The 72,089-nt window shown below is 41.8% G+C and overlaps 1 protein-coding gene across 1 annotated transcript; it reads right to left on the reverse strand.

Moving 5' to 3' along the window:
- Positions 1-13,658: 13,658 nt before the first annotated feature.
- Positions 13,659-40,567, reverse strand: CLPR1 (CLP protease proteolytic subunit 1). The gene is made up of 9 exons (XM_086523093.1): positions 40,296-40,567; positions 19,344-19,459; positions 19,069-19,272; positions 18,889-18,993; positions 14,773-14,835; positions 14,582-14,693; positions 14,417-14,478; positions 14,126-14,308; positions 13,659-13,982 (listed from the first exon to the last, which is right to left on the reverse strand). The coding sequence occupies exons 1-9, from the start codon at positions 40,522-40,524 to the stop codon at positions 13,899-13,901; spliced, it is 1,158 nt and encodes a 385-aa protein (XP_086379219.1). The 5' UTR covers positions 40,525-40,567; the 3' UTR covers positions 13,659-13,898.
- Between the last annotated feature and the right edge of the window lie 31,522 nt (positions 40,568-72,089).

Below are 72,089 nucleotides of genomic sequence, written 5' to 3' on the forward strand. Positions count from 1 at the left end.
GTGTTTGTAGTGAATTTTGCAGAGAACTACTCCTTTAAGGTGCAGAATGAGATTCATTCAATGCATTGGTATTCAATGCAGGTCACAATTTTGGTTCACATTCCATACTTATGTGATGTGCTCAGTGCCATTCAAAAGATGAGTCACTTCGACATCTCTGATGACAAAACACATGACACTTTGTTTGTGCAGAATTGTCTTCTTTTGCACAATGAGTGGCTAAAAATTCAAGGCCAAAGGTCAATGGAGGAGATGCACAAACAGAGAGCATGTGGAGGGGTGGGAGTACTTGCAATTACAACCGACAGTTAGGGATGAAAGGGATGGACAAGCGTCAAGCAAAATTGAAGATAAATATGCCCCCATATATGTTGGGCACTATTACTACTTGAGCAATGCCTTGATGGTTCGCCAAATCTTTGTAGAGACTGTAGAGGAGCCAGGCTAGACTTCTACATCCTCAAATGCACTAAGACAAAGCGCTTGACCATAAACTCTAAAAGGTATGAATGGCACAACCGCATTAAGAAAAATTTATTTGTCGTTGAGTGACTATCCTATGACAAGGTAAATGGGTGAGATCATACCTATGTACTTTTGCACAACAAGCCCACTGCTCTTATCTACTCCCTCCTTGTGCGATGCATCAAGTTTCCAATGTGCCCAAGGGAAGGTGAGCCTAATTATATGATATGTAAAATGATGTATTTGAAAAAATCTATAATAGCATGCCTCTAGAGAAGAACTTGTAAGTCCTATCTATGTGATCATTCACAATTTGCTCATAGTTTGTACCGAGGTTTTCCCTCAATCAATAGTAGTAGTTTGACCAATTGACAACATTTTTCCAACACTTCACCACCACAAAATCACCACTTGAAAGCACTTTATAGGACCTCACCACCATTGAGCACTACTTTTCTTGCACTTCACCACACAACACAACACTCCTTCATAGCACTTTTTTAGCACTTCACCACCAATAAGCACTAGTTCAATACACTTCTAGCACTTTACCACCAAAAAAGTACCACTTGACAACACTTTAGAGGACCTCACCACCATTGAGCACTACCTTTCCACCACTTCACTAAAACATAGCACTCCTTGATAGCACTTTCCAACACTTCACCACCAATAAGCACTAGTTCATAGTACATTTTGAGCACTTTACCACCACTTGACAGCAATTATCAACACTAATAACAAACACACTCAATCACTTATCAGCACGTTTTGTTTGATAACCACTATGAACTTTGTACTACTTGAAAGTACGTTCACACTACTTGGCTAGCACTTTACAGCACACTCAAGATAAGAAAAAAGAGACGCCAAGACAAAAGCATTCCTATTTAAGTCTAGATTCATTATATTTGGTATGAACCGATGTTAACATATAAAGACTATGGAAATTTTCCCATCATTGGGCATTTATATGGGGCTTTTTGAGTATGGTCAGGGGCCACTTTTGGGAGGAAAAGAGACTTAATATTATGTTGGGACCGTACCTTATAATGCACAATATCTCAGTTCCATCCTGCAAGAGCCTCCTTCCTGGCACCAAATGGACACTCAGTAACAGTTTTTTCTCTCTCAACACTCTCAACCCATTGTAACACAAGTTCGGCTACATCCTATTTCAAGAAATGTTCCCATTGCCTCTCATTTGGCTACTCCAACCCAAGAAGAATCACATAGCAAGAAGGATCATTCAAGTACATCTCATACAAGGAGTCATCTAGCAGTAATATGTTTTGACTTATTGAACTTAGGGAAAAGATACCAAAAGTTCCTAGCTTTTTGAAGAACATTGGCTTCGGAGGGTTCTCAAAAAGTCAACTTCTAACATGGTAGCTACTCTAGCAAAGCAAGCCGTGCAAGCAACACTTGGCCTGAGTCAAGAAGCCTCATTGTGCACTTAGCATGCACATATGCAAGTACATTGCTGAAGTCAACAATGATTTCCAAATCCCTATTGACATTAAAGAGACCAAGAGGAGCTTTGTGATCAATGTGTTGTACCTCATCGAGTGGTAGGCATTTTGAACCAACGATATGAATTTTAACTACAGAACACATGAACAAAATCTGAGAGAAAACACTCACATATTATATTGTCGGGCGACAGCATGATAGCATGAAAAAAAATACAAAGTTGTAAGAAGCTAAAGCTTCTTGCATGCTCTGGTTTTGGGGGGAAGTATGTTAGTACTTTTTTTGGGTCGTAGACTAGCCCATCCTCCACCTGCTGTTATCTTTTTCTCTGCAGCTCCCCTGCAACAAATTACTAGGCTACATCTATTTTTTGATCCAACAACTCAACAACATTGTCGTCCTTACCAATATCACTACCTGGGTTTACAATAGTAAGGCAAGTTAGGAGCGAGGGTCGTAAATGGTGATCATAATTAACATTGTGACCATGAACCAAATATAGGAGGATAACAAGTAGACAAAACCAACATTACCTTTGTTGCTTGTAGAACAAGGTCTCCTTGAATGTCTCTCCATAACCAACCTCATTAATTTTTCCACCCTCAAAGTTCTTATACTTCCTCACTGTGGTGTCCAGGCCGAAGAGCTCATCCACATCATTCTTGAACAATGTGGACGTGCCTAGGTCACATCTCTTGTCAGCCACTGAGCTCATCCACATCATTCTTGAACAATGTGGAAGCGCCTAGGTCACATCTCTTGTTAGCCACTAGCTCACGTGAAACATAGCACACATTTAATATGCATAACAAAGTAGCATGATTGCTATGTATCTCCCATTGACAGTCTGGTATAATGTACTTGGGCTAGCCGCACAAACAACAAAAAAGCAGAATGGATAGTACTTGTGGACACATAGCATATTAAAAAACCCCGGCTGCCGCATGTTTTCCCGACACCACTTGTCCATAAGCCACACAATTTCCACCAATTATAACAGTATCAGCATTGAGACAGACTTGGAAGGCGGAGTAGGCACTAGAAGGACCCACCCCTCTCTCTTTAGGAATTTGTAAGACTCCTTCATGAAGGAGGCCTACCTTCTAGCCTCACGTAGCACCCTCTCCATTTCCTAAACTCTTGTCTATACAAAATGAAAAACAAAAGAAAATTATAAATTTCACAACCAACCATGAAGCTTAAAGGTTTATCAGGCATTATCACTTTCAAGCACTATCTATAGCACTTGAAAGCACAATGAAGCACTTTCAAAAGCTTTCAAGCACTTCAGAGTGTTTCAAAGTGCCATGGAATGCTTTCAAGTACTTCAAAGTGGTTTCAAGTGCTTGAAGATGCTTTGAAGAAGAAGAGTTTTCAAGTAATCTTAAGCACTTGGAAGCATTTGAAGCATTTTAGAGTACCTGCAACACTTCAAAGTGGTGTAGAGAGCTTGGAAATACCCATAAGGTGAAGAAGTAGCAAGAAATTTTAGGCACTTGGAAGCACTTTGAAGTACTTTGAAGCACATTGTAGTACTTTATAGCACTTTGATGTTATAAAGCACTCCAAGTACTTTGAGGCACTTTGAAATACTCTTGAGCACTTCTCAGCACTACCAAGTACTTACAAGCATTTTTAAACACGTTTAAGTGGTATAAAGTGTCTCAAAGTTTTATTAGCATTATCAAGCCTCATGCACTTGGTAGTGGTCCTAGCACTTTAAAGTACTCTAATCACTTTCAAGCGCTCTAATCTCTCAAGTGATGTCCAGGAACTTTGAAGTGTTCTAAACACCAAAAAGTTCATGACAATTTAGAAATGCAAGAGTTTAGTACTTGCATTACAGACACCTCCTCCTTTATATTTGCATCATTAATCAATCCTGCACCAATTAAAAGTACCCTCGCCAACACTCCAATCTCAACTTTCGTTTGGATAATAAGACCTTCATTATTTGATGAAGATTCTTTCAATACCTGCGGTTTTGCTCTGAGCCTCTCCATCTCTACATAAATTGGATCACAAGCGGAGTGGCTGCCTTCATTGCATAGCCATGAATCACATTGTTCTTCTAAGATAGATTTAGCAAAAGCGACCTTCTCTTCAGCTTTATGCGCCTATTGATCAAGTTCATCTACAATTTGATCCACCCACTCTATGTACAAGGGCTAGGTTGCAGTCTCAATTTATTTCAAAGGGAGATTAAATATAATAGGGTCGTAGGACTCCACGACAAAATCCTTATATCCTCGTGAAATACACACACCATAATCCGTCATGAATCCCTACACCCCCTTATGATTTTCAATCTCCCCTTTGAAATGACATGAAGACTGCAACCTAGCCCATGCACATAGAGTGGCTGGGTCAATTGTAGCTGCAACTTGATCAAGAAGGCCCATAAAAGCTAAGAGAAGGTCGCTTTTAGCTAAATCTATCTTAGAAGAACAATGTGGATTCATGCTATGCAATGAAGGCAGCCACTCCGCTTGTGATCCCAATTTATGTAAGATGGAGAGGCTCAGAGCAAAACCGCAGGTATTGAAAGAATCTTCGAAGACAGTGAGCCACCGATCAGGTGGCAAGTCCTCCTCGGTGAGCTCCTTGGGTACCTTGCCCTTCATGCTTGACCCATAATCCTGATGCAACCCCAATGTTGAGTAGCAAAATTGGGATAGTTTCGGATGCTCCATCGATGCTGCCAATAAGATCAAAAGAAGTTAGTTTTGTTGCCAATAGTGAGATCCATGCATTGCTCAGACAAGAAAATACTACCATAGCACCTTTTCGAGCATACTTTGATGTTGGGGAGCCACATTTAGATCAAGAAGTTTTAGCATGCTCTGGTTTTGGCACATATGATGGGGGCTACTAAACAGACTTTGAATCTTGAAATGGCTCCTTGCACTTCCTGGGGTATGTGGTCTTCTTGGGGGTGGGAGTGTTAATCTTTGTATTAAGCAATGGAAAAGCAAGGCAGCTTACGTGAGAAGGGTGGAGAAGAGGAGAGCACGACAGCTTCTATGAGAAGGGCGCGGAGAAGAGGAGAGCAGGGCAGCTTCTGTGAGAAGGGTGGAGAAGAGAAAAGCATTTAAGCATCATGCATAGGCATTAGGCAGGGCCACATCAGTTCTTAATGAGGATTTTGAAAATGAGGACCCCATGCCATGCCATAATAACCTACATGCGGGTACACCTAGATTTTGCATGCGTTTCCAAAGATACATTTGCATGGAACAAGAACGTTCCCTCTATCAGCTACAAACGGGAGCGTGGCTGCCCTGAATTGTTGCATACGCACATGATCAATCTCAACACGAACATAGAGAGATAGAAAATAGAATAGAGCGAGGGAGATCGTGCAAGCGCACCTCCGAGAGCGGAGTGCTACGCTGGCACGGCAAGAGAGAAGAGAGGAGAAAGGAGAAGAAAGACACAAGACTGGGTGCAATCTCCCCCCGTGCCATTTCCCTCTTGCACGTATTTGCTATATAGATTTCTTGAATGGTCAAATTGGTTACAAACTGGCCGGCCGGTCATAAATGGCCAAAGCTCATAAAAGAGCACTTGAATAATAAAATATACATGATATACATATCCATTTGCATAGGCCAAGCTGGATCTAGTCTTTTCTGCCTGTCAGCTGCAATAAATAATAAAATATCAATTCTATAACATACCTCTCCGTTGGAAAGCAACTGTCCTCAGTTGCGAAGATAAAAATTTACAAACAATACTTGTCAAAAACAATGATTAGAAATCTGTATCAAATAGTTAAAAAATCCATAAAATTAGACAACATTGCTTATGCCTGCCGTCATCCACATACTACCTATTCTAGTGTCCCATACCACTAGAATAAGCAGTATATGTCATATCCTGATGAATCAGGATATCATTGGTCACACTCATCATTGTATAAATCAATTCTCATCAATCTCAAGTTCACTTTCATAAATACTGTCGTGATAGAAAATCATCATATACCAATTCCAAATCCAAAGTATCTCTCATTTTCTATACCCGGGTAACAAAATCATACCAGTTGCAGTGGTGGCCAGCCACTGTAGCATGATTTCATGATTGGTGTTGCCTAAATCGCCGAATCTACACCAATAAAACGTGTTGCCTAAATTAGCGAATCTGCATTTGGTATAAGTTTAAAAAATCATGAATCTGCAATTTATTAATGTGTTGCCTAGATCGACGAATCTGCACTAGGATGAGCATTTACACACTGCCTAAACTGGCGAATCTGTGTGCTTGTGACCAATGGACTAGACAAGACATAAAGGAGAAAAAGTATATTTACTACGTTGTTGGCATCACAGTTCAGTATATCACCAAAGGACTTACAAATGGTTGTGCACTATCCCAGAGTGCCTTAGCTCGCATGAGTAACTGCATGGCTTACTGACAAATCATCCCAACAGAAATTTCTTTCAATACAATTAGAGGGCGTGACCTTAGCAGTGTAAGAGGGTATCATAAAATTGGATAAAATATGGTTAGGATATTATTACGAAAGCTGTAAAAATGAGTTTTTAAAATAAAGTAAAGAGATTACTTATCTGACGTCCTCGCATTATGGTATGCATAGGTTTTGTGAATCCTTAAAGGAGTTAGATAAATGTAACAAAAACAAGTGAAGATCATGATAAAAATCTTTTGACAAGGTCAACCAAGATAGCTAGTTTTATTTCCTTGAGATTGTGGTAAACGTAATAAAGGTACAACGGTGTGGAGCAGTGCTATTGTACAACAACTATTAAAATATAACATTGAGCCATTTGAAGAGGAGAAAACCTAGAAAATATTCAAAATTTTATAAGTGCAACCAATTGTAAGTCACCAATAAAGAATGCATGACATTTGATAACGTCAATCGATACAAGGAATTGCAGAAATAACATGCAATATAGCCTAGCCGGAATTATATGAAGTTGCAAAAAGTGGTTACCGAGCAAGCTGGCAGCAGGAGTATGAGCATAGAACATTTTGTACCAGCTTGTGCTAATTAAAAACATTAATCAATTGAAAATAAAATGCTAACAACATTGCTAGGTATCGCAGAGGATTTAAAATATTGTGCTAGGTACGGGAAAAAAAATCATGCAAATCATGCCATAAAGTCCACAGATTATAGGTAAAATAAAATCTCTGCAAATAGTGTGATGGAATTCATTGAAGATATTAGAGTTATATAAACCTAGGTCTTATGATCGCTATATGAAGCTTGATTGTGGTCGTCTCTAGCATATCATTTTGTAGTTCTGTTTCAAATACTTTATGCCTTAATTAGTGTTGTTACCCATCGCAAATTTGTACCATTCATCAATATCTAGTCACATTGTAATTGTCGATGGGGCATATCATCAATGTAATTCTGAGAGGGGGGAGGGGAAGGGAGGGGAGGGGGGAATACGAGTAGAGACTAGGGTATAGAGACAAAGATAAAGTTACATCACATATGTCATCGTCCAGTATACTATGAGATATGAAGTCACTTGCATTGTCTATTTAGTGAGTGAGATCACTCATTAGAGTTATGAGAGTCCTCAAGTTGTTTATGCTAGAGTGGGGCAACACGAGGAGAGTCATTCACAGAGGGAGATGTTTGATTGTGTGAGAGTAGAGACTAGACATTTAGAATAATGAGTTCAAACGGACAAAATCCGGGTGGATCTGATCCAATGCTTGGGTATAGTAGTAAAATGAATGAAAGTGGAAAATTTAAACTAAAAGTTGAAAAACCTCAGACTGAAATCATCTTCATCATCGTTAATGCCTGTGGATGTATGACATCTGGAGAAAGTATTTCCTGTGGTCATTCAGGAGCTTCCTCGATGTCCGTGGTTGTAAGGGGTCCTACTGGGAGAGGGAAGAGAGAACGAGAAAATGAAATGAAATGTTTCATTATATGGCTTTAAAGTGCCAAAATGACCGATGAGACTAAATGGATACAATCCGTGTGAATCGAATACCATGTCTGGGTACAAATTAAAATGAAGTAACGTAAAAATAAATTTTTAAAAAAAACTTCATTACTAGCATCGTCATGCCCTGAAGTAGTCTGAGAAAGTATCGCAGCAGTCGCTGAGGAGCTTCGATCAGAAGGGGGAGCTCGTCAGCAGCTTAGTACGAGGGAATGTAAAGGGGTGGGGATCCGCCAGTGATCAGAGAAAAGGTCGTCGAGAAGAGAGTTTCCACGAAAAAAGGGGGAGGCTACAAAGTTCGCCCACTAGTGCCAGATCAGTGTGAGGCTGCATGATCACAAAGGAGGGCCGAAAATGGCATGCAGGGCTGTTGGTTGCAGGACTCCTTTCGCCAACCGCAGCCGATCGAGAGAAATTTTCACCGTGGGGATGGATTGGACCTGGCCGTATAGGAAAGATGGTTGTTGGCATAGAATTAAACTCTACTGATGCGAGTGCTCCACACCTCGGACGCAGCAAAGCACCAAATAATTTAGCAACCTCCTATCTCTATGGCAGCCTTGAGTAATCGAATTCAGGGGAGGGGGGAGAGAGAGAGAGTGAGGTTAGATGGCGACTAGTGAGCCTGATCTTGGCAACTTATGAGCCTCACAGACAGTCAGGAGAGAGAGAGATTGTGCAGCTTCCGATGTTCTGTATGGAAGCACAACTTCCTTGCTCCCTTGCTAGGCCACTGCGATGTCGTGCTTGCTCCATGTCGTTGTATTGTGCTTCTCTCTCGCTTTGTGTTCTCGAAACGGCATGAGGTGCAGAGCATCTGACATAGTTGGCAGGCTTGGGGAAGCTCAGTATAATAGACTGCAAGAGAACCATGTAAGCAGCTCCATCCGTAAGTGAAGATGTAGTCGAGGGCCTACTGGTACTCAGAGCACGCCAGTGCACAGATTTCGTCTTCCATGGTTGAATTCCTTGAAGATCTTTTGAACGGAAGAAGGGTACGTAATCAGGTCGCTTCCCATGATGCTAAATGTGCATAGATGGCAGGGTCAGAGATCGTGGGCACACACTCAATGATTGCAGTCCATGATCATCTGCATGTTGGAGGGAGGGAGAGAAAAGAGATAGGCAGATGCAAGGTGGTGAGCCAGAGATATTGAGACTGGGTGTGTGTGTGTGTGTGTCAGTTTGGTGGTTGGCCAAGCAAAAAGGGTGGCTGCTGGTGGACAGGCAGGAAGAAAGTGTGTGAGAGAGAAGGTTCAGTTGTCGCAGAAGTAATGGGTGGTAAGGAGAGAGTGAGAGAGAGTTCAATTGCGCCTGTGTGTGTGATTAGAAGGGGGTTGGTGGGTGAAGAGGTGTGGTTGGCGCAGCTCAATAGAACGAGAGAGAGACAGATACGGATGTGCTTGTCATAAAGATTGCATGCGGTCCAGGTTGACTGGCCTCCAGTAGTTGGAACCAAAAAGTAAAAATGATTGGGTGGTTGAGGGTAGGCGCCTCCATGCAGGCACACACAATTCTGAGTACCCTGGTGGTTTGGGCGCCACAAGATGAGAGAAAAGGAGAGATTGGATGGGCTGGCGACTAATTGTTGGGTTGGCACGCCATGCAGGCAACTGAGAGAGTATGAGATTATTGAGGGAGTTCGAGAGTGCTGGTGGCGGATCCAACAACCGGTGTGTGTGTGTGGTGTGTGGAAGGTTCGGCAGCAGGTAGGTTAGAGAGAGGAAGGGACTGGTCTTGGTTGGTGATTATCAGAAGGGGGAGAGTGAGGCACTGGGTTGCAAGCCTGCGAGCGGACGCCTCTGTTGTGTCCGGGCAATTGGTTGCGGGTGATGCCATGTCGGCAGCCGTGAGAGGAAGAGAGAGTGCGAGGGTCGCCATCAGTTTTGCTTTGATGGTGTTGTTGGTCACGAATGCAGCAAACATTTTTTTTTTTGAAATATTTTTTATGACGACATGTACGCTCATGTGACTACATCGACTATGTGTGCTCCGCATGATGACGCACTGCTCTCACCCACGACTACTTGCCTTGGGAAAGGGCTAGAACGGTGAATAAAAAGAAGTTGTACCTGCATCACGCGAGTAGCACTGTCGAGTTCGGAGACAATGGCACGAAGCCTCTCCCTCATAGCACCCAATTCTTTGAGCTGGATACGGAGTTCTTCAAGCTGTCCCAAAAAGAGACTTCTCTCTTCTTCTTACAATCTCAATCAAGCCCCTAATCGGGATGGTCTTGATTTTAAGTCGTCGCGGCCTACAAAATCTCATTCTACTCTCCAATTACTTCTCCTACTACTCTTCATCGTCGTCTACTATACAGATCCTATGACGATATTTATCGTGCTTATTAATATATATATATATATATACACGTTAATATTGTGTAAACTTTGCTCATAGTATAAACTTGTCATTCCTATTGTCTGATTCACATATCTTCCACTAATTACGAATTAATAAGGAATTAATGCCAGATTTTTATAAAAACATAAAAAATAATGTAAAACAAGGACATAGAATTATAAATTTTGAAAATCAAAAGGAAACGAGAGCACTTAGCTTTTGGTTATCCGAATCTGCAATCTCGGGAACATAGCCTCAGCTCTGATACCACTGCTACAAACGGGAGCGTGGCTGCCCTGAATTGTCGCATACGCACATGATCGATCTCAACACGAACATAGAGAGATAGAAAATAGAATAGAGCGAGGGAGAACGTGCAAGCGCACCTCCGAGACCGGAGTGCTATGCTGGCACGGCGAGAGAGAAGAGAGGAGAAAGGAGAAGAAAGACACAACACTGGGTGCAATCTCCCCCCGTGCAAGAGTGACCATTTCCCTCTTGCACGTATTTGTTATATAGATTTCTTGAATGGTCAAATTGGTTACAAACTGGCCGGCCGGTCATAAATGGCCAAAGCTCATAAAAGAGCACTTGAATAATAAAATATACATGATATACATATCCATTCGCATAGGCCAAGCTGGATCTAGTTTTTTCTACCTGTCAGCTACAATAAATAATAAAATATCAATTCTATAACACTATCTCCCTTCCCCACATTTGAAAAACAATAAAATTCCCTCCTTCTAGGGGCTATTTAGTATTGTTGGTACCACCAGAAGGTGCAAAAAGTGGTACCACCTACACATGTTTTGACCCAAGGGTATTTGCAAAAATCCGCACTACCAAAAGATGATCGAGCTACTCATTTGACGATCCCCCTTTGCTCACATGGTGAATGAGCTGCTCCAAAGCTATGGCAATCAATATCAAATGCAATCAATGGCGCTCAAGGCGATTCAAGAAGCTACGAAGACCCACATTATTTCTATGTTAGATGATACCAACCTCTGTGCCATACATGCAAAGAGAGTGACTATACAACCAAAGGACATGCAACTTGAGTGCCAATTGAGGCAGGACTTTGAGCACTAGCCAAAGTGAAGCCTATCCTTTTTGTACTACCCACCCTACTTTTGTATCCAAACGTTTTAACAATGATCAAAGGATTGAGAGTTTTGTGTCTTTTGTGTCCATACGCTTTTTAGCTTCTTAATGTGTTTAAGTTAAATGATATTTGTGTATTAAACAACCTTTGGGTCCACGATTGTCAAGGGGGAAGGGGGTGTGTTTGTGCATAAACACTTGAATTCAAGCAGTATCTGAGGTGTTATGGTGTTCTGGGGTGCAGACAAGGTCAAGACTTCGGAGGGTTTTCAAAAAATCAACTACTAACATGGCAGCTAATCTGGCAAAGTCAGCCATTCACGCAACACTTGGCCTGAGTCAGGCACTTGTTAATAGCATGTTCCAAAATTTTTTGAGTGCAAGAGGTCCACAGAAACACCAGTGCTACCTGAATCAGTGCAAGTAAGAAATCCCTATGTCTTGTCATAAGTAGTAGGTGATGTTCTCATCCCCTGTTATTTTGGCAAAGTAGAGCATTGATATATCCAGGGACAACCTTGTTGTGCGCTTATCATGCACATACGCAAGTAGATTTTTGAAGTCAACGATAACTATCAAATTCCTATTGACATTGAAGAGACCAATGATGTAAGGAGAAACTTTGCCATCAATGTGTTGTACCTCATTAATGGGTAGTGGGCATTTTGAGCCAATGACATGAATTTTAACTACAAAACACATTAACAAAATCTGAGAGAAAACACTTATATATTATGTTGTCAGGAGACAGTATGATAGCATGAAAAAAAGGTAAAAAGGGGGGTGCATAAGGGCCTTTTTTGTTTTTTATGGCCTTTTTTGCACTCCATGACACTAGAAAAGCACATATTTGTTTAAATTCAAGTGTTTATGCACCCATTCAGCTTTGGCTCAAGGAGGACCATCATAGGAAATGTTTGGACTTTTGGCTCAAGGAGGACCATCATAGGAAATGTTTGGACTCAATTTTGATCCTTTTTGTGCTAGAGAGAGAATTCCATCCAACCAACAAATTTTGGCCTACTGTAACGATAGCTCCAATTTAACTCATTTCTATCTCATTTTTTTGCGTTTTCAGAAATGATGTTTTAATTACTTTAAACCTTGGAATAAAAGATACACCACAATTTTCACAAATCATCCTTCTGCCTGGACAAAGGTAAGCCGAACGTGATGTAAATCACATTGAATGCATACACTAAAGGTAAGAAAGAAAGTAAGAATTTTGCATACATTGAAGGTGCAACTCTCTTCTAGGCTTTTCTTTGTTGTCTAAACTAGAGTGCTTCTTTTCCTCATCTTCTCTATATTCTGTCCAATACAATTGTTGCGCACCACACTTGCCAGCTTAGAGAGAGAGAGAGGTGCACGAGGAAACTCTAATTCCTTCCGTTCATCTCCTCTTTCAGCTTTGCCCTACATGCCATTTCTTTGCCCTATTTGTTGGCATTGCTTGCTTGCAATACTAATATAGGCGTGGTGCCTATCAAATTGTGTACACATCTTTTAAGCTTTCTTTTAGGCTTCCTAGTAAACCTCTGTCGTTTAAAGCAGTCAAGAGCTCTCTCTCTCTCTCTCATAGCAAGCAATGCCGCCGTCTGCACGATAGTGTCTGCCTTGTTCTTGTTCTTCCAAACTATTTCAACTCCACCTTTTCAACGCTCACTTGCAGCCTATGCTCGTCTTTTCCACCTAATTCTAAAAGCACTTTAGTAGCCAGCGGCTAAGTCAAGCCAAACTTTGGTGATCACATGCACAAGTGCCTGAAGCTCCCAAAGGAGTGGTCAAATAAGAAAAACAATAGGACCTACTCAGTGGTGGAAGTTGCTCGAAATTAAATGTGTACACGATTGCAAGTTACCCGATAAGAGTAGTTCAATTGGTGAGACCTTTCTGATGTAGCCCCAAGGTTGAGGATTCGAGGCTCACAAGCCGCATTCGCTTGGGTGTGTGCAATTGTGAATACAAGAATGGTTTTCTTTTTTAAGAGCTCGCAAGACTCTGTGTGTGTGTGTGTGTGTGTGTGTGTGTGTGTGTGTGTGTGTGTGTGTGAGAGAGAGAGAGAGAGAGAGAGAGAGACTTGGTGCTCGTGAGTCCTTGCCTCCCTATAACCAAATATGTTGCCCCCACCTCTTACGCTCAGCTGCCCCACGTTTTGCATCCTCATCCTCATCTACGCTTTACATTTATGCATTTTTTTAACAATAACCTCCCCTATTTCATTAGCAAAAAGGAGAGGCATCACTAAGGCCTCACGCAGGCCAAAAAGGATAAGGGTGACATAAGAAGTTATGTAGCACACGTCTTATAAACTTAGCAACGAGATTAGCAGACGACGAAGAGGTGTTACCTCACCTCACCGTTCTCAAATAACACTTCCAAGCTACATAGAATCTCTCTATAAATGTGAATCCAAGAATATACAAGAGCTTGATTACACTAATGTATGTTCACCAATATACAAGAGGGACATATTGATGACCCCCTACAAGGTATCACCTCCCGCAACTCACCTTTGCTGACAGGCCATTGTGCCCCATATCCAGTGAATCTACAGACAACATTAAGGACCTATCTTGAGCCAGCCGCTGCCGCAGCTTGAGGACCGGCTCTGGTTCTCGTAGCCTTTGCCTGAGCAAGCATATCATCATAATTCTGCACAAAAGCATTCGCTTATCACAGTCCATAACCACAGGACAAACAAAAACATTCGCTTATCACAGTCTGTAACCACAGGACAAACAATTAATGTAAGAGAGCTCGCCTATGGTAACCAGCACATAAAGACGAGGTCTTACCCTTTTCTCCATGGCCACACCACGGCTCTCTATAATTTTATCCGCTAGACCATAATCGATAGCTTCCTGTGCCCTGAAATACTTGGGCCTTTGAATATCCTTGCGAATCTCATCCTGAGATTTGCCAGTGCCTTTAGCAAGCAATTCGACATAATAGTTGGTATTTGCATCCAATTCCTTTGCCTGAGGCAGAAAAAAGGGGAAAGTCGGTCGCTAATCCATGGAACATTAAGGTTCAAAAATCAGAGTATGTCAAAAGGCAAAAACAAAAAATTTAACTTATATGCAAACCTTAATCCACATTTCAGTTGCAGCTCCACTTGACTGGTTTACTTTGGGAGAGTATAGCTTTGCTGCCAAAAATTGCAGAGCAGCAGAGTGTAATGAGTGACTGAGAGAGAGAAAACCTCAACTCTGGTAACTGCAGAGATTTTAAAAGCACCACCAAAAACTTACTGACACAATTGGGCTGAACTGCACGAAAGCCCTTTTCACCCACAGAGAGCAGCATGGCCGCTTGTCCAAAGGCCATACCACAATTTATAGTGTACACTTTAGACTTCACATACTGGATTCAAAAATTCCAAGGTTACACGAATATAATTGTGCTAAAAAAGATTAGAATCAGCTTATAAGGATGCCAATACCGCAATAGTATCTGCAATAGCATAAGCTTCCGTTTCAAATCCAATACTCTCCCGTTTGTCATTCTGAAAGCAAGCACTGGCTGATTTGATATCAAAATGATTAGCAGTGGGTGCTATTAGAAAAGGCTAATTTATCAGAAACAATAAAAATCTGTCTTTATCAATACATCAGAAAAAAATCAATGACGTGCCACATGAGTTACTTAAAATGATACACCAATTTTTATCGACTCACATGAGCCACACCAAAGACACACATAATGTATGCTAATGATTTAAATCGTTGCCTCACATGAAATACGGACTAGCATTGGAGAATTTTGTGGAGGGGGATTTACACCCAAAAACAAAGGTTCTAAGCTTCCAGACCTCAAATTTAAGAATGCGATGGATACATTTGGCTATGCAGGCAGCAAAGTCCTCAATCGTGAACCTCAAGGGTTGGGGTTGCTTTCTTGTCCAAATGGCCAGCTCTTCAAACCAGCTCTTCAAAACGTCAAAAGGTAAGCTATATTGAAAAAAGGCCATACCACAATCATTGTTTGAGCCACAATGGCATCAAGTACACTTCCAAGAGCCCCAGCCAAAGGGCGGCTATTTGATAATAATGCCATACCAGGACTAAGGTATGCTACACCAGTGTGGGCTCTACATTTGTGAGCCATGGATTGCAGAGAGATTCAGAAGAGGGACAATAAATAATGAGGCTCTCTAATATGATCAGCTTGTGAGACCAGAATTTGCAGTGTATAGCCCATAGTTTCAAACACGCAGTGAGACCATTTGCTTTGTATATCAAGCCATCAGAAAGGGCATAGAAGGCATCTCAGTGTTGTAGTGGTGCAGTGATTAATAAAGTATGGGCAAGAAATTGACCGCTTACCCCGTTCTAGTACGATCTACCCTGAGGAATAAAAAGTTGCTGGCTCTAAACCAAAAAGGGAAAAAGGAAAAAGAACTGTCTACCGGTCAGCCCGCTGTTTGCAGACTATATATATACATATGGGCTGCCCCGTATGATTCATTGCATCAATCTGAGCTGCCAGGATCACCCCTTTTGAGGCCACTCTCTCTCTTCCACTGTGATCTCACTCCCTTAAGTGTTTTGGCTACCTGAGATCTTGTGATCTCGTCTCCCTCTGTTGTGTGTGCCATTCATCAACGACCATTCGCTCCACTTCTTTGTGCAAAAGATCTCACCTTCCTAGTCGCGAGGCTTGGTTCGAGACGAGGGAGTGGTTGGTTACCCATGGAAGGCACCGTCAATGCTTGTGGGGTTATGGCTGTCTAAATGTTTGAGAACGTGTGCATCACCACTGTTTTCTGCCAGTGCATCTACCGCTGCCACTTTGGCAGATAGCTTGCTTTAGTGTGTTATCGTAGATGTGATATACCTATTTGGATTGCCGCCATTTTTGGGTCGCCTTAGTATCACATCATGATACTTTGAACCTTTTGGACTAATTCAAAAATACATAAATTTTATTGATGATCCTTTACATATGCATAGTCAAAATGAATATTCATCAGCAAAATGGTAATTAAAAAATAGCTACAAAATTCATTTACAAAAAATGGGCTAAGTATTGATACTAAGATCCCTCTACACTTATTCATAGATACATGGGCCACAATTATGTCATTGGATGCTGAAGTGGTGGCAATGCTTACATTGCATTTGCAAGGCATGTGGTGATATAGCAGCACATTGATGTGACATGATGCAGCTGTCAAAGTGCAGCCAAAGGTGTGGTGACAAGGGCACGCACGCGTGCCCGGGGGGGGGGGGGGGGGGGGGGGGGGGGGGGGGGGGGGGGATGATGAAAATGAAATGAAATGATATATTAACTTCTTCAAAAGGTCTAAGTGACCTATGAGACCAAAAAATTACAAAGTGGTGAACCTGATACAGTGTCCGAGTACTGAAACAAAAGACTCAATGGTACTAATAAAAACAAGGTACTGAAAAAGATATTGTAACATCCTAAACTGCTGGAAATGAGCTAAGCAGCTAATTGGAACTGTGTAGGGTATGAGTAATAGCTGAAACAATGGGTGATACAATCTCAGCGGAGATGAATAGATAATGTGTGGCCATCAAGTCATAGGATATCTATCATCGGTCGCTAGTAGATCTCATCAATATCGTCCATGGTTAGTACTCTGGCTGGTCATCTCGCATGTCGGGCTAGAATGGTCTGGATCCTCAGTTGCATCCTCCATCGATACCGTGAATCTCATCACAGTTGTGGGCATCTAGATCTTTCTAGCTCAGTCGTTCGATCAATCAACGTGCCTCTGGTGCGGGTGACTCGTGAGATCTGAGCTCTGCTGTGAGAGCTCCTCAGGCTGCTCAGTGGTCGGTCTAAAGAAATCTTGCCCGACCCACATCAAGGTACCCCACAACCCATACTTATGGGTATAAGTGGAAAAATTGGCAAAAATAGCCAAAAAGTGATCAACGGGACAAACCCCCCCACATGTCTAGAATATAGAAAAGCCTCACAATGATTACCACAAGATAAGGTCATAGATCTCCAATACTACCTTCGTAAGCACCTTCCAATCTTGGTAGTTGGTGGCATCTGTACAATCACACAGAACAATTTTGATGGGGAGTGCCCATCTTTCAGACGCAGTTGTCATCCTCTCTCTTCCTTAGATGGCCAAGGCAGTTTTACTCTCTTAAGGAGGTTTTTTCCCTTGGCCTCCTTTTCAATTCATCCATTTTTCAATTTTTGCCGTGTGGCTAGTTTTCACATGTCACCTTCGGGCCTGCTTTGTATTCCGGTCATATACTTGCCCTCAAAATCGGCACCTTAGGCATTCTGAGGAATTGTCTCAAGTCATAGAAATCAGCCCCTGTTGTTGAAAAAGATGGAGGAGAATTTTTGAAGTTGTAGGAACAATCCCAAGAGAACCAATCTAGCAAACTTGGGATTATTTTATATATGTTTATGTAAGAGTGTGTGTGTGTGTGTGTGTGTGTGTGTGTGTGTGTGTGTGTGTGTGTGTGTGTGTGTCTCACACACACACAAAGAAAATGAAATGAAATGAAATGCTATATTAAACGTCTTCAAAAAGCAAATGACCTATGAGACCAATCGGTCACTGTCGAAACTTATCAATATCCTCCATGGTCAATACTCTATCTGGGGGCCTCGCATGTCGAGCTAGAGAGAGAGAGAGAGAGAGAGAGAGAGAGAGAGAGAGAGAGAGAGAGAGAGAGAGAGAGAAATGAAATGAAATGAAATGTAATAATAACGCCTTCAAAAGGCCAAAATGACCTATGAGACCAAAAGGTTACATGTGGTGAATCTAGTACCAGATCTGGGTACAAAAAGTACAAAGAACTGAAAAGAAAATAGTGGGTAGGGGTGGGGTGAAAGCTGATACAAAGGGTGAGCTGATACAATGGAGCTCTCTGACAGTCGAGGCATCATATACATATACATCAGTATCCAAAAGGCTATAGAGATTCAATGTCCTCCAAGGTAGACACTTTGTCGGGACGGCTCCTATGTCGTGCCAGTATGGTATGGATCCTCTGTCGCAATCTGCGTCGATGTCAAGAGGGCCCCCTCATCCGTGTGCGTATGTCCTCCATCTATCGCAAAAGACAAAACAATCCAAACTGGTACAAAATAAGGATGCGGATAAAACCTTGGTTTGTGATGGGATATGGAGCTCTAGTACTAGGGGTATGTGCATGTCTATATGCTCAGGTAGTCCAACCATGCATCATCCTGTGCCAATAGGAGGGTGTAAAATGTGATACATGGGAGGATCGTGAGCAAGGGCTGCTCGGATGAATGCAGTTGGGCAAGCCATCATTTGGGCTCGTCTCTCCTCAGTAGCTTGACACGCTCGAGTCTAGATCTCCTCAATCTGTCTGCGGTGGAGTCGTGGGGCCTCATATACTTAAAAACCCCTATGTAAAGTTACAGGCAGCACAGAAGGAACACAAACATGTGATAAAACCAAACAGGGCTTGTTGTTTTCTCACCAAATCACAGCAACCATACTACAAAAAGATACTCAAAGAAACTGCTATGGCTCGGTCATACACAAACATTATCACTCAAGTCTTTAAAATACCAATAAGTAAATGCCTACCTGGGTTCCTGAAGAATTAATATAGAAATATATTGGCTTGCTAGGATTGTCGTAATCCAACCATAAAAGCTCAGCAACAATAAGTTCAGTGACCGCTGGAACTATCTGCAGCCATATAAGCAAAATTAGGAGTGGCATAAGAAATTTATGAACAGAACGTAAGCAGACAATTAACTATACCGGCATCCCAAGATAGCAAATTCTAGCATCCAGTAGTAGAGAAGGCAGATCAGGAGGAGATGTCTTGGGGCGGCCATATCCACCTCCACCTCCTCCTCGATACATGCTCACACTCATGCTTAGGCGAGAAGGTCCACTTTGCAAGGTTGTGAGGTTCCACATACCAGTGCCCTCCAAGTAATGTTTTGCAGATGCAATGCTTTTCTGCACCCAAAACAGTTTGCTTGAGAAATGGGTTGAGCAAAGGCAAAAAGACATGAGTCCCACCAACCTACCTCAGTGACTCTTTCAGCTGAACGCTTGATTGGGTTGTCCTCTGTCATAAACATGTCCATTTGAGATGAAGACAAACCATATAAACTGCTCGGCACATTTTTGTAGTTTTCCATCACTGCAATTATCAGCATCAGAAGAAACGACAAGTTCAGTTGCATTCTTGAAGTCTATTTTATGAATGAGGTAGTAATGTGAGAACAAACTCTGTGCTGATGATTGAATATTTGTTTGATATGATAAAGAGAACGATCCCTACAATTCAAACCACGTCCTCTTGGGCATCTGTCAATAGGTGCCGAGCTGTGATCCTTCTGTCAAAGTAGACGATGCGGAAGCATAGAGAGAGAGCGCACACACACACATTCATTGAAACAACACACTCAGGAATGAATTAGATGATTATCACAACGGGACTAGGGTCCTCATTTACCCCTCATTTGAATTCCCTCATGCCAAAATAGTTCAAAATACCTAAAATGACAAAATAAATAAACAGGATCACAATGGGCATTCACTTGAGATGCATAACTTTTAACACCCTCTCTGCAGCTCATGGTGGACATATGTAGGAAGACCAAGTCAATGAAGAAGCTACCATGGACACCCTAGTAGTGCCGACTATTGAATACACCTCGGTAGACATCTATTAGAGATCAGCAAGATCTGGAAATGATGGCTAAGAGAATGTTCAATGAATATGATTCTCAAGCATCATGATTTCTATCTCGATGAGATGATTGAATACTGATGTTAGTGCATCAAAGTTCTGGAAGGATGAGATGACTACACAGAGATCTACTTCTGAACTAGATGAGATGGCTAGATTCTATGATTGAAACACGGTGCTCAATGTGAACTGAGTGTGTGATTTCTGAAATGCATGCTCTGTGAAATCTCTATCTTGTGGGGATGGTCATGGGCATGGTTTGCTTACGATATGAAAAGAAAGGATATGAATCTAATAGTAACGGGATTTAGTAGATCAAGGCATCCATGAAACGATCAGCACGGTCTGGATGTGATTGCTAAATATGTTACAATGATCATGATTTGTATCTGAGACCAACAAAAATTTGATCTGATCAGTAATTGATGTCTTTTATGTTGGATTTGTGGAGTCTAGTGCATGGGTACACAAAGTCAATGTGTACTGAAGAGAGTTTCTCTCCTTTGGTTGTTTTGCAGGCGTAATCGAGGGCGATTACAATTCTCTCAAGAGGGGGGAATCTCACAAGTTTGTGACATGGCATGCCCAACTCGAAGGACTCGCCGAGAGGACAAGGGATTAGAGTATAAAAACTTTAAGCCAAAAGGACTTATAAAGTATGGCCAAGGGGCCTAACAGATTAGTTACGGTTTTTAAATAAAACCGAACCCGATCCAACTTGAAGAGCACGGCCTAACCCTAAAAAGACATTGCGTAAAGGCTGAACTATAAATTTCCGCACTTTGCACTGACATGCTAACGTGGAACTATTGTACGAATTTCCACAAATTGCACTGGCAAATTCTAGTAGTTTTGGCACACGATTTTTGGGAGAAGATGCTTTTACGGTCAAGTGCCTTTGGATGAGCGCTTTTGGGAATCTGCTTTTGGGCATCCCTTGTACTGTTTAAGTGCCCCAAGGGCCAGTTTTTGGAGAGCATATAGACGCAAAGTCTCTCAAAGAACTAGACCCTCGGGGAGTTGTACGTTTGTGAAGCAATAATAAAGAAATACCAAAAGGGACGCGAGTCTTTGGGCTAGTGCATCTGGGGACAGAACTTCGTCGTCCTGTGTGGACTCCTCTCTTCTCTCTCTCTCTATTCAAGTTATGTTAGAGTCCTGTCCGATTGTAACCGACTTGGACATCCCAAGTTGAGAATCTGGTGCGACACACGAGAGAGAATCACTTTAAAATACTTCACACTTCATTCACATCAATTGAGTCGACACGGCCCGGCGTAGTTCCATGCCCAGAGAGATTGGCCTCAAAAACTGGCGCCCCTTTCGATACTTCTTATTGTATTAATGCTTAAGCAAAGTACAGTTGCCCGTGGGTCTCCTCTGGTCAATGGCTCATCAGCACTTACGAGCCAAAAGGAGCCCAGGGGACTTATTTGAAGGCCCTTGGCCATGGCAAAGGCTACATGAAAAGCAACCAAACTCAAAAGCAATTGGCTCCAAAAGCTAGCGCTTAATCAACCAGCGCTTTCTACGAAATTCCGTACGGCCTGTCACGTCAGCATAGCCAACGCGTTTTGCATGCGTTTTGCAGAAATCCGTACAGCCACCACGTCAGCACTTCAACGCAATTCGCAGATTTTCGTATAGCAGACCGCCAGCCAGTCTTTTTTTTTAAAGTCTAGTGTCCCTAGGGCCCGTCGACAGGTGCCCTATAAGTTGGGACAACTTATGGCCATGCAACGTCATCAGTTTGTGACATACCCCCCTCTTGAAAGAGTTGTAATCGCCCTCGATTACACTAGACAGAGGCCATAAACCAGTTCACTAGACACTGACTCTAAGTACCGACGCACTAGACAACACAAATCTAGCACTTGCACAAAGACGACTCAATCAGTTTACATTCACGTCATATCAATCACATATAAATTGATTCCAAATCTAAGACCATGATTCTTGGCAACGTATTTAGCAATCACATCTAGATCCATCCAGCACCTCCTCACTGATGTCGGATTAGCTAATTCTTATTGCGATCATGTCTATAGATTCACGAGACCGAAATGCTGCAATCATTTCGTCTTTCAATCTTGCACTCAAACAAAATCACATGAGAGAGTACACATCAATCAGATTCAAGTTCAGGAATTCCCATTCAATTTCCTTATTCGTAAAGTCCTACAACAGAATACTGTCAGCATAGCAATATCCCTGAAATCCAAAGGGAAATCAGTGACTTTATTCCATGCAGGTAATCTGTGACAAAGGAGCGGAGTGACTCCCCTCTTGTGCAGTCCCGTTTGCACCAGATTCAACCCTGCTAATCTACGGGATCTTTCGGGATCGTCGCAGCTAAGCCAAAAGCCTCAAGGTAAAGTTCCAAAATCTGGAGTATCTGCTAGGTCCTCCTCCATCCACTTCGCATCCAATGCCGGATAGTTCTTGAATTTCACTAAGAACCGCCAAATCACTTTACCTTTCACTTTTCTTACTTAATGGGCCAGTATCTGTTCTGGAACGAGTATCCCCTCGCTCTCTTCCACTTCAGGTTGCTCATCATGCCCCTTGTCAACTGGCACCTCACCCTTAAAGGGTTTCAAGAGACTCACATGAGAAGCATTGTGAATCTTCCAAGTGTCTGGCAACTTGAGTCTGAAGGATACATCATTTTATCTTTTCTTGGATCTCGAAAGGGCCATAATACCTCATGCTAAGCTTCAGAAAAAGCCACTCCTTTCCTTTTCTTTTACTTAGGCGTGCCTTCTCAAAACGTAAGAACATCCAATCATCTTCCTTCAGCTTCAAGTCACGTCTATGTCCTCTGCTGTCTTCTTGTGCTATGCTTGAGACTTCTCTAGAGCCTCGCGAACCTTGGCAAAAGCAGTGTCCAAATCCCTCGTGTACTGATCTGCTTCAAAAATCTTGTCCTTCGTGCTTAGAAATGGAGGGTCATTCTTAGCACCTCCGATTACTTCAAATGGCGTCTTCTCCGTCGAAGAGTGACCGTGTTATTGTAGGCAAATTCCACCAAAGGCAAATATTTTTCAATAAATCCAAAACCACTGAACTAGCTATCTCAAACTGCCCATCTGTCTGCGGATGGAATGATGATGAGAACTGCAACTGTGTGCCAATGTTCTCCGAAATTGCCCTCCAAAACAAACTCGTAAATCGGGGATCTCTGTCCGACACTATCGTCTCAAGCATGCCATGTAATTGGAAAATTTGACCAATGAACAGTCTTGCTAAATAATCTGGCTTGACCGTTTTCTTCACTGGAATAAAGTGAGCTTGCTTGCTAAATCTGTCAATGACTATCCAAATGCCATCGTGCCCACTTTGAGTCTTGGGGAGATCAAAGATGAAATCCATAACAATGCTTTCCCAGAGGCGGGTGGGAATGGGTAAAGGCTGTAGAAGTCCTTGTGCCTTATGCCTGTCAAACTTGACCTTTTGGCATACTAAACAACTACGAACAAAGTCATTCACATCCTTTTTTAGCCTTGGCCAATAGAAGTAACGCTCCACACCCTTCAAGGTGATATCTATGCCGCGGTGACCCGTAAAAGGTGGACAATGGCACTTTGTCAAAACCTTTTCCCTCAGAGGCTGTGTAATACACAACATCGTTTTCCGCATCAAATAGCCATCCCGTATAGAATAGCCTAAAAATGTCTCCCCATTCTGTATCCGGGTAAAAATGTCAACAAAGTCAGGATCTGTGGTGTACTAATCAACCATATCCTCGAAGCTTCGATGGTGAATCACGGAAATAGCCAGAGCCAAGGGCTTCCGAGACAATGCATCTTCCACTAAATTCTCCTGTCCCTCAACATGGACAATCTGGCAGTGAAATTGTGACAATATGTTAGCCCATCGCATCTCCTTTTCCCAAAGTTGCTTCTATGACAAGTAAACTCCGATGATCCGTAAAGACTGTAAAATCAGCTCCGAGTAAATAGTGTCGCCATTGTGTAAGAGAATGGATCATTGTAAATAGTGCTACCAACTCTGGCCGTGAAAACATCCTGCTTTCGTAAGCAATGACATGGCCTTCTTGCATCAAATCTGCTCCCAAACTATGACCACAAGCATCACAATAAACTTCGAATGGCTTTTGCAAGTCTGGCAAGCCAACACTGGTCCGGTAGTCATTCTCTTTGGGCGTCTAAAAAGCGGTCACCTCTGTCGGTCCCCACATGAAAGGAACTCCTTTTTGAGTCAGTAAATGCAAAGGTGAACCTATCTCTGCAAACTTCCAAATGAACCGAAGATAATAAGAGCACAAGCCCAAAAAGCTTCGAACCTCGTGAACATTCTTTAAGTCAGGCCAATCGCGGATAGTCTCAATTTTGACTGAGTCCATCTGCACTCCTCCTCCTGAGACGATGTGCCCTAAGAAATGTATCTCCGGCAAGTAGAGCTCACTCTTTTTGGCATCAATAACCAATCTATGCTTCTGCAATGCCTAAAAGATCTGTAGCAGATGATGTTTGTGCTCTGCTTCATTCTTGGATAAAACTATAATGTCGTCAAAGAAAGTGCCCACAAACGATCGATGCTCTCGGCAAATCCTATCCATCATTCGAATAAATGTTGCTGGAGCATTTGTAAGTCCAAAAGGCATCACCAAATATTCATATAAACGAAAAGTTGTCCAAAAAGCTGTCTTGTAGACATTCCTCGGAGCAATTTGGATTTAATGATATCCACTTTTCAAATCAATTCTCCTGAAGCAAGAGAATCCCTGAAGTCTATCGAGAATATGATCGACCCTTGGGATAGGGAATTGGTTCTTCATGGTGATTTTATTAAGAGCTCTATAATCAATGCATATTCTCCAAGATCCGTCTTTCTTAGTACTAGCAAAACTGGAGAACAGTAAGGTGATGTGCTAGGTTGGATGAGACCTTTTTCTAAAAGTTCTTTTACTTGGTTTATTATTTCTTCATTCTGGGCTCGGCTAACTTGATACGGTGGCCGGTTCGGTGGTCTACCTCCAGGAATCAAATCAATTGTATGGTCCTCAGGACGAGGTGAAGGTAACTCGCTTGGTAGGCCTTCAAAGAAGCAATCAGCCTATGTGTGCAGAAATTATTATTGTTCGTTATCCAATTCAGACATATTGGATCGTTGTTCATCATTCAATTCTTGCAAGTAGATCGAGTTCATTAATTTGGAAATGGTTGAAGCTGATACAATAGGGACGGACTCGCCCTTCAATTTTACATCAAGCACAATTTTTTGGCCCTTCTCATTCAACAAAGTCGCTTTCTTAGCCCGATAATCAACCACGGTATTCTTCTTGTGGTACCAAGGGGTTCCTAGGAGGACGTCACATCCTTCCAAAGGCATGATGTTAAAGTCCTTGTGCCCTAAATACCCCTAACAATGCAAACGAAGTTTGCCAATGACAAGTGTAATGGCAGCATCTTGTCCGGGTAGAACTGCCTCTGCATGTGGCCCCATTCTGTCGGGCGTAATTTCAAGTCGAGCCGCCAGTTCAGGTGAAATGAAGTTGGCCTTAGCTCCTCCATCAAAGAAGATGAGGGCTTCTTGATCCCGTACTTTGCCCCATGCGCGGTAAAGTTCTATGCTTTCGCCCATCTGATTCGGGTTGGTCCCCATACAATCGAGTACCCAGTCCTGCTTTCATCTTTCCTTTTTTGTCATATTCTTCAGCTGCTCAGGAGCTCTCTAGCCTATCTTCTGATTTTCCTCGTTGTGCCTTTTTGGGGCACCTTGCAGGGATGTGTCCTTGTCATAGTTATCGAGGAACGCCACCCATAGGCAAGGAACGGCGAAAGGGCGTTCCGGGGGGGTACATGGCCCGGAACGGCCAAACGTTCCGCAAAGGCATTTGATACTGGAACAGCTCGGAGCGGCTAGGAATGGGCAGATTTTCAGATTTGGGTGATTTATCTTGTGACCCTTCCCCTTATTAAATGTCCCTTCCCCCACCCCTTACCTTCACAATGCACACAAGCTTTCAAGGGCCAAAGCTCAAGCTCTACCCTCTCACGTCTCAAACTCTCAAGCTCTAGCCTCTTTCAAGCTTTCAAGTCTAGACTCTACAAGGCTAAAAGCTCGCCCCGTTTCTCTCAAGCTCTCTCCCTCCTCTCTCAACTTTCAAGCTCCCCCCCCCCCCCCCCCCCCCCCCCCCCCCCCCCCCCCCCCCCCCCCCCCCCCCCCCCCCCCCCCCCCCTACACTCGTAAGGCTGAATGGTCTTCAAATCAAGTGTTTTGTGAGTGTTAGTCAAAGGACTCTGATACTACTACTATTCAATCAAACAGAGCTTAAAATTGCATTATTTGGGTGTTTTTACGTCTCCCGTTCTGCGTCATTCCCATTCCAGACCGCTCCCCGTTCCCTTGTTCCGCGAGGATCCCGTTCCGCGTTCCGGGTAACTGTGGCCCTTGTTCTCCGCAGTCAAAACACTTCCCCTCCTTAAGGTAGTCTAATCTCTATTCCTCGATCAATCGGGGTCGTGCATTTTGGGGTAAGTCAGGTTACCCGAATGCATAGCAAATCCTTGCTTCGTGTCCCATCAATTGTTGTATGGACTCAGCCTTCTGCTCAAGGCAGTAATCTCGAATCTCTTTGGGAAGTCCACAGCAAAACCACTCGATTAGTTGTTTAAAGGTGACCTTAAAAGGAGAGGCTGGTAGAAAAGCATCCCAAAATCTCTCACAACATCCAAAGTGTCAGCCTTGGTCATCTGAAGATGACTCCAAGAGGTAATACATCTCGTTCATACACCTAAGTCAGCCAAGAGGAAATAAAGAGCCGTTTGAACTTTAACCATTTAGTTGAGGCCTCTTTCCTTAAGAGAAGAGTGGACCACCACATTCGTGTATTTCCTTTCAAGAATGATGTTGCCCTCCAGATTTTGAAGTGCTCCGAGTAGCGCCCTCCAGAGAATGCTATGTCAAATTGATGAATAAAGGCTAAAGCCTTGGGAGCATATGGAAACCCTAAAAGGGATTGTCACGTGCACATCTAACCGTATGTGTACGTGGACAAGCTACTTCATGACAAGGGTTCAATTCAGTTCAGTCGATCTAGAATAGGAAGTGATCTGGCACTTTTGTGAGTCTGTTCGCAGACCGTGTATGTTCACGCACTTGATTTAGATGCATATCCTCTCGTTGCACAGAGCATGATCATCAGCATTACCATCAGAATCCATCAGGAGTATTTTCCAATGCACAGAACCTATTTTCCCTATTTTAGCCATTTTTCACTTATTATTTTTAAGTGACTTTTGTTGGGAACTAGGTAGGGCAATTGAACTAAGAAAGTAAAAAAGAAATCCTAGCGCTAGTGCAATCTGGCAGAAGAGGAAGGAGAGTACAGACACCAAGTACAGCAGGCACTCTAGAGAACTTCTCAGCAAGATCCCCCCCAAGTAAACCCTAGCGTTTTGCAACACAGCAGACCTAGCATTTTTCCATCAAGAACCAAGCCCAGCGTTTTTGCATTGTAGTAGCCTGGCGACAGCAGACAGATCAAGAAGCCTAGCGTTTTGTATTTGCTGGACAGCACAACATCTAGCGTTTTTGCATCAAAGCCCAAATTCAGCCCTAGCGTTTTTGGTTTGCAGATCAACCTCGGCCATTTGCAATTCCTTCGCGACAAGACTCAGCGTTTTCAGTTTTCAGCAATCAGATACCGCAATAGAAGTCCCAAACCTCGCAGATCTTACCTTCCCACCGCAGATCCTCGCCGCACGGTCAAATCCCGAGCAGTTTGCAGATTCAGCCCGGAAAACGCAGATTTCAGCATCTGCATTTTCAGCGCGTCGTCGTTGCATCGTCGCCATCGACATCGTCACCGACACAAAGTCAAAATTCAGATTTCAGCCGTCTCGTCGTCGACATCGTCGGCAATTTCAAAGCATTGCAGAGATTTATGCAATCAATAGTAGACCGCTCTCGCCATAGAGAGTGGGGCCTTCGGAGGAGGGTTTGACAACATTATGGTGTCGTATTCTTCTCTCTCTATCTCTCAGTCTCATGCACCTTCATTCACAGTGTTCACCACTTTGTTTGTGTCCAATTGCACTCTCTCACTAAAGGAACGGAAGGCTCTCCCTTCCATAAGTAAAAGGAACCTTGAGCACAGTTTGGAGCACTCATCTTGAGCTAAGTTCAACATTCACTTCCGCTGCACCTTATGGGGATTCAAACTTTACTGCCTATCCACCCTCCTTAAATTCCTTGGTCTTTTTGCCCTTGTCTTGACTCTTCGAGAAAATCATATTGGTTGGCTCTGTAAAAGGTCTTCTTCTTTGAATAGAACATGTCGTCATCGGAGTTTGAACTCTCAAAGGAGGATGAATCCTCATCAGAACTGTCAGAAACATGTCGAGATCTGTTGTATGGTTTGCTCCTTTTTGCCTTCTTGTTCTTGACAAATCTTTGGTTCTTTCTTCATTTCTTGCCCTTTCTGTCCTCATCACTCGAATCAAAAGAGGAAGAGCTATCCAAACTGTCAGAAGAAGGACGAATTGGACATTCCTTCGAAGCGTACATGCTTCTTCTGTTTTCTTGCACTTGCAAAAGAAGATTGACGGCCCAAATAACCGGGATAGTCAGTCCCCTTGTTGCGTTTCTTTGATGGTTTTTTCGTCCCCAAAAGTTAGTTGACTCGTCTTTCGACAATTTCATCAAGTTCTTCTTTAGTAAACATCCTTGGGGCAAGAGGTTTCTTGAGGGCTGATTTTATTAGTGTATCAAGGGCTTTCTGCCAATGCATATACACTTCGTCAATCGGTTGTCGGGTCAAAAATTGGGCATACTGTGGATCCTTCGCAATCTGGAGCATCTGCTTTGCGCAATCATCAACCTGCTGCTGACGTTACATCTCCATTAGTTGATATTCCGTATGAGGTGGCCCGTAATTTTGGTCTGCTGATCCACTCGAATATGTTTGCTGCCTCCCGTTCTCGAAGCAAAGAATGGAGTTGTGGAGCGGAAGAATAGGACAGTGGTAGAGATAGCACGGACCATGCTTGAGCACCGAGATTTACCTAAGCCCTTATGGGCTGAGGCAGTTGCGGCAGTTGTCCACACCATAAACTGATCTCCAACCTCTTCAGTTCCAAAGATGACACCATTTGAAGCCTACTTTGGTAAGAAGCCCGACGTCTCCCATTTTCGGATTTTTTGGGAGCGATGCTTGTGTCCATGTACCAAAGGAGCAGAGGGGGAAGTTTGATTCCAAGACCCGAAAAATGTTTTTTGTCCGCTAAAACTCTCTTTCATTGGGATATCGACTTTATGATCCAGAGAAGAAGGAGATTGTTCCAGTGTAACAGGGAACGGGGGAACACAACCCAAACGTTCCGAAACGGCGTTCCGCATGAGTCCCGTTCCCCAAACGGAGATGGGAACGGAACGTCGTTCCGGAACGGGGTGTAACCGGAACAGCGTTTCGGAATGGGGGGAACGAGGCGGAGCATGAGGCAGAACGCGAAATGCGGGGCAGAACAGACAAAAGTAGGCATTTGGGGGCAAAAAAGTGGGCTTTTGGGGGCAGATTTGGGGCTGTTTGGGGAACGTATTTGGTGCAGTTTGAGAGCAGGTTAGGGGCCAGATTTGGGGGCAGTTTTGGGGTTGTTTAGGAGCTTATTTGGGACTAAGCTGAATGGAGGTAATTCAAGCCTTACTTTAGTGGACCGTTCCGGCCCCATTCCCATTCCGGCCCCCCCTCCTCCTCCCCGTTCCCGTCCTGTTCCGGACTCTCCCGTTCCCGTTCCCGTTCCCCGTTCCGGGTAACTATGGATAATTGTTCTCAGCCATGATGTTGTCTTCAACGAGACCTTCACGACGCTCTCAGCGACTTCGACTAGTTGAGGTGGATGAACCTTTACTTCAGGTGAACTATGCATTGATGTCTACAGTGATCAAGGACAGAGTTCCTCTTACAGTTGAGGATGCACTTTCACAACCAAAGTGGAAGTTAGTGTCACAAATTAGTGACATGGCATGGCCTGCACATGTGACAACAGAGACACACACACATCCCGCTCCCAAAAAACAGGCCCGAAAAATGCGTTGACTTGCTGACGTGGAAGCAACGTACGGATTTCTGTGATTTGCGGCAGAATTCACGGAAAAGCAGGCTAAAGGCTGAGCGTACGGATCTCCGTGAATTGCGCAACTGTACGGAGGTTGCTTTTTTGCAAGAAATCCTACGCAAGGCCAAATTTTTAGAAGCTTTTGGGTTTTGCTTTATTTTGAAACCTATTTTTAAAAATATGGCAGCTTTTGGGGCTCTGCTTTTGGCATTCCTTGTAATGAATAAATAAGTGGATAGGGCTCCCACTCTGCAGAGCATCTGGACGCAAAGTCTGAGAGTGAGACCCCTCCCACTCCTTGTACTTTTGAGTTGCAGAATAATACAAGAAGAAATACCGAAAGGGGCGCCAATCTTTGGGGCCAATATCTCTAGGCACGGAACTCCGCTCGGCCGTGTCGAATCAATTGTGAACTATGAACTCTTTTGAAGTGAATCTCTCGTGTCGCGGTAGAATCTTGACATGAAATGTCCAAGTTTGTTACAATGGTATCAGAGCGCGGCCGATTTCTCTTCTACCGAGAAATCCGATCCTTTTTCTCGCGACACTTATGGATTCAAACAGAGATCAGTCGACTTCCTCTGCATCTGGGAATGCAGGAAGAGATCACGAAGAAGATTCTCACGAGGAGTATGGCCCGCCTCGGCCTACTCAGGCAAAGATTAAAGAGATGGAGCGTCGACGATTGGTTGACGACGCGACAAAGATGATGATAAATCTTGCGAAGGATCCCAAATTTGCAAAATTTTTGACACAGACATCCTTCGACGAAGTGCACTCTCAGTGGCGAAAAGCCACAGAACCACCCCTCAACCCGGCGCTCAAGAAACCTCCTACTCCGAGGATGTTTATAGAGCAAGAATTGGAAGAGGTGGTTGATACACGGATTACCCAGCTTTTAGACGCAAGTAACAAAGCCAAAAAGCACGACAAAAAGCAAAAGAAAGGAACTCACTTCCCGGGTTATTTGGGTCGTCAATCTGCTTTTGCCTCGGTAAGAAAACAAAAGAAGCGTGTCAGATTTAAAGGAGTATCCAGTTCTTCTTCTTCTTCTTCTTCTTCTTCTTCTTCTTACAGTTCTTCTAGCTCTTCTAACTCCAGCGAAGAAGACAGGAAAGGGAAAAAGCGAAGCAAAAAGAAAAGCCTCGGAAAGGGCAAGAAAAAGGCAAAGAAGCCTAAGTTTCGCCCAGTTTCTGACAATTCCACAGAGGACTCGTCTTCGGATAGTTCGGACTCTGATGATCATAGATTTTATGCAAAGAAGAAGAATTTCTATAAAGCCAACTAGTATGACTTTCTAGAGGATAAAAGCAAGAAAGTTCGAGAATTTAAAGAAGGTGGACAGTCAATTAAATTTGACACTTTTTCTGGATTCCGAGATGCTTCGAGGGCTTTGGCCTTCATTCAGCAGTTTGATATAGCTTTCTCTGGAGCACCCCAAGATTCGGAGGGCTACCACTTACTTCAAGAGAAATGCTTGAACATGGTGGTCCACTCTTCTATTGAACAAGAAAGCGCCAGTTATATGGCTGAAGATTAAAAGGCTTTTTCTTCTTGGTTGACTTGGGAGTACGAACGCTACATACGAACTACTTGGAACCATCTCCGGATGACCAAGAGAAATACCTTGGACGCATATTGCGAGAGATTTTAGAGCTCTTTTCTACCCGCTTCTTCATTTAAGAAGATCTCGTTTAAAGAACAGATTGAGCGGTTTACCCCAATGACACGATCAACTCTTTGATGGGCAAGGTCCCATTTGAGATTATTGAATTTGCTACCAAGGTTCCACCCTTCCTTAGCACGAAAGATAAGATTTTCTTTTGAAGCCGACCAGTTCACGAGAGACTTGGACTTGGTCCGAAAGGAGAAATCTCATGAAAGACAGAAAAAGGCAGATTGCCATCTTCGCGATTTGAAATTAAAGGAGAACGATTGGGTGCTCTTACGTTTTCAGAAGGCACGCCTCAGAAAGAAAAAAGGAAAGGAGCGGGTTTTTCCAAAGCTTAGCATGAGATACTATGGACCTTTCCAAATTTCCAAAAAGATAAATGATGTCTCCTTTCGACTGAAGCTGCTCGATACTTGGAGGATTCACAATGCTTTTCATGTGAGTCTCCTGAAGACTTTTGAAGGCGATGTGCCCAATGATGGGGAGCCTGATGAGCAACCCAAAGTGGAGGACAAAATGAACCCCGAACTCAGTTCGACGGAATTTGGTGCAGTGGGTATGCGCAAGAGGGGAGTCGCTCCACTCCTTTGTCAACAGATTGCCCCCATTTTGATACTAAAGTCACTGATGTCTCTTTTGAGTTTCAGATACTGTGAGCTGACAGTATTATGATGTATGACTTTATGAACTGGAATTCCCGATAATATGATACTGGTTTGTTTTTGACTTGTCTAAGTGCCCGAACTGATATACGAAATGACTGCAACATTTCGGTTTGAAAGATTTGATAGACGTGATTGCAATATGGATTGGTTAATCGGGTATCTATGAGGTCCCGAGTGGATCTAGATGCAATTGCTAAATACGTTGCCGATTAATCATGGTCTGAGATCCGAATGAATTTTGAATGTGATTTGTCATGTGATGTCAAGTGATGTCCTCTGATGTGAGTGTCGATTGGTACATGTGCTAGATGTGTGTTCCTAGTAACAGTCAGTGTCTGCTAAGACAGTTTATGGCCTCTGTCTGTTTTGCAGGCGTAATCGAGGGTGGTTAGAATGCTTTCAAGAGGGGGGTATGTCACAAATTGGTGACGTGGCGTGGCATGGACATGTGACACCAGATACACACACACATCCCGCTCCCTAAAAACATGCCCGAAAAATGCCCTAACCTGCTGACGTGGCAACAGCGTACGGATTTCCGTGATTTGCGGCAGGACTCGCGGAAAAGCAGGCTGAAGGCTGAGCATACAGATCTTCGTGAATTGTAGAACTGTACGGAGGTTGCTTTTTAGCAAGAAATCCTACGCAAGGCCAGCTTTTGAGCTTTGCTTTATTTTGAAACCTATTTTTAAAAATATGGCAGCTTTTGGGGCTTTGCTTTTGGCATCCCTTGTAATGAATAAATAAGTGGGTAGGGCCTCCACTCTGCAGAGCATTTGGACGTAGAGTCTGAGAGTGAGACCCCTCCCACTCCTTGTACTTTGAGTTGCAGATTAATACAAAAAGAAATACCGAAAGGGGCGCTAGTCTTTGGGGCCAATATCTCCAGGCACAGAACTTCGTCGGGCTGTGTCGAATTAACTGTGAGTTGTGAACTATTTTGAAGTGCATCTCTGTTGTGTCGCGGTAGAATCTTGACTTGGAGTGTCCAAGTTTGTTACAATTAGGCATGCAGAAAGAGCTTGATTCCATCAAGAAGAACAACACATGGGTGTTGGTTCCGTGGCCCGCCAAGCAGAAAGTGATCAAGTGTAAGGTGCAGAGGAATGAATGTTGTACTTTCTCAAGATGAGTGATCCATATTTGCTCAAGGTTCCTTTTAGTTCTTATGGAAGGGACAGCCTTCCGTGCTTAATGGAGAGTGTTGTGATTGCGAACAAAGTGAGTGGTCACTGCGTGCAAGTGTATGAGACTGAGAGATAGAGAGAAGAGAGATACGACACCAGAGACATAAAACCCTCCTCCAAAGGCCCCACTCTCGTCGGCGAGAGGTCAACTTATCATTGCACAAATGGGTACAATGATGATGCATGTATTGATGCAACTCAAGGTTATGTCAGTGACGACGACGGGAATGGCGACACTGACCTAAGGGCTGAAATCTGCAACCTTCTGACTGCTGTCCAAAAACGCCCAAGGCTGAAATCTGCTGCGAGTTGAAACGCTGATTTCGAGGCTGTTTTTATGTTGCTGAAAAACGCTGCTGTGCCTGATGGAAAACGCTGATGTCTGCAGAAATTTAGGGCTGAAAACGCAGGGTTTACCTGCTGCTCAAAACGCTAATTTATATGCTGTCGTTAGGGCTGAAAACACTGGTGATTGGCAGCCTCTGATGGTGATGGAAACGCTAGATGCAAGGGAGAAACTGCGGTCCAGAATTGCTGAAAACGCCAAGGCAAGATGGGGGCTGGCAATGAGCAAAACGCTAGGGCTGATTGGGTCTTGAGGGTTCTTGCTGAGAAGGTGCCTGTTGAGCGTGCAGCTCTTGCTGCCTCTTCTACCATTTAGTGCTAACTTTGGTTTGCTTATATATTTTCTTACCCAAATTGCCCTACCTACTTTTGTTGGAAAGTCACTTAAATTAATAAGTGAAAAATGTCAAAAATAGGAAAAATAGGCTAAATGCACTGGAAAAATCCCCTGAAGGATTTTGATGGATTCTGATGGGAATGCTTATGATCATGTTGTGTGCAACCAGAGGATATGCATCTACACTAAGTGACTTGGCATGCACAGTCTACGAATAGACTCACAAAAGTGCCAGATCACTTTTGATCTAGACTGACTGGACTGACTGAACCCTGATCATGCTGTAGCTTGTCCACGCACACATAGGGTTGGATGTGTCATGTGACATCCCCTCCTTTTCAAAGTGAGGTACTGGTACCAAACTGTATGGCGTCGAGGGAGATCGCCAATAGCATCCGGAATCCTGGGAGGGACTCTTCGCCGGCCCACTCTGATGTGTGGGTCGAGCAGTACTTGAACTTTATAAAGGTCTGCAATGCCTACTTCTTTGGGCCGCGCCGAAAGCGACAAAGCCTTTTGTGGCTCCTTCGATGCTTCAACTTCGTCTAGAGTCGTGCTTCTTCCTTCTTCAAGAATTTCCATGGCTGAAAATTCATGAAGCCATTTCCAACACAAAACCATGAACATACCCAATCCATGTAAAGTGAGTGGAAAAAATCTCGTCTTCGCTAAAGACTGTGTATGCAATGTAGATGAACATAGAGATGGAGTGACAACCCGTTCATCAAACACATGCAAACAATGAGACCGAATCTTTCTCTTTTGATCTAGAGCAATCAACTGTGGCAATTCACAATGGAAATGCCCATGCTTGGTGCTCATACTTTCATGTGCTCGTTCTACAAATGTGTCATGCCAAGGAAGAGACAAGGAATGTGACTTCCTTGAATGCATACTTTTCAACTTTTCATGAGAAATCCGCATACATTCGTGCTCATTCATGAGTGAAACGTGCTCAACGTACAATATCTCATGCCTAGGAAAAGGGATCACATAAAGACGCTGACTAAAATACAGGAAACGATCACGAATGAAACATTCGAACAATGCGTGTGTATCAATCATGCAAACACATAATACTTCCTGTGAGGGTTCTTTGGACCTAGGTTCGAGAGCCAAGATCGGTTCTTCCTGAGTGATCGAATCGTCCGTTGGGGGTTCTTTGGACCTCGACTCGAAAGCCAAGATCGATTCTTCGTGATTGATCGAATCTACAACGAGGTTAGCTTCGCTAGCAAAAACATCAACTAACACATCTTCCTTGTGAACAATCACCTCATCTTCATGCAACTCATCATGCTTGTGAGAAATCACATCTTGATCATGGAAATCATCATGCTTGTCTTTATCATACAAATCATCATGCTGATCATTGTCAATCAAATCACCATCATGCAAATCATTGTCATTCAAGTCATCATGCTGCTCACAATCATGCAAATCCTGTGTGTCATGTTTTGGAGAAAAAGAGACTGAGAGAGTCTCCTTCGCATGAATCCGCTCAATCTTGTCCTGCATATTAGCAATGAGAGATGGAGAATGAACAATGTCCTCTCCATGAATAACAATGGGAGAATCACTTTTGGCATTGAGAGTGAAAGTGTTAGCCTCCCAATCAATGAGAGGGTTAACATCACGAAACCATCGAATGCCCAAAATCATATCACATCCTAAGAGAGGAGGAACAACAAATCTTCTAGTGAAGGCAGCTTGTTGAATTGCAAACAACACATCAAGGCACTCCTCCGTGATGAGGACGTTCATACCGGGAACAAAGCCAGAGACCTCGATAGGAGATCTCTGACTAACTTCTAGGCGGGCTCTCTCAACAAGAGAAGGACTGATCACATCATGCATACTACCTGGGTCAAACAATATGACAAAACGCTGCCCCATCATATGACCATAAGATTTAATGAGAGAATCATCAATGGGAGGGTCATCAGAGACTTGGGGCACACTTGTGTTATCATTAATTGCATGCACAGAGGAAGTGGGTTCTGTGGATTCTTTAGATTCATTCGATTCAAGCTTTAGACATATTCTTTTTATGTGACCCTTAATGTGACAATGAAAACAACGACCTTCCTTAGAATAAGTGCTTTGCTCTTCCGACGTGATGTATCCTCCTACAATTCCTTGTGCTACCTTTTCATCCGGAGTAAGCTTAGGTTTAACAATTGTGTTAGCCTTACCCTTAGATTCATTGGAAGAATTCTTTTCTGAGAGACTGTTGGAAGATTGGTTAGAAGAGTTACCATTCTTACCAGTCTTACTGTTCTGAGGGTTCTAAGAAGTCTGCGAGGTACTTGTGGAAGTCTTGTTCTCCTTAGGATTTCCCTTGTTGTGCTTCATCTCCTGTGCGAGAGCAATCGCTACCGCCTTGTTGAGATCGATTGGATCGAGCACCTCGACATCGTACTTAATATACTCGTCCAATCCATAAAGAAATGCCTCTTTGCGTTCATCATCCGACTTGCGTAATTGGTTACCTAGCTGCAAAACACGATTAGAAAAAGACATAACCGGCATACCATTTTGCTTGAGAGCGCGCCAATCGTCCTTCAATCGTGCGAGGTACTGAGGTTGCATAAACCGCGCCTTGAGCTTGTCTTGGAAATCAACCCAACTGAAGGACAGGGCCGTGAGTTCGTCGGCTTCCTCTAGGTGTACGACTAGTTGTGCCTCTTGCCATGCGTGGTACCAATTGATGGCACCACCGGCAAGGTACATAGCTGCCGTCAAAACCTTGCTATTTTTTGTCTTCTTAGTTGTCGCAAAATAAGCATTAAATTGATGCAACCAAGAATGAATAACCGTAGCATCCATCTTACCATCATACTTACTGAAAGTCAACTTCTCTGTGACTGGGTTGTTGTATTCCGCATCGTGGCTTGCGCCACTAGATGAACTCCCACGATCTTTGGCTGGTTCGGACTTCGAGGCAAGTACTTGTCAAATCAATTCTTGTGTGCGTAGTTCTCGTTGAGCCTCACGCTCGATCTCCAAGGCCACTCTTTGAGCTTCACGCTCGGCCTCCAAGGCCACTCTTTGAGCTGCACGCTCAGCCTCCAAGGCCGCGCTTCGTGCTGCCGCTTCCTCCTTTCTTTGTTCTTTTCTTTCTTTTTGTTCGTCGCGCTCGCATTCTAAAGCAAGGCGATTTGCTTCTTGTTGTTTCGATTAGCTTCTTGTTGTTGGGCCATCATGTTCATACGAGTCTCTTCTTGTTTGGCCATCATGTCCATCATCTACTTGACCATTGCTTCCATAGAATTTGGTACACTTGGTGGCGTAGATGGCGAAGGGGGAGGGTCGAAAAAATCTCTTGGTGGGGAAAATTCTTCGTCGCCTCTCTCATGCTCATCACCTGTATGCGAACATTTCGCTTCGGGTGACGACCATGCACTATGATCTTTGGTTCTTAAGTCCACGAGGAACTTGGGTTCTTGAGGGTCTTGAGGTTCTTGAGGTTTTCTTTCGCTTGCAAATCGTGTTTGAGAAGGATCTTCTCTTCACCCCCAAGTTCTACTCCTTTCGGCGGGCGCACCCCTAGGTGACCTTGCGCTCACACCAAGGTTGCTTTTTTCCACCTCACGTCGATTGGCCGGCCGCTAAGTGCACGGTCCGCTCTCAATGAGTGAAAAGAGACACAAGGGGAGTCTGGACAAGCCCTTCTTTCCTGGGATTCCTGTCACTCTTCAAAAACACGATTAGGAATCGACACGCCCAAGCGAACTTGGGTTCGTGCGACCGCAACAAGCAAATAAAATTCTTGTGGTTCTTTCCTTGAGTGATACAGAACACTCCCAAAGCTCTGATACCAATGTAAGGTACAGTGGAATGAATGTTGTACTTTCTCAAGATGAGTGATCCATATTTGCTCAAGGTTCCTTTTAGTTCTTATGGAAGGGAGAGCCTTCCGTTCTTAATGGAGAGTGTTGTGATTACGAACAAAGTGAGTGGACACTGTGCGTGCAGGTGTATGAGACTGAGAGATAGAGAGAAGAGAGATACGACACCAGAGACATTGTAAAACCCTCCTCCAAAGGCCCCACTCTCGCCGACGAGAGTGGTCTACTTATGATTGCACAAATGGGTACAATGATGATGCATGGACTGATGCAACTCGAGTGACGACGACGGGAATGGCGACACTGACCTAAGCTGAAATCTGCAACCTTCTGACTGATGGAAGGGTAAAACTCACAAAAGTGACTGTCCTTTCCACCAAAACGCACACACACTCTTTGGTCTAGAGCGTTCGAAGTAAATCAAACACCCCCCCCAAAAAAAAAGCACAATGGGAAAGGTATCTTCCATTGCTAGAGTTTGCCTACAACAACAAAAAACATTCATCTACTAGTAAAGCTCCGAATGAGATAATACTAGGGTGAGTCAACTTGCCGCCTATTGTTTGCACCAAAGGGAAGATTTGCTGCAAATCAATTTGCTTTGGATCTAAAATCAGCGATGAAGCAGGTGCTTGCTACTATCAAATTAGTGCAAGAAAGACAAAAGAAGCAGGCTGACAAAAGAAAAAGGCATATAGTGCTCAAAAAAGGTGATTGGGTTGTTGAAATTTGATATTCAATCAACTTAAGAGTGTCTTGTACCGTCCAACTATAACCGATTGGGTGCAATATTTGTCAACAGAGTATGTGCTCAAGCGTCCAGCAAAGTACAGACACAAGCTCACTTAAAAAACCATGACATGCAATTTCTAAAAACCATCATAGGAATCTATATGATTATGAATGTGCTTGATTGAACTAAAGCTCCACTGAACATGACTTGGCCTAGATTAAAACCTGCTCCTGCTTGCCATCTCACCTAAGACGTCTAAAATGTGACCTACTCTCCTCATAAATTCAACTTCTCCATGAGCAGTTGATATCGCAAAATGGAGTTAACACTTTACCTCAAAGCGCTCAGACAACCATTGTACTTCAAACATAGTTTTTTCAAACACCAATCAAACATTAACGCAGATGAGTATGGACCCTTGCATTGAATCAAACATAACCCTAATTGCTTTCGCATTTTAGAAGAAATTTGAAGCACTATGTAGCATTCAACTCTAGAATGACCAATAACATCATAACATTCACTAATAAAATGGGTAATGACCATTAAGGAAGGGAACAGTTGTTTTCAGGATCCATCATTAACAGAGAAGAAAACAATAATTTCAGCCAAGTATGAAAACCTGTTTTAAGTTCGCAAAGTTTACAAACATCTATTTTTTTCCAGACAAGTTTGAAATCAACTTTGATTTGAAATACTCTATCAATCAATTTAATCCACCAAGTGCAGTCCTTTGACACACTCTGCCAAGCAAAGGCTTACTGCTAAGTCGAGCATTCTACTTTCAACATCTTGGATGCTATTTTAGAAGAAGGTTCACCAGATACAGACACTGAAGAAAAATAAAAAACGCATGTTCTCTTTCATCAATCAAACAATCAGCCATGTGTGGTCCTTCAATGCAATTTGCTAGTCAATTAGTTGTTTTAAGAAATAAGTCTGTAAGCTGGCTTAACACTGGAACTCCTTAAATAAAGCTTTCTACTTTGTTTTTTTAGATAGCAGATCATCAGAAGATGGTAGGCTTCAACAAGCATTTGCACTGCACCAGGTACAATCCATTAAATCACCACGTGACAGAAATATCAAAATTACAAACACATTGTGGACTCGTAAAATACAAGCACACAAAAGACAAGACCCTGATACACCAGCATGCATTTGCAATTCAGAATCAGCATGACAGAAGTTAATAAGGGAAATATCCAAACAATAGAACACGTAACATGCACTTGTTCTACCATCTCCAGTGTACATGAGGAACCCACAAGCATCAAAGCATTGTTGAACATTGGATATTACCACAAATCCTACTGTGAAAAAAGCTTAACACTAACAAACTGTTATGGCACAGTTGAGCGTGTGCACAAGGGAGCTTCATACACACAGAGAGAGGGAGAGAGTAGACGTACATCCATCTTTCAAATTCTCTTCTCTGAACTGTTTGGGGATGTGTGGATGGGACGCCGATGCACGGGCAATTCCGAGGAGAGGGGTTTCCGGGTTTGAGGAGGAATGGTTGAATATGAAGAGGCGTGTATTACCACAGAAGGAGGAGACCTGAAACCCTAGAGTAGACCTTCTGGGAAGGAGGCGACACGCCTCGCCTGGAATGAGAGCACCTTGAGCAGGCACCGCCATAGCTCTCTTCTCTCGCCCTCTCTCTCTCTCAAAATGATCTCGTGGATTCTTGGAATTTCGCGTTTTCTTTTTTTCTGTTATTCTTTTATCGGTCCCGCTGGAGTCACAACAAGGTTTTTAAAATAACGAAGGTACCCAAGAAGGGTTAATACTTAAATTAAACTAGAGTGCTTCGTTAGCCGCATTTGTATTGAATTGAAGTGAAGTCCGAGAGTAAGAGAAAACAAAATTTTTGAATCTAGCTATGTGTAACGAAGTAATTAGGACCTAGAAGGAAAAAGCTGTGAGAGAGAGAGAGAGAGAGAGAGAGAGAGAGAGAGAGAGAGAGATGCATGCTTTTCTACGAACGACCCAGATTTTGATTATGGGCTTGATCCCAGGTGGACGAACATGGAGCCAGAACTGAAAATTTGCTCTACGCTAACAAATTAAAGAGAGATGAGCCTTATTCACTAGTTTGCAAGAGGCTAGCACACCACATTCCACAAACCTAAAGGAAGTTGTCAAAACTATAAGGACTCTTTACATTAAGAACAAAGCGGATTATGGCTATGTTCATTATTGCTTTCTTGAAAATGAAAGCATTAAATGCTTAGTATAGTTGACCTTCACAACTTCCTATATCAACTGACAATGTAAATGTGCGTCCAACATAGATTGTCTGACACACTACCCACCTCCTCAAGCTTGGCACAAGCTCATGATGAGGAGGTGGACAGAATGCCAGGCAACCTCTATCGGACGCTCTTTCCCATGACCTCTTAAGCATGGATGGTCCTTATGGAAATACCTCTATTTTATAGACCACTCATTTGTTATGCTTTCACCTTTAGCCTTGTTGAACAAGAATCTTCTTGCATGCACAATTAAAGCTTGCCCCAGATAAACCCCCCTCACAAACTATCTACTAGAAAGCTTTACCACCACCATGACAACAACATTAAGGACATCCTTTCTTGTGACAATATGATGTTTAGGCCAACTACAAATCCACATTTGATCACTAATAAGCTGATTTCCTATAGGTACCAAGAGACAAGGCTAGTGTGAAAGACAACTTTGGAAGAGTAGTGATGAGCTTAATAATTCAAAGAAGTAAAATGGAATTTGAAATGGTTGTGTCACTTTACATTTTTGGGACCCATCAATATCTATCCTTGCAAAAACCCACTCATTCAAAAGATTTTGAGTAGGGCAAGGTAGAAAAGCTTGTCATGGGAGGCATCTCAAACTCTTGCTCACTGTGTGCATGGCCCGTTTTAAAAAGTTAACCACATGGCTCAATTGACAATGGAGAAAAGAATCATGTTTGATTCCATTCCTCTAATGATTGTGCATTACAAGTAAATGGGAATGCTAGGCCAACAAGCTACACCTCATATGCAAGAGAATAATGAGCTACAACCTCATGCAAGGAAGAATAATAAGTTACAACCTAAGGAGACAAAGCTCCTAGATTAAGATTTGTTAGAAAGCTAGACTTGACAAAAGACCAAACCTCATATCATAAAAATTTTCTTTATGTTGCTTTGACATGGAAAAAATTACTCACTTGTTGTATCTTGCACATGATTGCCTTCACTTTCATGTCATAATTTTGGTGTAATTTGACTTTAGTTTATCCACACACAAAAAAAGAGTGTGTCAACATCTTACAGCTATTAGAGAAAAATGAATGTTCGAAATGATGATCCTTATCTACAATATATATGAATTCATGAAGTCTTCTTGCTATGCTAAATTTTTCTTAAGCTTTTGGTGAAGATATATGCAACCATATTGCCGCGTGCCATCTCAAGCATGTGCGTAAAAAAACATAGAGACATGAGATTCTTAAAGACTTGGTATGGACCACTCTAGTCATCTTATAATTTCTTCAACAAGAATCATCAGTTCTTACAACCACTGTAGCATTTAACGCACGACAAGAAGAACCTTATACATGATCATCATAACCACCTTCATATGCCTTTTCACATATGTGACCAAGTGAACCATGTTTCTCTCATGTAGACATGTATACACATGCATATATGCAAGTGTACACACTTATAAAATCAACATGGAAATGGTTATATCTAAGCTCCATTTAATTAGGCTTTCTAAATGTGTGATTATGCATGCATACGTACATATATGTAATATTTAGTTATTATTTATAATTTACATTTTATATTTGTGTGTGTACACTCATGACCTCTGATGCTCGAGACAATGATACACAGATTTTTTGTGTATTTAAAAAACTTTGTACAAAACATTTAGAATGGAAATCCATCCATATATAAACATTGCCAATGGTACTTAGAGGGCTCCAATCCCCGTCTATTTGTGTAGAACGGTAGCAAGTCAAGAGAAAGAAGATAATGAAGGCCCTTACTTGCAACCATATAAACAAAATGCAAAGTTAGTTCAAAATGCGTTTTGCGGTGTCAACAAGCATTTTAGGTGTTATCCATGTCCATTAGTTTTAACTTAACCTATTTATTATACTATTTAGTTGAGATTTATGTGTCTAAGTGTAGCCATCATTTTTCCCCCTTCAGTCATGACCTCCTAAGGGTACCAGCAATGATGAGTTTTGTCTATTTCTTTTTGTGTTTATCTTTATGTAACCCACCAAGAATGGTCTTTCCCATAGGGCATGGATTCCCAAGGGTGGTGCGCAAAATTTTATGAATACTCAATTTTTAGTCCAATTTTCTTTGTTTATTGCTTTTATCTTTATGGTTGTCAATTAGATTCATTTAACTTATGTCTCATAGCTTTCAAGGAATCATAATTAGTAAAAAAATTCCGCATGTGTTGTCCGCCGCTTCTTTCCTACAACTAATTCCTTTTTCATTTCCAAATTTCATCCTTACAGTGATTTGATTCAGGGCTTGATTCTTAAAGAGTCCCATGAGTTGATGAAGTGTTTCTACTCATTCATGTGTTGATCCATACAACTAGTACTAAGCCAAATAGATTGCAAAGATCTCTTATTTTATTATATTCATAGTTTTGCTAAAAAGCCTATAGATTTTATAAACAAAAGATTCCCAATGGATTATGGTATAGAATACAACATATTTAATTGGTATAATATCATTACCATTTGTTAAGAAGTTTAGTATTCATATTTTAAGTCTACCAAAGACCAGTTGGGTCTTTAAATCATAGCTGCTTCCAAAAAAGAACATTCCTCTACTGCTCAAAGGTCATTTCCTCCAAATCAACAAGGTGCATGTGAGAGGCACTAGTCTCACAAAGACAGTGGACTCCCTTCACTTGTAGAGATAAATGAGAGAGATAATGAAAAATGAGTGAAGTGTATTCAACTCTCCAACCAACCTTATTTTATATAAGAAAAGCACTTGCTCTTCTATAACAATCCATGAGACCTTGCCCTTGAGGCTCCACTGGAGCATCCTCCATTACCATTTGGCATTTGTGTCCCACATTTGCAACTTTTCCTTCTTAGAAGCACCTTTGATCATCGGCCAAACTCCTAGCTACTTGTCGCAATCCATGTAATCTTGGAACCTTCGTCCTTGTTTATTGTAGTGACACTTGACATGCCAAGCCAGCCAACCTACTTACACACTTGCCCTTGTTCTATCTTTAGGACCTATGTCTTTTCCAAAGACCTAGCTATCTCTGGATCTCGTGATTCATTGATCTTTTACTTCTTGTCACTTTGTAAATATTCCATGTTTTACTTGATGTCTAACATTATCACTCCCTAACCTATATCATTGTTCTCAATTATCATTTTCAAAGGTGTAGTTAGAAAAGAAAACAAAATATTTTAAAAAACACATGCCAAACTAAGCAAGAATTAGTTATGGTCAACTTACCATTTTCTAGCTTGGTTTACCCCTCGTTTTCCCCGTTAAAGAACATAAATTTCTCAATATGAAAACTTTTTTAATGATCTTGATGGTTTTGATTTATGGACAAGCCGTTAGTCTATGACTCTCTATGGAGTGGAAAGTTTGTTATTATTTTCTCTATCTCTTCATAAGATGCATTGTCCTCTATGATAGCTAATTATCTAGAAGTTTGAGTTGTTTCTCAGCTATAAAGATACTCCACAAATGTGTCTCATGCCACACTATAAAGCAACCCACACAACCACCTAAAATTGTATTTCAAATATCCTAATATGCTTGACCAAAACAAAGAAAATAATAATCCAACAAAAATTCATGTTTAGCTACATAAATACTCGATAGATATGCTATATACCACATTGTAAAGCAATCCATGTAGCTAAATGAACTCCCTTTAAATAATATCGGTCTACTTTCTTAGAGAGCTTGTCTATTGTGGTATAGATGAAGAGTCAAACGAAGTTTCTCTATCACCTTCTTGAAATATACTTTGCATGCAAGGACCACAACTTAATAGAGTCTCCTAAATTCTTTCTCTATATAACTTGCCTTTTCCTTGGCTATCATTGCCTACATATTTCCTTGGCTAACTTCCTAGGATAACACTATTAAATGAAAATAAAAATGTTTCGTTTATTATTTTTCTATGCGCATGTGCCTTCACTCTAGACTTTTTGTCTCGCAAAATTTGGTAATGAATCAATGTGAAATTTCTCACTCACCATTTTTTAGGAAATGTAGTTGAAAACATCTTGCACTTGACTCCTACTTGAGTCCATGACTTTGTAGAACTTTTAAGAAAGAGATCACAACTTTTAATCATTTTGATATGCGCTTTGATAGATAGTTAACTAGTGTACGCTATCATATTTATGTTCGGAGTCCTTAGAACACCGCCTTTGCTATTGGTACCATTTTAGACACTCTAAATGCAACTTGCATGTATGGTTTCTATAAACATCTTAGCAACACTGATGTAACCTTACCTATCAAGTGTAATTACGAAGGACCAACTCTCATGGGTGGCCAATTAAGTTGCCTCCAACATCCCAATTCTAAGAACCAAACCAAGGGATTAACATTTAGGTGGATGGCGAAAATAGCATCTTCCTACATGAGTATCTACAAAGGGAGTAACCAAGAGGCCATGCACAAGCCACTTTTGCTTAGAACCGTGTCACCCTTTTTTTGTTCTTTCTACTCAATGATCTAAAAACTATCAATGTCAAGCTCCTCAATGGGTAATCAAGCCGCCACAAATTTTGTATTCGATTCAAATGCAATCTTGAAAATGATTCTTACAAAGACAATAGTAGCCTTCCTCATGTTTAGTCAATTCATATCAATATTGTTTTTAAATCCTTTGGCAATTAATGCTTGGAAAAAAATTATCCTCATAGTCTCACACTATCTCAGATCCATTATCCTTGCCATGAAGCCATGACACTAATAATAAATGAATAATGAACCCAACTAGTCATACTAAAAAGTAGACTTCGCTTGTACAAGTTAAATACTCATGCTATATAGAGTTATCTTGGCATGGCAATCTTATAGTATTCTGAACAATAATTTAGATAAGGTGTTCTTGTTATAAGGTCTCAACACTCTCTGTTACTTAGCCTATTTGGCTCCAGCTATATAACAAATCTTCACATGAGTTTAGATGTAACCCAATAGCTTTGAGTTACCTTCTCTTCTATAGGGGGCAATGAAAAACTCATCAATCTTCTCTAGCTAGAGATGATGAGGTACTTGCCAATCAAACATGCTCAAAAAAATGTTGAGAGAGAAATGTTATAGCAATATGTAGTGCCACTTGCACTTTAAATTGAATTCATATTACCATGTTTATTTCCTTTCACATGATCCTTAGTTAGCTTTTCCCATACTTGGCAAAGTTCTCAGTTAAACAATGTAAATCTCTACAATGAACATGGTCTACGATGATATTCCTTGCAAGTCTAAGGGTCAAATAAAAGACAATTTTCAAGCATTATAGCCAAATGGGCTAAATGAGTTGCACATCCATGTGAGACCAACACCATATCTAAGATGGTACTAACAATAAAATGATTACCATATGCATAATGTTTCAAATATATGTATAAGTGCAACTGATGTGGAGTAAAAGCTCATGCAAAACACGCACCTTGGCATAGATATGGGATGAATAGTGGACCAAAGTCACGATTAAGAGGTCCTCACTAAAGGTGCAAGAAAAGCATCTCACAAAAAAAACACATAGCAAGTGGTTGTTGCATAGAAAAAGGGCTAGAGGAGCCTAGTATAAAATAGATACACTCAATAATGATTTTAGACCACTTGCCATGGGAGCCTTTGCAATTGAAAATGCCATCATCACCATACACTTATACTGTCTACATAGGCAAACGCCTCCAGAATTCATCTCGTGTCGCATGCACACTCATGCCTTGGAATATGATACATAGCTCCACTTTTAGGGCTTTCTTTTTAAATTACTAACAAATAAAACTCTTTTTCTTTTCCTTTATTTTTTTTTTGTCAGTCCAAATTCCAATCTTACTCCTTGCAGGTGCACCCCTTGGTGGACTCGTACTCACACAAGGGTTGTTTTTCCCCACCTTACAGTGATTGGTTCCGCCACTAGGTAAGTTTTTCTCTTAGTAAGAGGAAGGAGGTTTTAACTGAGTCAACGTTAGTTAACAGAAGCTGCTAAAGACCGAAGATGTACGAATGCACATTGAGGATGACTGAAAAGAAGCAGTAAAGATTGGAGTTACACATTTTTCACGTTTTCCCAAAATGGTCACGTATTGTAAATTTCCGATTTATTTCAAGCCATCGTAATATTTTAATGTGTTACGGGCTCAATGGGAGTTCCAAGTTGTAAAGAATAGGTCACTTACTGTGACTAGGTTGCAGATTCAGTAAGTGGTGAGTCCTAAAGGCCTTGGACGCCCGAACATTGCATATTTTTAACCTAGGTATATAAAGCAGTGTGTAAAAGAAATGAGGGTTCTTAAGTCATTTGTTGAGAGCTCTTGAGGTGTGTGGCTATGGAGTCCTTGAGCTTCTCCTTGCTCATGAGACTTGATTAACACTAATCAATGATTCATTCTCTCTCACTATGCCTCTCTCTTACTTCTTATGATTACCTATGATGCTTAGATTAACTAGATCTTAACTAATTAGTGGTTAATCCCTCTCTAATCTTGTGTGATTGCCCTCTTTTACTTGTGTGTGCATGTAAGTTTGATTGGAGTGTGTTGCTCGATAGATCTATGTGTGTGTGCTTGCAATTAGTGTGTTGCATGATAGATCTATGTGTGTGTGCTTGCAATTAGTGTGTTGCATGTGTGATTGCCCTCTTTTGCTTGTGTGTGCATGTAGGTTTGATTGGAGTGTGGTGCTCGATAGATCTATGTGTGTGTGCTTGTGTGTGCATGTAGGTTTGATTGGAGTGTGGTGCTCATGTAGGTTTGATTGGAGTGTGGTGCTCGATAGATCTATGTGTGTGTGCTTGTGTGTGCATGTAGGTTTGATTGGAGTGTGGTGCTCGATAGATCTATGTGTGTGTGCTTGCAATTAGTGTGTCCCTCTCTAATTTTGTGTGATTGCCCTCTTTTGCTTGTGTGTGCATGTAGGTTTGATTGGAGTGTGGTGCTCGATAGATCTATGTGTGTGTGCTTGCAATTAGTGTGTTGCATGATAGGATTAGTGTTATGTGCGTCTTGCAATCGTAGTGTGTGTGATTGGGTTGATTAGAGGTGAAGAGAAGTGGATATGGAGATTGCCCTTCATTGCGGCTTCGCTCCTCCATAGGCCGAGAAGCTCACCTCGTAGAGTTAACCATTTGTGTTGTCACGATTAGTTCACTAACCGTGTGAGTGTTTCCATGCCCTAGCCGGGTAGCTCATCCCTCCAGATTGATAATTTTGTTGGTCATTGGAGCTATTGCAACGATGGGACCCCCAACATTTCACGCCGTTGCCGGGGACGATGGCCTACGCTAGTGTAATTGTGGCATAAACGAATGCGTTCCCTCACTAATTTCACTACTAATTTCACTTGTGTGTTTATGTTTTGAATGTGTGTGCATGAAACATTGTGTTCATAATTCCCTAATGTGTGACCATATCTTGCCAATTGTGTGTTTACACACACTAATTTCTCACTAACCCCTTGCTAATTTGACTAATTTTTGCTAATTTACTAATGTGCTATGAAGGATTGGAGCAATTGACCATTCAATTGAGCTTCAACGGAAAGGTAATCAAGGTGGTCATCTCAGCCTCTCTAGAATCTAGAGATGTGTAGAATTGTGTAGATATCCCACCAAGATGCAATGTATTGTGATGCAATGTAATGCTATGCTATGTTGATGCAATGCAATGTTGATGTTAGGGACGGAAAATTTTGCGATTTTTCATTTTCACGTCGTCGTAATGCCCGAAATTTTTAAGAATTGGCAGCGCATGGATTTGATAAGTTTCAATTGCTAATTGATGAATGTGTGTTGCTAATTGGGTGCCTATGGTCAATTTTAGGTGTGTGTGCACTAAAATCAAGTGTGTGTGCATTCTAATTGAGTGTGTGCATGCTAATTTTAGGTGTGTGTGCACTATTTCGCCCATGTTTGAGCACCTAGAAATCAATGTGTGCGTTATGATTTTTGAATTGTGATGATTGATTGGTGTTGTGCTCATGCCTAACTATTGATTTGTGAAGTCACATTGCAAATCCGACAAATTTAACCCTTTTGTGTGCGCACTTAAAGATTGGTAAAAACTGCCAATTTTTTAGTGTGTGTGTGTGTGCGCTTAAAAAGTGTTAAATTTGCATGATTGATTCATATTTTGATTGCATACATGATGTGTGTAAAGATGAAATGCTGCGTTTTTGTGCTCAAAACAGGGATTTACACACTCTAATTGCGTCAATTTTTAACCTAATTTTGTCGATAATTTTGCCAGTTTAATTACCTAGTCTTGATTTATTTGATAAAATTGTTGGCAATTGAATTGATGTGATTTGTACAATTTTATTTGGCTGCACCATTCCCTAATGTGTGGAGAATTTGTAGAAATTTTTTGGATATTTTTCGGATAATTTTTACAATTGTTTGGTAATTTTTGCTAATTTTTGGATAATTCCATAAAAATTTGATTTTGCGATCTTTACGAGCTATTTTGTGTGTGCGAATTTACGGCATCATTTTGTTCGCATTTGTGTCCTCCGTGGTCGAGTTTGAGCGTTTTGCTATTTCCGGGGTCCGGATGGACAATTTTGTCGAAATTGATGTTTTCGGTACAATTTGCTGTTTTCGGTGTGCTTTTGTGTGTCAGAAATGCTTGATTGTGAATAATGATGATTTTCTAAGATTCCTAGAATTTTTCGGGCAAATTTTGGGATTTTCTGGCGATTTTTGGAGTTTTCGGCTAATTTTCGGCCACTTTTGGCATTTTTTGGAAATTTGAAAAAAAAATAAATAAATAAAAGAAAGGCCGTTTCGGGCTTCGATACCGTGCCTTACGGCGCTCTTCTTCTTTCCCTCTCTCCAGTGCTAGAAAAAAAAAACCCGGGATACAGTGTGTTTAATTGGCCGAATTCATTAAATTCCGTTTAGATTTTGAGCTTGCCTTGAAGGAAATCGAGAAATTTTCACGGGTTTTAGTGTAATTACCTTCAGAAGCTTTAAATTTTGACCGAGAAACTGGTAGAGCTTCAAGTTTGCCCTTATTTTTTTCGGTTAAAAAAAATTAAAAATTAGTCCCTGCTCTCTCTCATTTTCCCTATTCTCTCTCTCTCCCCCTCTTACTCTCCCATCTCTCCCTCCCCGCGTGAACACCATTAAACACACACACACACACACACACTCATTTTCCCATCTCTCTCTCTCTTCCCCTCTTAATTCACCCTCTCACTTTCTCTCTCCTCGTTCCCTGCTGCACTGCGTGAACGCCCACCTTCTCTCTCCTCTCACCCACTATCTCTCTTTGTCGTGTACTGCCTCCCAACGAGCAGCCTTTCGGCGCCTTCAAGTCTGCCAGGCCTGCAGATTCAGCGCGTCTTCTCCTCCGCCTCGCGGTGCGTGGTGCGCGTTGTTGCAGGGCGTCGTCATGTCAACGCACGCGTGCCAAGCTGCCCGGTGCCCACTTCCCCCTCGCGCGATTCGCTGTCAGTAGCTCTAAGTCTCGTCCAGGTAAGAGGGTAAGTAATTTTAATTTTTTTCAAAAATTCACTTAAATCAAATTAAAAAAAGTCAAAAGAAACATTAAAAAATCAAAAATAAAAAAATTAAATTAAAAATCCAATAAATCAGAAAAAGAAATTATTTTTTTAAAAAAAATTCCAAAAATTAAACAAAAAATCACAAAAAACAATAAAAAAAGAATTTAAAAAATCAGAAAATTAAACCCAAAAAAAAACACATAGAAAACCACAAAAAAAGACATAGAAAATCATAAAAAATTCAAAAAAGAGTTTTAAAAATTCAAAAAAAGGGAAAAAACGTAGAAAATTCATAGATAAATCAAAACTTATCAAGAAAAATCACCATAAAATTTTAATTAAAAAAATAAAAAAAAAGCACAATAATTTCTTATTTTTTAAAAAATCAATAAAAAAATCACATAAAAATTAGAAAAATTCATAGATTAAGCCCAAAAATTAATAAAAACTCAGAAAGTAATGAAAAATCATTAAAAATATCAAAAACTGATTGAAAAAAGTGTAAAAATCATAAAGTCTTCCAAAAAATTAGAAAATTACCAGAATTTTTTTAAAAATTAAACTTTCTTGAAAAAATCGTAAAAAATACAAAAAATTTAAGAAAATTCAAGTTTTCACAATTAATTAGGAAAAATAAAAAGGAACTCACCGAAAGTGCCAGAGAAAGACAAAAAAGGTAGAACGAGCCAAAAATAGTCAAAAAAGGCCAGAACGAGGCCAAAACGCAAAAAAACACACGGACCGCCGGAAAAAGTCACATGCCGGGTAAACTGCACAAAAGCGAACAAGTCAAAAAGGCAAAGCCGGAAAGTGTACCGCACACCAAGCAACACTGCAAAGCTAGAAGCTTCACGAACCCCAAAAGCGAATCAGATCAAACGAGCCAAAAGACTAACTAAAGCCGTGAGCGGCATAATTTTTTGAAATTTGCCAAAATCAAGCATTGCAAATTGAGCTTCTAATCGGACGAACGGGGGCACAACTCACATGCGATTGCAGATTAAGTTAGTACGAGCAGCAAAAATTCTGCTAATCAATACCAAAATCTGCCAATTGACAGTTTTTGTGGATTAAGCCAACATGGACTCAAATCGATCCGAGAGTTCAAGTACAATAGGACAAGCCAATAGCATTGGCAGCACAAGTGCAACTGCAACTGCAACTGCAACTGACCAAATTTGCAGCTTTATGGCTACAATGGAGACAAAGTCTTATATGCAGATTCAAAAGGCCATAGATATCTTATGAGCAGTAAAAGCAGCATAGGAGCCAAGATCTTATTGATAAGAGTAAAGCCAGATTCAGAGAACTCCCAAATGTTCACAGACTTTAGTGGAGCCAGGTACTGCAAGCTCAAAGATGAAGTGCAGATAGAAGTGCAAAAAGTCAACCCAAGCGTTTATCCAAAAATCTGCACAAACCAACAAAACATACAGTTGGTGCATATGCAATGAGGGTCATTGTACATGGATTACAATGGTCAGATCTATAGTCGGGAGCCAGAATTGCAAGATCCAACAGATCTACCAATAGAAGCCAGTCTAATTGGAGAACCAAGCCAAAGACAGTACAAGGTTCAAGATGGAGCAATCTACAGCTTGATGCTCAGTGTTTTGAAAGAAGATGCTGACAATTTGGCAAGCACAGAAATAGAAGCTTCTCAGCTAGACCTTGACATGATAGAACCAAACGAAATACCACCAGTCATGGCATATTGCTCACATTGTGGAAGAAAAGGTTGACATTTTCCTGAAGATTGTCCAAGAAACCCAGACAACAAGGACACATCAACCACCAAGCAAGATACATAGCAAATTGGAAATGAGAATCTTGATGTAAGTGCATCAAACTCGTCACTTTTAATGCAATCAGATGATTCTGCATTAACATTAGAAGCACTAGTGAAAGCACTGCAAGTTCAAAATGAGCATAAAGATGCAGAGGCACCTGAAAAGCTTAAAATTGATTCTTTAAACAACAAATTCTTGCATGAATTTAGTAAAGGTGTCGAGATATCACCAAAGGTTGAAAAGAATATTTTGCAAAAGATTTTGCATCCACTGACACAAGTGTGCAATCATTCACGAGTCTAAGGGACACATCAAACAAAATGATGTTAGCATTGTATGGTACGCATCATTCATATGCACACTATGTAGACCAAAAAGGGAAATTGTACAAAAAGGATCAACCAGTGTTTGAATGACCTACATACCAGCTCATAGAAGTGCGTCCAATGATAGATCAGAAAGAATGATTCATTTTAGAGGAAAGAATCTATTATAGCCCATCCTCTCTAGAGCTGAAGGATATTACCCGAGTGAATCCAGAAACCTGTTTAGAGCCAAACTCTCCTCCATCAAAAATCATACTTCGATGTTGTGACCAAATGAGCATATACTTTGACCAAAACAGTCGTAGATATAGATGGGAGTCTAGCATCTATGATGCATTGGGTCCTGAAACCACAGAAGCTCATATCATAGGAGAGCCATGGGATAGACAATATCAAGGCAAAGATAATGCTATCTATAGCTTAACTTGGGGAATAATTTGTCATGTTTCAAGGAGATACATAGGAAACTATGCAGAAGGTTTACAGATGCCAAATGTCAATAGTGCTAGCCAAAGTGTACCTTCACAGTCCCAAAAGGTGAGATTGAACCAAAGCCAAACAATTTTGAACTCATATGATGAAGCGGTATATAATGATCACCCTAGGAAGGGGGGAGTTGCACATTCATCAAGCTCAGCTTATGTACCGGGAAATGCTACACCAGTTAGAAGCCCTAGGACTTTTACCCAAGATACCCCTTCAAAGCAAAAACCATTGAAAGATCATATGGTTGTTGGAAGTTTCCAATTGACCTAGGTTCCATTAGAATCTGCAGACAAATGCTTCTATGAAGATCATCAAGGGACAAAGTTTCAGATGATCTCCACAAATCAGAGTCAAAAGCCAACAAAGCCCATAGTGTTCAAACATTTACATGTGATCAAGCTCACATATGCATATCAAGATGCACGTGGTAATGAATATCAGCAAGCTCATGATCTTGTACAAACCCCTACAAATGGCCCGACTGAAGTCAAAGACTATGTAAAGATGATGCAAAGCCTCAAGCTGCCAGAACAGGTGATAGAAAAGTCAAAGTCAATGGGAGCTAAAGTCCAGAAGGCTACACCAAAATCTCCTCCAAAGAGACAAATTTTGCCAGAAAGTACAATGGATCTATTAAGATCAAGAGTTGCCCAGATGCAGGAGGACAATGCTCAACAATTGCAAAAAGGTGCAATATCACAGTCATACGAGTCAACATCGATTGAAGCAGGTGGTCAAAGCAAAGAAAATGCAGATAAAGTCCAACAAAGGATGTTTCCATAGCAAAAAAAGTCAAATCAGAAACAAATCTTGAGACGATCAAGTGCAAAATCATTGGTGAACACGAAGAAAAACTGTCAAGAGAAGTAAAGCTAGATTTTCAACTAGACAAGAACCTCATGTCTTTTCCCACTTGGAAAAGATGTGGCCAACCACAGCTGGAAGATGCTCCTGAATTTGTGAGCATATCAAGAAACAAACGAGCAAAATGCTGGGGAATCATCTCCACCACCATTGAAGTAAGTTCACAGATCATCATAGCTCAGTTCTATGTGATCACAGCAAAAGATATGCCAGAAGACATCATAATGGAATGCCAATGGCTCAGAAGATGTCAGAGATACAGAATGCAAACATGATGGAGTCATCACAAACAACCAAGAATGAAGACTAAGACTCGTCACCCACGGACGACAGTACAAATTCCTCAAGCACAGTTAGAATGGATACTGATGCCAAAGCAAAGCTTATTGAAGATGATTCATCTCCATTGAACAAAACTTCAGAAGAGCTTAAAGAAAATCAGGTAATAGCAAGTGTAGATCAAACAAAGCAAAGAGCAACCACGGAAGCTATTGAGCAAAGAATGACATCAAAACCAGAAGTTAAGAAGAACGGGGTTGCAGGCAACCAAGAAGAAATAGGAAGCCCAAAGATCAATCAGATAGTGCCAGTCGAATCAGCAGACAAAGGTAAAGCTAAAGTGGACCTTCCACCGAGTAGCAAAGAAGATGTGACAGCGCATGGTTTCAAAACTTCAAGACAATTGCTGACCCAACTGAAACCTTTAAGGAGTCATCCAGAAAAGCAAAGATATATCAGGAAAAGTACTCAAGAAAGCAAAGGAAAGCTAAGCAAGTGTTTGTTCAGAGCAGTTTAGTCAAAGTCAATGATCCGGTTTGGATTAAGGACAAGAAATCAACACAGAAAGACAAACACATGGGATGGATAGCATCACAATGGAGCTTAAAAGAACAAGAGTACTATGAAGGTAACAGACAGATATGGGTACCAAAACCACAGGTTAGAGCATATGAAGTGACTTCAAGTCCCTCCCAAGAAAGAAGTCCCATAAGGTATCAACCTCGACAATATCCGAGAATGCCTAAGAAGCATGTATGCAACAGAACAACATCGAAAGATGTTGAAGTCTACCACAACTCTCAAGAGGATACAGACAAGGATTCTACATAGGGTATACAAATATTTGGCTACCAGTCAACCACAAGACAACTGCAACTACACCAGACTTGCATGAAGATCTCAACATCTCAGCAGGACCTAAAGCTCAACAAAGTCAACAAAGGAGTTACAAAAGTCATCAAGAGGTTTGGATTCCTAAGTCTTCCAATGCTCCTAGTCAAAAGCCATATGCCAAAAGTGAACAAAGGCCTCCAACAACATCAAAGACTTCTATCAACAGGCCTAATTGGAGAATCAAACAACCAATGGAGTCTTCATAGTCAAAGAAGGACAACCCAACCAACACGAATGTAGATTCGAAGATGATAAAACAGGTATGGTGTCAGGACACGGGTCCTATACCCTAAGAACTAGGTTAGTCATGAACTACGGCCAAGGGGTCGGGCTAGGCAGTGTGGACAAGGGGTCCATCTAGGGCAAGGGGCTAGGAGCCCGCCTATAAAGGGAGGTTAGAAGGAGGATCCAGGAGAGCCTAGTTGCCTAGTTCTTACATTGGTATCAGAGCTTAGGTCTCTCTTCCACTCTCTCTCTCTCTCTAGGCGTGGTCTCTTTAGGCCCCTAAAAGCATGCTCCTTTTGTGAGAACCGTTGCTTTTTAAGCCCCTTTTTTGTTTTTAGCCGGACTACTTGCCAAATCGGGCAGAGCTTCCTGTTTTGGATGCGGGGCTATGGTGCACGATATGCAGAGCTATTAGGCTTGGAAGGGGCGCCAAGGGGAGATGAAACGCTGTGCCATCACTGAAGGGCCGTAGATGGACTCGTTTTCCCCTGCCACCCATCACTACTCCCCTGCTTGCAGACGGCCGCTCGCTGCTTCTCGCTACAGGGAGCTTTTTTGGCTTCAATAAAAACCCGTGAGTTCACATGGGAGGCTTATTGGCCATGGCTATTGAATTTGGCCATTGGTAGTAGCCCTTCCCACTGGCAAGGCAGCACTTTTGTGTTTCGATAAGCCTCCAGTGAAGCAAGCCGAGCAAGAAAAATTCACTAGGTAAGCCTCCGGTGAAGCAAGCCGAGCAAGAAAAATTCACTACAGAGATTACAGCACCTACTGTTTTTTAGCAACGACTTCAAGAGTCATTCAAAGCAACATACGAGTCGACCATACACGGTAAAGCTTCGACCATATATGGTGCAGAGTTCACTTTCAACTACGCTTCGGCTCAAATTCACGCTTCAACCATATACGAAGCGGAGTTCGATTACGTGCTACGACGATTTGCTGCGGCGACGTGGAGTTAACTATACTTTGCAAGTGCTACCAACATCAGGTATTTTTTCTGAGTACTTCTTACACTGCACTGTGTAGCCATGGATTCGGATATCAACATGACATTCGATTTTGAGCAAAGTACTCCCGATCCTGCCAAGGAGGGCGGCTCGCGGCCGGATACTCTCAAGGAGAGTACCCGCGACGCTACGGCAGGAGAAGATACTTATGAATTGCTCGATATTCAGGAATTTTGTGCACTTCAGACACGCATGATAGTCATGGATGAAAATTTTAAGGCTTTAAATGAAAATGTTACTAAACTTTCCACTTTAGTCATTCAATTGATGCAACAGCAGACTAAGAGTCCGGCTGACACCCACATGCATGAGCACGTTGGAACACAAGGGCAAGGCCCAATTAATGAAACAGTGCATACTCTCACTGCCAAAGAGGTAGATGATTTATTGAAGAATTTCAAACCACTAGTTGTTAAGGCGGTTACGCCGCTAGCGGAAGCTAAATAGCGAGAACTCAACCAACAATAGAATTTGTCAGACGAGGACGAAGCTTGACCCGCAGGCGCATGGAAACAACTAGGTGGGTGTCAAATCACCTACTCGACCTTCTAATGACAATCACTACTAAGGAAATCAAATCTAAGTTCTAAAATACACAAGTGACTGAAATTTGTACTACGAACGAATGCTATGCGAAACAGGATCTAGAATCATTGAATCGATCTCAAACTCAAGGGGAAGTCTATACACTAGGTAAGAACAACACCCTTAAGACTTGAACTGCAAAATCAACCTATAACCACTCCGTGCGGTAAACGCGTATGAAGACAGGCCGAAAAATACAGGTGACCGAAACTTGACCCCGATGGTACTAATGTGTAGCTCTACTCGTTGTGGTTCTATAGATGTGCTGCACACTCTATTCCGACACACGAGTTGGAAGAAAACTCACACCGAAGCTCGTAGGAACTTACCACACATAGAAGCCGATAGCGCGCACTCTTGGTATCAGTGCGTAGCTCTCACCGTTGCTAACACAATGGCGGTGTCGCTTCTCCAATGGCGGCTCCGTAGCTCGCGTAGCAAGTAGATAAGACTCTCTCTCTCTCTCACTCTCTCTCAGACACAGTCACGGCGCTCAAAAACTCACTTTGATTAATAATCTGAATCCCCTTAGGTTACAAAACTTTGGCTTATATACCTCAGCCTTGGAGGTGAGAACATCTCTAACTAATTACATCAGCAAGTGAAATTACTTCGGGATTACAAGCTGGAAACTCAATTGAGTCCCGTTACTTAATGAATGGCTCAATTCAAAATCAATGTCGGAAAGACATTTATTACAATCAATGGTTACAAAAATGATGAGTGTGAGCAAAAATGTGGGTGTGATCCTCTGCTGGCTCAACACTAGTTTTCAAAGTCGAAGACCGGGACCGCAATAAGGATGCAGTGAACATCTTTCTCAGTAAATGGGATGGAATTCATGCCTTACGGCGAACTCCGGATGCAGTAAGAGCTTTGCAAACGAGCTTAACTCTGGAAGGTAAGGCCTACAAATGGTGGATGTCTCTCAAGGAGAATAACATCATACCACAGAGTTGGAAAGCCTTTGAATCAATATTTAGCAAAAAAAAATTGCCTACAAACGAGGCTGATCAAAATTGGACCGCTTGGGACACGTGCTCCATGTGCCAATTTCCGTCCCTCCTTGAATATATCTCTCACTATAGAGACGTCATCCTCAAGTTGGAAGGATTGGATACCTTTCAACAAGTACAAGGGTTCATACGAGGGCTGACTCCAGAACTTAAGAAGTACGTCAAATCTCAGGACCCTAAAACACTTGAGGAAGCCATAGTGAAAGCACATACTCATGATGATCCTGATGATAAGAAAACACATAACAGTCACGTGCCTACTAGTACACATAGTAACACACACACTCAGTACGGGCACAATAAAAGAAAATTTATAGTTGCAAATTCAGATGCATCTAAAAAAGGTCCTCTCTTCCCTGAGGATTTTGATAAGGCCAAGAAAGAGAAGCTATGTTTTCAATGCTTAGGAAGAGGCCATGGCAAAAAGGATTGTCCCAAGGGGAAATCTGCTGCGTAGGGGAAGGAGAAAGCAGTGCACACGGTGCAACTACTGCCTCTCGAGTCTTCCTCCAAGTCTTCTATAGTGGAAGTAACACACAATGAGGTGGTGCATGAATGCTGTCTCACAGCTTCCATGTGGCAACAGACCTTTGGACCACATGAGTTAGTACGTATGCACGGATATTTGCAAGGGCACAAGGTGCGCATCTTGGTAGATGACGGTGCTACACACAATTTTATCAATTATGGATTGGTGAAAAAACTCAAATTGCCTCAAACTCCAAGTACCCACCGCTAAAAGGTAGCAATGATTAATGGATATTTTAGGGCAAAACTACTCCCCTGTTCATACTCACGAGCACGACACAGACAACATACTTATCATCCGATGACACGACTAACCCGTAGGTGCATGTAGGCAATCTCGTTAACTTGTCAAGCTGAGACCAATCTACACATACGCACTTTTATGATGCATCAATCACTAACCCTGATAGATTGCAACCCACTCTATCCCTTAACGCTCACAACACAGTTTACACGTCCAATGAACTCGGAATCGCATCAAACTTACTAGGCACCATCCTCTCACTAGGACATATTTACCTATAAGTCTAATCTCACCAGATTAGAACCCTAGCTATCTCGAATACTGTCGCGATAGACCAACAGGTCATAATCCAAAAGTGGACGAAACTTAAGTTTATCAGTATCTATGTGTAGCTAATCTCTTTCTCATTCCATGAAGCACTTGATTATTGAAAACAGACACCGTTTGTGCTACTTACAAGCACAACAAGCTCGAGGAAGAATCGATCGCGATCAACTCGAAACGGCGAATGCGTGGCGTGGGTGCGTAGCTCTCGGAGAGACTACCGCGATGGTGTGGTCGCGTCATGAATCCGGTGAGGGAGAAGTGCGTAGCGAAGAGGATAAGACACACTCACTCTCTCTCTCTCTCTCTCTCAGACTCGTACGACACATGATTAATTCAAAAAATGTTATTCCAAAATGGTTCTAAGGTGACTTTTATACTTTAGTCACCTTAGCTCAAAAATGTACATGGGGTTCTCTTGCTCATGATTACAAAGTGGGAACAAATCCGAGTCCTGACTAACTGACTAATATTTACATAATCCAGACGAATGGATCAAAATGATAAAACGTCTTTGACATAAATGGAATTTGATATGCTTTACAAGATGGGCTCATTACAACAGTTGGACCAATGGGGCTCCAACACTCCCCCCCTCCTAATTCATGTCTACCACAACATGATCGTCTTTGTCTTCATTGTCGTTGTCGTCTTTCGTGGTTGATTTGATGTAGAAACGCATCATAGCGCATAGACTCACTTGCCATTAATGGGCCAATTTTTTTTGACTTGTACATGAAGAAGCCCGTGTAAAATGCTTCTTCAAAGGTTTGGAGATGGTAGCTTGGCAGAAACATCAGCCGTTTGAAATAGGCATACAATACTGGCTCTATCAGTGGCCCACTTAAATTGTATGACAACTCTGAGATGCTCCTTTCAGTATTCATATACTCTGATGTCCAGCTTTCTGAGAAGACTGTGAGACAGGCCAAAAATGTTCGAGCTATCTTACATAGCATCTTGCAGGATAGGTCAGGAGAGCCTCCAAATCCTGCTATGGCGCCCTGCAGGGTTTTCACCATGTAAGAACCGGATATTCTCTCTCCCTCTGTTGGCCCTGGCATTACTGGATAATTCAGCCATGTTGGATTTCTGCTCTGTAGTGCTTTATGTTGGCTGTAGGTGTATGTTCGGGGAGTTGGGCAAAACATTCTGTCATTCCTTAGTTCAAGCAGTGCGTTGACTAAGTGGATCAGGTTATTAGGATGATCCAATAGCCATTGACGCCTCCACTTTGACTGGCTGTCCACTATTCTGTTTTGCTGTTCCCTATCTTGTACTTCTCCTTCAAATACTGGCACTTGTTCTTCTTTTTCGAGCTGCCGTTGATGTGTTAGAGTCTCATACTTCAACAGAGCATAGGGTAACATAGGTGCATTCCATTCCTGCCGTAGCTCTGCTACTATTTTGCCTGATCTGGAAAGCCCTTGTAGCAACTCCTTTTCGAGTTGCATAGCCTTGTACCATATCATTTCTGTTTGTTTTTCCATTTGCTCGGCCAGCCTCTGCTCTTCCAATTTCGTGACTGAATCTTCTTCTGTCTCTTGGTCTTTGGAGCCGGTTTGATCAGTCTGCGTATGCGCCTCCTGTTCATGTGAATCTTCGTCGTACTCATCTTGACCCCCATAAACTTCGACGAGTCCAGCCAAATTCGTTGTTACTGGCTCCATGTGCACTCGTACCTGTCCTTGGTGCTGCCTTGCACTTTGTAGACTTGCGATTTGTGCGGTCATTGTGCTACTATTGATTTGTAGAGCTTGAAATTCCATGTCTTTTTTAGTTGCCGACTCCTCTAGCTGTTTTATCCTGATGTGCAAGTTTTCATTTTCTTCCCTGAGTGATTTGGAAACAATGCTTTCCATTTCACTGTCAGGAGCTGGTCCTTGTTGTTGTTCACTTTGCAAGTCTGAAATTTGTCTTTGTAGTTGATCTTCTGCTCTAAGCGCACTTTCAACAATCATTAAACACTGTTTTCTTTCCAACTCCAGCTCCCTCTTTAGTGCAGCCACTTCTTGTTCTGGGTGGACTACTGGTGTTGTTGGTAGCGATGTTTTTTGCTTCTTAGCGCGTTCGATTTCTCTTGCTTGGATATCTGTTACTGCTCTCAAATCTTTGACTTCAATTTGTAAGTCATCGATGACGACTTGCAAACTTTTGATGGTCTCCAGCGCATTTTGCTTTTCCTTTTCCAACTTTTGGATGTGTTCGTCTCTGTCACTGACATCTTCAAGGAATACGTTTAGTGTATCTTCACATATGGCATTGAAGTCTTCCGACTCCTGTAAATTGTCTTTGAGAAGATTTACTGTGCCTTTGAGCCCTAATATTTCAGCATCTTTGATGCTGATCAGCTTTAGAGTGTCCTCCCTTTGCTCTTGCAGTCTCAGAACTTCCCCATCAGTTTTTTGTAGCTTCATTTTGTTGGATCGGTTCTGATCAGCTAGCCATTGACTGTGCAGTCTTGTTCGGTTTAGTATTGTCGCCATTGACTGCAGATCTTCATCTATAGTAGCTTCCAGCTCAATTTCTTGAGAGGAAGAAGCTTTATCTTTAGTGCGATCCACCTCTTTTTGTTTGCCTTTATCACTTTGTGATATGGCTCCAGTGTTTGGGTGTCTATCTGTTCCTTCTTCTTCCTCTTCCTCTTCTTCTTGTTCACTGGGCGGTGTGTGAACTCTGTCATCACGATGTGAGCTTTCTGAATGCAAAGTAGATTCAGCAGATGGGCTAGATTGCCTTTCACTTGTATCTGGCCCTGGAGATGGCAGCGGTGTTTCCTGATCATGTGAAGTTGGCCTCAGCTGATCCCTCAAAGTTTGGAGATCCTCCTCTTCTAGTAGCAAATCTGGTTCATCCCTAGCATTTCTTTCTTGGATGTATTTCTCAAACTAGTCCAGCTAAAAAGCTGGGTTGTTTCTATTCTTTGTTCTCATTGTGAAAGTGCTACTAGAAGGTTTCCAAGTGGCGCCTACATCGCCTCGTAGAGATCTTTCTAGAGCAAACCCTTCTAGCATCCTTTCCATTTTTGCTATCTTCTGCAACCTGGTGCTGTTTTCCATTTCCGCTTTCCGCTTCTTTAGTCGGGCATCTCCCTCTTCAGTTCTTTTTTCTTCTTCCATCTTTTCTTGTGTACTTCTTGTCACTCTTTCCAGCTTGCGTCCTCCAATGGTGTTAATAGATGCCGACACTTTCCTTTGTGACCTGTCTTTGATATTTTCCCTCAATACCAGCCAGTCGTTCTGATGAGGGGCAGGTGGCAACTGATCTGCCGCGCCTATGGCATGGTATATTACTCTGGTTAGGACTTCCCCTCCTGCAATGTAATTGGGTCTATCCTGCCTTAGCTTTGTCATTTCTTCAAACAGATATGACGCGTGATCTATATAGAACTCACGGGTCATTCCCATAGCCCATGTCAGTGTGGTTGAGATGCTCCTGTGAGGTGTAGTGTATCTTGGCGGCCTTTTGCTGTAGCTCAACAAACACTGACTGTAGATCTGTGTCAGTTCTCTTACTTCTGGGTTTGCTATGAGTTCGAAAGAAGGTAGTTTGGACTTTTTCAAGTAAACTGTGAGGGTTTTCCTTCTTTCTCTCATGTTTGCTCCTTGATCTGACGATTTCAATGCCTCTTTGATGATCTCCTTGGTGATCTGGATCTCCATCACTTCATTATCCATGCTTGCCACTCTGCAAGTTCCATCTTCTTGGATAGTCTCTATTAGATGCTCTACCCTCTTGAAATCTATCCCTACTGGTGGTAGTGATACGAAGTTCCACAAGCCGACTTTTTTGAGCCATGACCTTTGCGGTGATCTTTTCAAGTAATTTTCTGCCTCCTTGGGAATCATCATTGTATCCACTAAGTTTCTTTTGCCATCCACATATGAACCTTGATATATCTGAAAGGCCACTGCCTGTTGCACATCTGCAGGTATCTAGGTGGCTGCTGGCTTTAAAGAATTGGGTAGAAGTGCATAGGGTACTGCACCTTCCGTTGCCAAGTTCTTGCCTTGTCTTTTCCCCGGAGAAGCCTCCATTGATCCAGTCATCACAATTATCAGTTAATGCACAAACATAGTACTACTCTCCTAAATTGATTACCACTTAATCATGCATCTAGATGAGCCTTCTTAATCCCAGGATTAGTTAAGATAAAATGTTAACAGATAGACAAGCTCTTCCATTGTGCGACTTTGGCGGCTTCAAATTGATGTTGTTGGTGAAGGAGAACAAGTCCAAATGCCTTGAATTTTTGTGTGGTGTATGCTTTCATGGCATGTAAGGTCACTCCATAAGCCAAAGCTCAAAATCTGTCCATTTACTACTTTTTCTCAGTCTATCGTGATAGACTGGCATTTTTTGGATCTGGGTCCTTTTTTGCAGTTGTGACTCCACCAATTGGTTTCCCATACCTTGCACATGATCTGACCCCATTTCTACCTCAAATGAATGTCAAGTGACCCCTTTTTGGATCAACTCCCAATTTTCAAGATTCCCTTCAAGGAGATGTTGGTCTATCTCCTTCATTTTGTGTTGTTTTGGGCTCAAACTTAGTGGGTGGTCATCTTGCATCATGTTGAAGACAACTGCTAAGTCAAATTTTTGATAAGATGGTCTAGTATCCCTCTGCTTGGTCTATCGCGATAGACTGGGACTTAGTGCCAGTTTGTCATTTTTTAGCTTTGTGACCATCTGTCTGCCTTCTCCCAGTTGATGCAAGGTTTCTTGACCCCTCACATGTAAATTTTACCAGTTTGCCCTTGAGATGTCCTGCTCTGAGTCTGAGTTGTCTGCCTGTCTTTCTCAGCTTTCCATATGAGTCCATCTTGGCACCAAATTTGGTGTACTGCCTTCATTTGCTTCTCCAAGTCTAGCTTGTAAAAATTTGAAAAGTCCTTCCCCCCAATAATTGTTGTAGCAAGTCTATCGCGATAGACTGAGTTTTTGGCCAAAAAAGATTTTTCTTGCACATTGACTTGATATTGGTGGTTAACATTCCTTGTTAGCATTCTTCATGAAGCCAAAGTCAAAGTTTCCCTTGTCTAAGTGTAAGTTCAAGTCTATCGCGATAGACTGGACACTTTGTCATTTTTACCAGTTTTTTGATGTTAGTTGACATTCATGGTGTTAATAGGCCCTCCTAGACACACACATGTTTGCAGCACTTAGCTGGTCTTGAAGTCGAAGTAGACCACTTAGGTGATGGTCGCGGTTCCTTTTGGTCTTTGTATGATTCCGGCTATCTTTTACTTCCTTTTGACCTTGCATCCAAGCAGTAAGTTGTTGTTTTGGTGTTTGAAACACCAAGAACGACCATTTGGACGTCTTTCTGGCATGTTGCCGGCATTTGCCCTAGTGGAAGAGTTTTTTTTCCTGAGTGGACACATTCCATCTCGTAGTTGACCTCCTTTGGATGTTCCTTGTTGAATTTGGTGTAATTTTGTCACTTGGTCGGCCCGTTAGAATATCGTGACACTTTGTGCGGTTTTCGTCAGATAGGGACTTTAAGCTCCGTTTTGACGAACTTTTTCATAGCCTAACCCTTCAGTCGGTTTGTCGAGGTTATTGGCTTGCTATCTATGAATTTTGGCTCATTTCCGATCACCTTGGTTTATTTTTTGCTGTTTTTAGACAGTTTTTGACCAGAATTGACTCTCTTTATAGTGTATACACATCCCTAGGGGCTCATGAATGATGATTTGGTCCCCAATTCTGATTAATTACGAGGGCATATTCTTTTTCCAAAAATCACACAATAAAATGCAAAAATGGTTGAAAAATTGCTCACAAACATTGCCCTCTAATATATGACATGATGAGTCCGCATTTATGACATGATGAGTCCGCATTGGAATGCCTCCCCCCCCTCCTAGTTGGAGTCCTCCCGGACGACAGGGTATCGTCAAGGATATGTGTTGTGCATGGGTTTGAACTCGTGCTAATGCAGGCCTTGTAATGTAGCCCTATATGCATGTACGGTCAATGCATGTAGAAAGAATTTATGCGGTGCAGGAGGAAGGTATAAGCGAGGCACTTATTGGCATTTGTCGTTGAGATTTCCCGATGGTATCTTGAATTGGCTGGCAGATTTTCTTTGCAAGGAGTAGTTGTAACTCTGCCGCTCGTTGTTTGATTGTTTTCCACTGGTTTTGAATTGGCGTTTGTGATTTCTTTGAAGTTGATATTGTCGTATCTGGTGAAACATTCTTTCTTTCTACCTTGATGACTTGCGTCTGATACATCCTGGTAGTTTTTGTTGTTGATTTTGTTTGTTTCCTCGTGCTGTTTGCATTATGTTGCTTGACCTTGACAGTTGTAGATAGCTGCAGGATTGTCATCTTTGTCTGCCCTTCTTGTGTTGTTGGCTCGTTTTGAATTGGCAATTTTGGCCTCCATACCAATATAGTCCATTGCGTATTTGACAGATTGACTATGTTTCTTTGAAGTTTTGTTGGCTTTCGGTGTTTTGTCTTTTCTTCAGACTCCTTTTTTATTGGAATTAGGCTGTCGCGCCTTATCCACACTTTGTATTTCCGCTTTTGATGTAATTGTGCCTCGATCAGCTCTGTACGCCGTACCCAAACTTGCCTGGTTCCCTGCATGGTTGCTGATTTTTGATAAGACGTTGCTGGACTTGTAAACTTTGTTTGTTGTTGGGCAGATTTTTGCGGTGGTATTGACTTTTGTTTCCTCCTTGACATGAATTGGTTATATGATAAGAAGGGTTCTGAAAAGTTTTGCTTTCTGAACAGTGCCTCATTCGTATCCAAATCAATGAATACCCTGTTAGCTTTCATCCATGACACTGCTAAGATACACGGCATGGCTGATTTACGTGGTGGTAGTACATGGAATTTTGTAGTGTACGGGTATGCCTGCACTGTGATTGGTATTATAATAGACCACAACGTGGTCACCTCATCACCCGATGCTAGTTTCAACCTGTGTGTCTCTGGGATCGTCTTCACTGGTCCAAGTTTGTGAAAGAGCTCAAAGATGATGACACTCATTTTTGCTCCAGTGTCAAGTAATGCATAGATTTCAACTTGTTTTGTGCCTGCATAAGCTTTTATGTAAGGACTACACCATGTATCTTCCAAGTCGTCGATGATGCTACAGTCCTGAGCCCTAAGGTCTGTCATGGTCTTTTCTACTTCGTCGCTTTGTATATCCGCTTCGATTGTTTGGGATGTTGAAAGAGGATATTCATCAATCATCATTGGGGTGACCATGTTTATTGTCCTGAGAAACTGCTTTCGTTTAGCAATCCATTACTTTGCTTCTTGTTGTGCCTGGTCTTGAATTCTTTGTTGTTCCTGTCTATAGATTTTTCCATAATGCAGTTGAAATAACATTTCCGGTGTTAAAGGTAGATGATATTTTTTTAAACGACACCCACTAATCCAGTTCGGCATTTCTTTTCCATCTAGTGTCAACAGTTTTACTGCTCCGCTGGACGATATTTCTTGGATCAAATAAGGTCCCATGCCCCTTTTCTTTAGCTTTTTGGCATGATGTTTAAGGGTGTATACTAAGACATAGTCGTCCGTTTTAAAGTCCTTGTTCTTGACATGTTTGTCAAAAAACTCTTCCTGTTGTCTTTTTTTTGCATAGATGGCCGCTACAGCATTGAGTCGTAACTCATCTAATTTTTCAAGGTCCTTTAACCGTTTTGAAAGTTCATGCCCCGTCCAGTCCAATTGTTTGGCTACCCTTAGTGTGGGGATCAAAAAGTCAATAGGAAATATTGTATTTAACCCATATACCATATTAAATGGTGTAGCATTGAGTGTTGTTTTATATGCAACTCGATAAACCCACAATGCCGAATAGAGCATCTGATCCCAATCTGTTCTTGTTTCACTAACCAATTTCGTAAGAACCGTGCACAATACTTTGTTGGTCGCTTTCGCTTAGCCATTGGCTTATGGATGATAGGGTGCAGATTTGCGATGAATTACCATAAACTTATTTAAGAGATGTTGGATAACTTCATTTACAAAGTGTGTCCCTCTATCACTCACCAGCTTGATTGGAAGGCCATAACGTGTAAACACATATTCATATAAGAATTGTGCCGTGGTTCTAGCGTCTGCTTTCGTTGTGGCTTTTTCTTCCACCCATTTGGTCATGTAGTCCGTGGCCACTATGATATATTGTGCTTGTGAACGATACGCTGGTGGAGTGATAGGACCAACAAAGTCCAATCCCCATTTAGCGAACGCTCGAGCACTCATCATTGGTTTTAAAGGCATTTCGTCTCTTTTAACTGGCACCTTAGTTCGTTGACATTCATCACACCTTTTCACGAATTCTGCTGCATCTTGAATCATGGTCGGTCACCATATACCTGCAACCCTAATGATTTTTACGGTTCTCTCTGCTGAAAAATGACCACCTTCTATGCCTGCATGAGCCTGTTCCAATAATGGAAAGTAGTCATTTTCATGAGGGACTAACCTCAGCTGGTCATCAGTTCCTCTTTTGTACAATTGGTCACTAATGAGGGTATACCTATTCGCTTCGATTTGTAAAGCCTTTTGTCTGGCTTTAGACCAATCTCCTGGCAGCTCCTTATTAGTCAAATAATTCACAATAGCATGACTCCATGCGGGTGCTACTGTCACTTGGTATAATGTGGCATAATCCACAGTGGTATTGGATATGCAAAAGTCGCATTTCTTGATGTAATTTGCTACATCGCCTGCCATTCCTGGCCAATACACTCCAAGTCTTCTTAATTGTGCATACATCATTTGATTGCCTCTATGGAATCCCCCTGTTTGTGTGTGGGCCCCCTCTAGATACGCTTCGTACTCCTCTGGGCCTATACACAATCTTAGAATCCCATCGTTTCCATGATGGTACATTCTTCCCACAGGCATTGTGTAATTTCGTGCTTGTCTAATGTCTTCGACCGTGTGTTTGTCGTCAAGATTCATTCCATATGTCAGCAACGGAATAATTTGTTCTGACCATTTCGGTATCATCTCTATATTAAACAGGTATGCGTCTGGGAGATCATCATCTACTCCGATAGCTTTTTCGCCATGTAGTAATCGAGAAAGGTGGTCTGCTCTTTGATGAGTTTTTCCTTTCTTAACTACTACTGTAAAATCAAACTTCAGCAACACAATGAAACATCTTATAATTCGTCCCGTGTTGCAAGGTTTGTTTACTAAGTACAAGAGTGCCTGATGATCCACAAAGAATGTGAATTTGTTTGCGAGTAAGTAGTGCCGAAATTTCTTTAAAGCATATATCATACCCAATCCTTCTCTTTCAGTGGTAGTATAATTCTTCTCTGCACTGTTGAGTTGTCTACTAGCATAACTGATTGGAAAATCCGTCTTTCCCTCATCTGGTTGTGCTAATATACAGCCTATTGCAAATGCCGAAGCATCTACATGTACATGGAAGATCTTTGACCAATCTGGTGCTTTTAGAATTGGTGCAGATACCAATGCATCTTTTAATTTCTGGAATGACTCCTCTTATTCATTTGTCCAAATGAAGAGAGTGATTAGACTATACAAGGGTTTTGCTATTACAGCGTACATGTAGATAAAACATCGGTAGTATCCACAATGTCCCATAAATGATTGTACCTCTCGTACATTGTTTGGTCTTGGCAATTCTATGATCACCTTCACCTTGTCTTCATCAGTGGTAATTCCATTAGCCGACACTATGTGGCCTAAGATTTTACCTTGTCGTACCATGAATACGCATTTTTCTGGATTGAGGCAAATCCTATACGTTCTGCATTTTTCGAATACCTTTCTCAGATGATCTATATGGTCTTCTCTCAATAGAGAATAGACACACAAGTCGTCTATGTAAATATCCAAGAATTTTTGCAAGTATTCTTTAAAAGCGTGTGTCATTAATCTCTGAAATGTGGCTGGAGCATTGGTCAAGCCAAATGGCATTACCCTAAATGCATATATGCCCCATTTTGTTGCAAATGCTGTTTTGTATTGATCTTCTAGTTTTACCCCCAATTGGTTATAACCCGAGAATCCGTCCATAAAGCTATAGGCTTGCTTGCCCGCCACTCGTTCCAGGACATGTTCAGTGATAGGAAGAGGGTAGTTGTTTCTTATTGTTGTTGCGTTTACCTTCTTGAGACTTACACACACTCGTAATTTCCCGTTTTTCTTAGGTACCACCACTATCGGGGACACCCAGTCCGTGTGTTCTATCTCATAAATAAATTCAGCCTCCATAAGTTTGTCTATCTCCTCTTTTATCCTTTTGGCGAATGTCTCATTATACGTGTATGGACGTTGTTTGCTTGGCTTTGCATTAGACTTCAAAGGGATTGAATGTTCACAAATGTTAGGATCCACCCCCTTCAAATCTTTGTACGACCATGCAAATACATCTCGAAATTCCTTAAGTGTTTTGATCAGTAAGTCCTCTTCTTCTCAACCTAGATCTGTGGCAATGTAAGCAAGTCAAGGATTTTCTCCTGGCTCTGCTAAGTCTATTTTCTTGGCATTCTCTGGCCCATCGTAGGACTCGTTTGATTTAGGCTCCCTCATTGGCTGCTGAACCACCAATCTTCTTTCCTGAATGGTGTACTTACAATAGTGAGGAGGTACATCTATCTTTTTACTCCCATCACTAGCGTTCGTTCCATCGCTACTTTCCATTTCAGTTGTCCATACATTTTTTATCTTTTGTTTCAACTCATTGTATCTCGTTTTCCGCTCAATTTTCGTCATAATTGGACTACCACAGACATTCAGTTTTTCTGTTGCAACTCCTTTTTTTGGTTTGCTGGTTTTCTTAGGTTTCAACAGTCTGGACTTAAATCCTAAGTCTTCAGCCACCTTAAGAAATCTTCCTGACACCTTATCCTTAACACAATCAACAACATGAATGTTCATAAGGAAATGTGTCTTACCCTCAAACTCCGGCATGGGTCTCAACCTGGTTGGTGTACTGATGTGGTGTCGTTTACCCTTGTATCTTTTTTGGCGTCTCTCCCTTTGGTTTGGGAAATTGTAGAAGACGTCATTGTCTTGATCTTGATTGTTGTCTCCCTCTGTATTTTCCAACTTCTCGTCATCTGCGTTATTCCCGTTTTCACTTTGATAAGAAGAATCATAAAATTGTTCTCCTTCCTGCTTGATTTCTTTAGTGGGGATGTCCACATAGCCCACTATCTTAATCTCAAGTTTCGTTTCTATTTTATGGATCCTCATATTCTCAGTATCTACCTCGTCCTTGTCCTCCTCCACAATTTTGCTCAACATGTAGTATGGTATGATATCGTAGCCATTCTCATCACAAAATTTGGTGGGAGTGACTTCATTGACGCATACATCCAATGTAGCCAAAATTTGAGACCATTCTAGGGGTTCGAGCTTCTCTTCAGGAAAAGGTTCTCGTATATAGGCATCGTCTTCCAAGACCCTCTCTAGTGTCCTTTCATCGTGGTCAAATTCACTACATTGAGATGCCCCACACATCCATATCTCTTTTTTCTTACAAAGCCACGCTGGGACTTCTGATCCACTAATGGTGGCTGAGTCAAATTCTTCCACTGGGGTTCTCGTGACATCATGGTAGCTATGATTTTTCATATTTACGCGTGTAGTAGTTTCAGCATGTCTTAGATACAAATAATCATACCCCCAGTCCTGTACCATTTTGAGTTGCCTCATGAACGGCCTACCAAGGATAATTTCATAGTTGTTCTTCTTGCCAAAATCTACTATGGCAAAGGTATGTTCGTACTCTATGCCACAGGAAGATACCACAATTGCCTCAAGAAATCCTATAGGCCTTTCTATGTGCCCATCCGTCAGTTGCAATTTCATTCTAGTTGTTCGTATTGCTAGTTTTCCCCATTTTTCCCATAACAATTTGGTCGCAATGGCAATGCCAGCTCCACTATCAAGTATTGCCTTAGTCTCTATGACATTATACTCAACTGGTAGGGTTGTGTTGCCGTCTTCACCCTCACAATACTCTCCTACCTTGTTGAGTGGCACTAGTCTAGTGTTGACTTTCTTCGGTTCTGTGTCATTAAGCTCGGTTTCGAAGAACTTAAGAGGCGTCCTTATGCCAAATTTTTCAAGACATTTGCCCACTTTCGTCCACATGCTTGGCCTAATTTTTAACAATTCTGCCAATGTGATTGTACACTTGACCGGAGTGGTCAACAAGTCTGTCAGGATTTTAGTGTCCAATTGATTTGAACCGCCTATTCTCTGAGAAGGTACTCTTCGAATTTTTGACCTTGCCTCATAGTCTCCCATATATGATGGCAAAGTTCTGAGAGATTGTGGTCTGCTATCTTCGGATGCAACTGAACCATTATCCCCTTGAAATGATTTAACGTCCAGATCCCATGGAGTCTTATTCAAGTTCAGCTCTGAGAAAGGCGCTGACTCGACTGTTTTTGTCTCATATTTTTCTTGAGCTTTTTGCACCGTTTCCCATAGCTCTTCAGGCCAATTTTCTTCCACAATAGGGGAATATGGTGGAAAACCTTTCAGTGATTCATCAGTGCTATTAGGTACGTCTTTTGCATCCTCTACATCCGGCAAGGATTTAATGTTTTCTATCTTGTCGGGTATCCTTTGTTCGGTTTTGTGAGGTGTTTCATTGTTTGGTGGTTTGATTACTCTATCTCCTGCTTCCATAGGTGGAGGCTCCAGTAAAGCTTGTGCAGTTTCAATTAGCTGTTTGCACATCTCTAGTCTCTGTTTTTCTATCTCTGGATATGGATATGTCATCCACCTTTGCTCTAGGGTCTGTTTGTTCTTCAATCTTGCTTCATATGCTTGCAAGATTGCATCTAAGGGTTCATTGATCTTATCTACCAATACCGACCCTCCTGAGCTTGCACTCTTTGGTCCTTCCGTTGATTTTAGAGAGTCGGACTCT

The sequence above is a fragment of the Adiantum capillus-veneris genome, chromosome 11, assembly GCF_014529385.1.
Source record: "Adiantum capillus-veneris isolate H3 chromosome 11, ASM1452938v2, whole genome shotgun sequence".
NCBI classification, from domain to species: Eukaryota; Viridiplantae; Streptophyta; class Polypodiopsida; order Polypodiales; family Pteridaceae; genus Adiantum; species Adiantum capillus-veneris.

Bases quoted from the DNA above. Each gene is read 5' to 3' on its own strand.
- CLPR1 (XM_086523093.1), bottom strand. From the start codon at position 40,524: ATGGCGGTGCCTGCTCAAGGTGCTCTCATTCCAGGCGAGGCGTGTCGC. The intron at 14,694-14,772 runs GTATTGGCATCC...TTTTGAATCCAG, and splicing joins CTATTGCAGATACTATTGCG to TATGTGAAGTCTAAAGTGTA. The intron at 14,309-14,416 runs GTTTGCATATAA...TTTCTGCCTCAG, and splicing joins CAACTGAAATGTGGATTAAG to GCAAAGGAATTGGATGCAAA.